This window comes from Ascidiella aspersa, chromosome 9 (assembly GCF_963924565.1).
Source record: "Ascidiella aspersa chromosome 9, kaAscAspe10.2, whole genome shotgun sequence".
Classification (NCBI taxonomy): Eukaryota; Metazoa; Chordata; class Ascidiacea; order Phlebobranchia; family Ascidiidae; genus Ascidiella; species Ascidiella aspersa.
Window position 1 is genome coordinate 4,624,522 of NC_139455.1, and position 72,089 is coordinate 4,696,610.

The following is a 72,089-nucleotide window of genomic DNA, read 5'->3' on the forward strand; positions in this document are numbered from 1 at the left end:
TCGGGATATATGATTTTTGTTTTTTTCCTATTCTCTGCTCGGCCTTGTAAAAGCATTCAAAACAGACAACATGTTTTTTGATTTGTCGTGCTTTAGGCCCGCCATTATGTCCTTTGTAGTGCTGACTAAATGCCTTTCTCGCTCATTTAAATTCTGCTTTAAGCTGAGCAAGAACACGCTCTGTGAAAACTATGGCTTGAGATATAAAAATAATGTTCTTACTTGTTAAAGTTATGGCTGGTTTTCATATTTTTAGACATTTTAATGAGCCCTATCAGGGGCTATGCCTGATACACGTTTAACGCAACACGACAAAGAATTTAGGTATGTTCGTACGTAAAGCACAAATAAATTTATGCCAATCTCTTAGGGCGTTGGACCGTTTTTTTTTTTAGCTTGCGGAACATTTAAAAAAAAGAAAAATCACACTTGCCGCACACTTTGTACAACGCAATAATATCGTTCTTTGCAATCGCCTTTTATACGCGGCGAATCATCGTAATACTATGAATTTCAAAAAGTTTCGGAGTACGTTAAGAGTGTTTCTTGTCACACTTAGGTTATATGCCACGGCACACAGTTTGGAAACAACTTGTCCAACTTATAACACAGCGGCTTAGTCGAAGCAAGGGCGAAATTAGAGTAAATTTCGTACCAGAAGGATGGCATTTTTTACTGTAACGGCGAAAAAATTTCATGGATGACGTCACAATGTTACGTCATAACGAGATGCTCAAAACAAGTAACCTAAGGGAAAACCTTAAGTTAGCGTTCGATGTTGGCTATATGCATATGTAACTGAACCTTTAGTTTAAATACGTTTAAGGAGAAGGTAGCTGGTGAAAAAAATGATATGGTCTTGTAAAAAAGGATTTTTTTTGATACAGCTTAGGCCCAACCTGTGAAAACTTCTTTACCGGGAGAGATCTAGTTTTCCAAGAACACCGTTCCCGACCGTTTCGGCAAACTTTTACCAACCAAAGGGAAGCACTTAGCTTGAAATTTCCCCGTGTTATATTTCCGGAGGTAAAAAAAAAAAAAAAAAAAACTTTTACAAAAAAATGTTAATAAAATATAATGGTTCATAAATATTTGGCCTTAAATATACCACTTGGTCAAAGTTTAGCTTCGTTTGTAAAACATGAAGGCTTAAACTTCACAAAGTACATGGCAGGCTGTTTTGCTTGCAATACAATTTTTACCTGTGTCCTTTAACCAACCACAAAACATCATTAAAGAACCGGTCAAGAAAAAATCTTTACCTTGACCGCTGCCCGACCTCTCCGCGGCCTTATTGGCGTCTGGGCCATGTCAATAGCCCCCCTAACCGCGGGCACACGACTCCGACATAAAGACCGTTGCACCCCGGGCCCAAAATAGCCGCATTCGTGGGAATGAATCTAGGAACCTTATAAAGGCGCAATAAAAAGCGAACAGGCGTCGGAAAGCAATATCAGTTTTTGCCTCGGCCCGACAAATGTCGCGCAAACTCGGCTGGCGCAATCGCGGAAGCCGCGAAGGCGTTTGTCGCGTCATAAGCGCGCAGCGTGACGTCACTCTCTGTGCGCCAACGCTGCGCAAAGGCCCGCTGCTGATCTGACTTACTACTACTACTATACGCTGTTGTGCGTTGTGCATAGAAAGGACCAGAGCTGGTTCAATTGTAATTTGTAAATGATGCAATTAATTACAGGTTTTAATTGTAATTGTAATGTAATTGGGACATTCTCATTCTGTATAATTCTGAATGTAAATTGCTAATTTTGGTTCAATACATTGACATAGAGAGAATTAAAGTTTCAATGCCGAAAATTGTAATTGATGTAATTAGTTACAGTTTTAATGTAATTGTGATTGCAATGTAATTGAAACATTTAGGAGAGTTATTGTAATTAAACTGAATTAATGTAATTGACCCAACTCTGGACAGGACTACAGATACTCGAGGCTGGTTTTGTGATTGATCATGGAATCGTGGAATACGACTGCTGCTGGAAGTGTTACGACCTACCTCGTTGAAAATGTTACCCGTGTGTAAGTAACTTAGTGTTTTCTCATTTTGGTAATGTTTCGCCAGTTTCATGGCGACATGTAGTAGACTGTTAGCATTCAAAACTCTATTCTAGTATCGTATATTTTGGTTGTTTTCGCAGAGTGTTAGTTAACTTTTTATGGATAGTTTTAGGTTATTCGTCTTTACTGCAAAGTATTCATAGAGATTTAGTATTGAATTGTAATATATGCAGCCAAGCTATACCTAAAACCGACTATCTATAATTGTGGTTTGGGTCAGTTGTTTAAGTTCAGTAATTTGTTGATCAAAATTTAACCCAACATTTATACGATTTCGTACTAAATCACTGACCTACAAATGAAGTTACACTTTGCATTTCGTCGAGAATAGGTTTATCTAAGAGAGTAGCTTTCCACAGTGATATGCGGTGGTGTATTTATAACGCCTACGCTTCATAACCAGTGGGCTTTGACGTTCTGTCATGTCCGTCATACACTTTTTGCTAAGCTCTTTCAATATTGGTTAAGGCTAATAGAAGCATAACATGTTAAACCTTGCTGCTTTTATTTTTGCTATACATTTTTTGCTATTCCAGCCCAAAGGCACTGTGAATTTTAAGATGTGCCGGCTGGGAATTCAAATTAAATTCCATTGGTTCTGTTTTAATTCGTTTGCAACAACACCCAAAAAACAAATCGTCGGTATAAGTGGGCCGCTATGGTTAAACAAGGTCGGTGAAAGTGGCCAATTACTTAAAAACCGTCAAAAGGGCATTGCGAATGAAAACAAGATCTTAACACTCTGCTATTACAACGAGAAGAGCGAATTAATCGTCGTTTCAGTACTTGAAACATACATATACACAATGTGTATACTGTATTCAAACCCTTCTGGAGTCGTGGCCAACGATAACGGCAAACATATATAGTTCACAAGATGCTTTTGGAGAGGCTTACTGAATCAGTCAGCCTGAACAGGATTGTGCTACAAGCAAGACCAGGCTAGAGGAACAACTATAGCCTTCGGCGAGGTTCGAACTCACGACCGCCGGTTCGCCGGACCAGTAATTGCGTATTACTCGTAATTTGAGTAATTACGTACAACTGGTTATTCAATCGAGTTTCAAGTCTGGCGAAAGATCACATTCCCACATTACAGGCTGACGCATCGCGCCAAACAACACTGCGGAAATTATTATTGGGGCAATATTCCGATCATTTAGCAGCGTGTGAGATTACAGCATTGCCGAAGCCGAACAATTGGAGTATTGCCTTGTAAGGCGACTGAACGTTTGTGAATCCCCTACAGCACAATGCTTAATCAACCCAGTAAACGTAAATCCTACTATTTACGTCTGTTCTGAGCCGCGTGTTAGCGTAAAACAGCGCTTGCGTCAAAGATTGAATCACAAAGAGCTTTTTGCAGAGCATTCGTCACACGCTGTTAGGTGTCTTTGGAACTGTATAGGTTTTGCATAATATGATAAAGCAAACCTTGCTAAACCTTCGTTATGTGGTGACTAACGTTCAATTGAACCTATGGCTGAGCGTATGATACAGTTTGGTGGCATGTAGACAAGCATTTTTTGCTCTGATGAAGAAAGAAAAAAAGTGAGTCTTTCAACACTTGTTATCAATAAACGGAGTCTTTGAAGTCAGTGAAAGATACACACACATTCAACAACTGTGATCTAGCCCTTCTGAAGTCGCTTTTTGATCAACGTTTACAGCTTACTTATCGTAGTACACCGGAAGCCTTCGACAGATTAACCAAATCAGTCGATTATTCCACGTCATTGCGCATTAATTGGTTGGACACTACCCTACTAAAGGTTTCCTTTTTTGTTGAGTACAGTTTTGCATAAGCGACCAACGCAATAACTAATCCAATGCGTAATTCCTGATCACGTCCTTATGAATCGAACTTACCGTAGTGTACGGGTTGCGTCACTTATCGGTTGACAAAGCTATTCTTACTGAACCGCTATCATGCGCTGACTAATATTTAATCGAAACTGTAAATGCGGACAGAAAAACAGCATGAAACTAAGTCGTATAACCGAATTTGCGGTTTAAAAAAAATTTTCTTTGAAGTTAGATATGTTCAACTCGTAATATCAGCGTTGTAAACAAGACATTTTAAAACAACTTAAGTTCCAGTCGAGTCATTTGCAAAAATGAACAAGTCCCAGTCCAAATAATGTACCAAATATAGTCAAGTCATTTTTAGAGCAAATCATCTTCAAGGCAAGTCATTAATATGAAAATAAAACTTTAAACTATGAAAATTAGCAAACTTAAGCAAAATATCCAAGTAAAAAGTATCAAAAACGAAACATATAGCATGCACATTGTTTTATGAGCAAAAAACTAAACTCTATTACAAAAAATTATTTATTAGAAACAATTCAATTTTACCCAAGTTATTTGACATAATTGAGTCTCAGTCACGTCATTTGGAAAAAGTGACTTAGGAACTTCGTTGACTTAAGGTATGGCGGCACTGCGTAATACCGTGATTTTGACTCTAGTTCTGATCTAATTTGAAACAAAACCCGAAATGCTCTAATTTTAATTGTAATCTAGATACAAAAACTAGAATAAACTTCTAACTTTATGTCCTTTTCACGCAGCCCCTACATTCCCCCATTCACCACGGCTGGGGTCATCTTGAATGCAGTCATCCTCTTTCCCCTCTCTCTCTTCGGAATCGTTGCCAACGTCACCACCATTGTCGTCATCATGACGTCAAAAAAACTCAAGTAAGTATCGTCATTTTTTTTTCAAAAGCCTATATGCTGTATGGCGGTGTTTCTCGACCGTTTTTCGACGCGATACTAATACTTATGGTTAAGTCTAGTTGCGAAGCTTTGGCCACCCAATTCTCTACAACGGAATTTTTGGAAGTGAACTAAAACTAAAACCAACAGCATTAAAGAATTCGGATTTAATTTGATAAAATTGCAATATGAGTATTGTCTTTGTAGTGCTTTCTTAATTTTCTCAAATTTCTAAAGAAATCTTGCTCAGAACCGATCTCAACAAACTTAAACCTATTGCAGTGGGCGACTCAACTAAATTAGACGACCACCAAACTTTTGGTCGCGACCCTAGGTTGAGAAACACTGCTGTATAGCAATAGTTAAACAATTAAGACCAAGTATTTGAAGGAAACCGGGAAAATCAAAACTTTTTTTCAATTTTCCTTACATCACAATATTGCGGGTGCTTTTTACAGTTCCTACGCTTAACATTTCGTGTTCGGTTAAAAGCAGAATAAACTGACATCTAGCCATATTTTCACAGCGCAGTTCCGTCCGTGACTCAAATTCAAGCTGCAATAATTTCATTGCAAAAAAAAAGCAAAATGCGATTTTGCATGAGAAAATAGTTAAGGTATTGTATCAATAGGTTACCCTGGTCGTTGTCGTAAATGCATGTAGTCGGTAGGTTTTAATAACAAGTGTCTACTTCCAAGTAAACAATGCACTTCGCGCGACTGTTTTGATTCGTGACGTAGCTGTGTGGCAACACAACGTGTCAGTTGTGGTTCACTGGCCGTCCCTCAAAGTGTTTTTCTAGCTGCTATGACAGCGCTTTAAGATAATAGTATTAACTCGCGGCACATAGAAATAGGTCGGATGTCTTGCTTTAAAGTACCTTAGCACATCACCATACATATCCAATCGCAACTAGCCAAGTAACCGGGCTATATACACGCTAAGACATTTCGTTAAAACAATGTTTTTTAACCTATAAGGGTCCCCACTAAAAATTGAGTCGCCGTTTGATATAGTTGGTCGCCGCCAAAAAAGGTTTAGAAAAATCATTATGTTATCAGTTCAGTATGTGCGTCCACAACAAAATCTTGCCCTCCAACAGAACACATAATGCCTACGATAAAAGTTCTAATTTTTTTAATAAAAGCTTGAGAAGTGCACCGCTCCGAACAAAAATCAGTCAGCAAAGGTCTAAAACTTTTAATACAAATATGCATTTCGCCATATAAATGGCATCATCAGTGTTAATGTTATCAGTTATACGAATAGTGTGCATTTAGGTATCGCATGAATATGTCGGCATGCCGATTTCTAATAAAAATAGATTTTATTTAATCACGACAAAATCTTATAGTTTTACACTTCAACCTCTCGAGGCAAAATAGGCCTCTCGAGGCAAACAGGTGTCAAGAGGCACACAGTTTAGAAACTACCTTCAAACTTTAAATGCCAACACAACGTATACTTATTGGTAGGGAATGCGCATTCGTATACCTTATACAGTGGTCGGCAAACTTTTTTTTGTCGCTGCCCAAAGTAGCCTTTTCAGAGCTATTTAAGGCCCACTACGTAAACCACTACGAAAAAGTGACGGATTCAGGATATTTGATTTTAAGGTGAAATATTACACGGCGCCTTGGTGCCCAAAACACTGCCATATCATAATGTAAAACATAATATAAAACGAAGAATATACTCGCAAAGCGCGACAATCTTTTCAATTACTTACAGTTTAAGTTGGCAAAAAATATAGTTGGACAGGCTCCCACATTTGCCACACCAACTTTTAAAAGAAGTGCAATGAACACGACTATCACGCGGCCCACAAATACATTATAAAACTAAGCAATTCAAAAGTGACTCACGGCCCGCTAAAATTGGCTCTCCGGCACACAGTTTGCCGTGTAAAAAAAATTTCCTGACAGTGGTCTTGGATCACTGTGGGGTTTGTCTCCTGGCGTTTTTGCACGGGTAAAACCGCGTTTTTTTGGCCAGCATAAAAACGAGAAATATTAGTACTACTGACACTACTATTTAGACAATCCCGGCCTACTGTTTGCCGAATGGAAAGATAAAGCCACTACCCCTTTTACTTTACTCTTACTTTCTTTGCTTTCTTTTAGTTGGCAAAAAAAAACTTATTTTACAAACCAATAAAAATGAAAACTTATTTACAAACCCATAAGGAAACCATAACCAAGGCAATAACACTGATTTATTGTAGAATTATAGCTTTCGCATTTATGTTTTGTTTTTCAAAAATAATGAAAAGCTTTCTTATTTTTTTAAAAAACATATGGGTGTAATTAGATTTTTGCCTATAGACCAGCATATAATAATGAAAAAATATATATATACTTGTCCACGACATTGAACCTAACTTGCGTTATAAAAAAAAATAAATAAAACAAAAAAAACAACAACACCGTGTTGTCGCTTACGTGAAACGTTGTAATTATAATAATAATATTTTAATTCATATTTTAGCGAGAATCAACCAACAAACTAAAGTTTAAACGCAGATTACTTATTAACGAAAAACATGCCCCACAACAAAGTAAACGAGTTTGTCTTAAAAAAAAAAAGTATCGTAGCTGGTGAGGTTTATTCCAGGCGCGATTATTATTAGTTAAAATGAAAAAGAGAAACAACAAAATTAAGTTATTATACGCCCCATTAATTAAAGAAGAAAATAATGTTGTACCCTTATTACATTGTGAACTTCAAAAGTAACCTTTAAAAGTAAAATTAAAAGTGTTTGTTTTAACTTTTTAGTCAACTGACATCATCTGCTTTAAACTGTGAAAGCGGCTTCTGCAAAAATATAAATGTGAAAAACAATAGAAACGAAAATAAACAACTTTGAATTCTCTCTATTTGGGTCCTTCTACCGAGAAACAAAGCTTTTCGTCGCCAACCTACAAACGAAAGTTTAATCGCGGATTACTTAAAACGAAATTTAAGTTTTGAAGATGTCTTCTTCAAGATTGGGCAAGTGCTGCTTGACGTTTACGCAAAAAAAAAACGTTTAGCCCTAAACCTTCGGTGAGCTTGTCCGATCTAGGAAGTTAAGTTTTTTACTTCGTTGGGCGATTGGAAGAAGACTGCTTGTAAGCGAAGTGCCATTGTACTTAGTTGGTTGCAGGTTGATTGTTGTTATTAGTACATTGGGAACGAGTGGAAATCACAAAACTGTTGTTGACTATTACTACAAAGTTACAAACATCGCGCCTACAAATAACAACTCACTAAATAAAAAACTACCCCACCACCACTGAGGTACCTGCGCCCTCAAAAAAAAAACTATGTTAAAGAAACTTAAAACTATCTTCGAAACAAACGAACTTAAATTAAGAAAAAACTTAAAAAAATATATTAGAAAAAGAACATTTTGTTTTATACTAAGAAATAAAAAAAAAATATTTTATTGGCCAGCCGAAATATTGGCAGTTTGTCCAAACGCACTTGGAGAAACCGCAAATTATCATTTATTCATTCTGAAGTCATTTTCTCAAAAACAGTAGCGTTTGTGGATTCTAAAGATTGGTGGTTAAAATACTTCTGGTGAATATACACAATTCATCATAAGTTGGATTTCAAAATCAACAATTTTCCCAAAACGACTTCTAAATAACAGGTTGACGACATGAAGCTTATCGCAGCCTACAAATAGTTATAAGAACGAGAATTGTCTGTTTGATATAACGCTTGACTATAGCGCATTTCACATCATCAGTATTACCTATCTTATAACATAGGGCTAAATCGGCAAAATTGGCCAATTTCGACGCTCATATACCAGCGATTTTTTTCGAATTTTTTTCGATCTGCTCCGATTTGGCTGAAATTTTCACAGAAGATGCGTCAGGACAATATGAATCCAACAGTCATACTTGTATAGTCCAATTCTTTATAATTAACGAGAAAATGGACATTTTGTATAAAAATTATCCAAAAAAACGCGATTTTTGGCATTTTTTTAAAATCGACCTTCTCCGATTTGCGTGAAACTTGGTGTGTAGACGCGCCTTGGGCGTATAAACAACATGGTAAAGTTTCAGCCCCCTAACAACTAAAATAAGGCCAAAAAACGACTTTGAAGTTTTTTTGATTTTTTTTTCAATTTTGCGAATTTTTGAAAAAAAATCCCCGGGGATTTCCCCGAAAAAAAATCCCAGTGAATTTTTTTTCCATATCTATCAGTTTTTAATTTTATTCAGTATTCTTTATTCTGACAATGTCAGATTTTCTGCGAGCAGATTAATTCACCGCCAAAACTTCATGCTAGAAAGTAACAATTGACAGTAAGCACTTAACCGAGTTGCCAAATACATTCCCGTCCAGTGAACCTCTTAACGGGAGCAATTAGCCACAAGTCAGGTGTTATTAGCTTGTTGTAATGCAAAACCTCAATGTTAAATTAAGTTTATAAACTGTATGAAAAAACTTTCGTTTGTTGGTCGAAAGTGTAGCAAACATTAACTAAAATGTTCTGCTTCAAAGAGTTTGGTAAATTGTGATTAATTTATTAAAGCAAACCATTTGAAAAATTCAGGCCAAGATAATAACAAACTAATCTCAACATACAGTTACCTGCCGTTTGTTGCAAAGCGAAGTGCGTTTTTTTGACTTACTAAAGACCGTAAAATTATTTTTTTTTCTTCGCCTGCGGAACTTAGCTGATAGAATGTAAGTTGTAGTAAGTGTTTTGGCTCGATTTTTCCAACTGAAGAAAAAGGCCGGAAATAGCACAACACGGTTAGTGATGGTCTGAGCCAAGCCCTTTATTAAACCTGTCTCTACCAGGGAACAGGTGCCACCACGAAGGTAGGGTCCGAGTTGCAAAGCGGAGTAGGGGATTTTTTTTTGTGGAAAAGTAGTCAATGTTTCGTGTAATAGGCAAATATAGATATGTTTTGGTACCGAATAAGAAGTTATCTAAATGTACAAAAACACGTTTTTATTATCTCTATACAACACCGTCAGTCTACATTTTTTCATTAAAGGTTAAAAACACTAAAAAAACAGGCAGTCAGAAACAGCCTCTGTTTTCTTCAAATAGTTCAGAAATAGTTCAGACCGGGCTATATACACGCTAGGACATTTCGGTAAAACAGTGTTTTTTAACTTTTAAGGGTCCCCACTAAAATTTGAGTCGCGTTTTAATATTGTTGATGGCAGCCAAAAAAGGTTTAAAAAAATCATTATGATATCAGTTCAGTATGTGCGTCCACAACAGAATCTTGCCCTCCAACAGAACACATAATGACGACGATGAGAGTTTTAAAATTTAAATAAAAGCTTGAGAAGTGCACCGCTCCGAACAAAAATCAGTCAACAAATGTCTAAAACTTTTAATACAAATATGCATTTCGCCATATAAATGGCATCATCAGTGTTAATGTTATCAGTTATACGAATAGTGTGCATTTAGGTATCGCATGAATATGTCAGCATGCCGATTTCTAATACAAATAGATTTTATTTAATCACGACAAAATCTTATAGTTTTACACTTATCAACCTCTCGAGGCAAACAGGTGTTAAGAGGCACACAGTTTAGAAACTACCTTCAAACTTCAAATGCCAACACAACGTATACTTATTGGTAGGGAATGCGCATTCCTATGCCTAATACAGTGGTCGGCAAACTTTTTTTGTCGCGGCCCAAAGTAGCCTTTTCAGAGCTTCTGAAGGCCCACTACGTAAACCACTACGAAAAAGTGACGGATTTAGGATATTTGATTTTAAGGTGAAATATTACACGGCGCCTTGTTGCCCAAAACACTGCCATATCATAATGTAAAACATAATATAAAACGAAGAATATACTCGCGAAGCGCGAAAATCTTTTCAATTACTTACAGTTTAAGTTGGCAATAAATATAGTTAGACAGCCTCTCACATTTGCCACACCAACTTTTAAAAGAAGTGCAATGAATGCACGACTATCACACGGCCCACAAATACATTATAAAACTAAGCAATTCAAAAGTGACTCACGGCCCGCTAAAATTGGCTCTGCGGCACACAGTTTGCCGACTTTGCAACGTGTAAAAAAAATTTCGTGACTGTTGTCTCTAACTGGATAACTGTGGGGTTTGTCTCTTGGCATTTTTTTCCCGGGTAAAACCGGGTTGTTTTGGCCTGTATAAAAACTAAAATTCTTACTACTACTGACACTACTATTTAGACAATCCCGGCCTCCTTTTTGGCCAATGGAAGATAAGGCCACTACCCCTTTTAGTTTACTCTTACTTTCTTTTAGTTAGCAAAAAGAAAAAAAAAAAAAAAATTATTTACAAACCAATAAAAATAAAAACTTATTTACAAACCCATGAGGAAACCATAACCAAGGCAATAACACTGATTTATTGTAGAATTATAGCTTTCGCATTTATGTTTTTCAAAATTAATGAAAAGCTTTCTTATTTTTTTAAAAAACATATGGGTGTAATTAGTTTTTTGCCTATAGACCAGTATATAATAATGAAAAAAAAAAACTTGCGTTATAAAAAAATAAAAAAAATAAAACAAAAAAAAAACAACAACACCGTGTTGTCGCTTACGTGAAACGTTGTAATTATAATAATAATATTTTAATTCATATTTTTAGCGAGAATCAACCCACAAACTAAAGTTTAAACGCAGATTACTTATTAACGAAAAACATGCCCGACAACAAAGTAAACCGGTTTGTCTTCGGCGATATCGTACCTGGTGGGGTTTAACCCAGGCGTGGATACTTAAAATGAAAAAGAGAAATGACAAAATTAAGTTATTATACGGCCCATTAATTAAAGAAGAAAATAATGTTGTACCCTTCTTACATTGTGAACTTCAGAAGTAACGTTTAAAAGTAAAATTAAAAGTGTTTGTTTTAACTTTTTAGTCAACTGACATCATCTGCTTTAAACTGTGAAAGCGGCTTCCGCAAAAATATAAATGTGAAAAACAATAGAAACGAAAATAAACAACTTTGAATTCTCTCTATTTGGGTCCTTCTACCGAAAAACCAAGCTCTTCGTCGCCAACCAACAAACGAAAGTTTAATCGCGGATTACTTAAAACGAAATTTAAGGTTTGAAGATGTCTTCTTCAAGATTGGGCAAGTGCTGCTTGACGTTTATGCAAAAGCCTTAAACCTTGGGCGAGCTTGTTCGATCTAGGAAGTTAAGGTTTTTACTTCGTTGGGCGATTGGAAGAAGACTGCTCGTAGGTCAAGTGCCATTATAGTTAGTTGGTTGCAGGTTGATTGTTGTTAAAAGTTACATTGGAACGAGTGGAAATCAATGAAAACGGTCGCTGCATAAACCAACAAAGTGTTTTTCTGGATATGGCAGACTATTACTACAAAGTTACAAACATCGCGCCTACAAATAACAACTCACTAAAAAACTACCCCACCACCCCTAAGGTACCTGAGCCCTCAAAAAAAAAAAACTCTGTTAAAGAAACTTAAAACTATCTTCGAAACAAACGAACTTAAATTAAGAAAAAAACTTACAAAAAATATATTAGAAAAATAACATTTTGTTTTATACTAAGAAATAAAAAAAAATATATTTTATGGGCCAGCCGAAATATTGGCAGTTTGTCCAAACGCACTTGGAGAAACCGCAAATTATCATTTATTCATTCTGAAGTCATTTTCTCAAAAACAGTAGCGTTTGTGGATTCTAAAGATTGGTGGTTAAAATACTTCTGGTGAATATACACAGTTCATCTTACGTTGGATTTCAAAATCAACAATTTTCCCAAAACGACTTCTAAATAACAGATTGACGGCATGAAGCTTATCGCAGCCTACAAATAGTTATAAGAACGAGAATTGTCTGTTTGATATAACGCTTGACTATAGCGCATTTCACATCATCAGTATTACCTATCTTATAACATAGGGCTAAATCGGCAAAATTGGCCAATTTCGACGCTCATATACCAGCGATTTTTTTCGAATTTTTTTCGACCTGCTCCGATTTGGCTAAAATTTTCACAGAAGATGCGTCAGGACAATATGAATCCAACAGTCATACTTGTATAGTCCAATTCTTTATAATTAACGAGAAAATGGACATTTTGTATAAAAATTATCCAAAACAACGCGATTTTTGGCATTTTTTTTAAATCGACCATCTCCGATTTGGGCGAAACTTGGTGTGTAGACGCGCCTTGGGCGTAGAAACAACATGGTAAAGTTTCAGCCCCCTAACACTTAAAATAAGGCCAAAAAACGACTTTAAAGTTTTTTTCAATTTTTGCGAATATTTGAAAAAAAATCCCCGGGGATTTTTCCCCGAAAAAAAAATCCCAGTGAATTTTTTTTCAATATTTATCAGTTGTTAATTTAATTCAGTATTTTTTATTCTGATAATGTCAGATTTTCTGCGTGCAGATTAATTCACCGCCAAAACTTAATGCTACAAAGCAACAATTGACAGTAAGCACTTAGCCGAGTTGCCAAATACATTCCCATCCAGTGAAGCTCTTAACGGGAGCAATTTGCTGCGCCCAAAAGCCACAAGTCAGGTGTTATTAGCTTGTTGTAATGCAAAACCTCAATGTTAAATTAAGTTTATAAACTGTTTGAAAAAACTTTCGTTTGTTGGTCGAAAGTGTAGCAAACATTAACTAAAATGTTCTGCTTCAAAGAGTTTGGTAAATTGTGATTAATTTATTAAAGCAAACCATTTGAAAAATTCAGGCCAAGATAATAACAAACTAATCTCAACATACAGTTACCTGCCGTTTGTTGCAAAGCGAAGTGCGTTTTTTTAACTAACTAAAGACCGTAAAATTATTTTTTTTTCTTCGCCTGCGGAACTTAGCTGATAGAATGTAAGTTGTAGTAAGTGTTTTGGCTCGATTCTTCCAACTGAAGAAAAAGGCCGGAAATACCACAACACGGTTAGTGATGGTCTGAGCCAAGCCCTTTATTAAACCTGTCTCTACCAGGGAATAGGTGCCACCACGAAGGTAGGGTCCGAGTTGCAAAGCGGAGTAGGGGATTTTTTTTTGCGGAAAATTAGTCAATGTTTCGTGTAATAGGCAAATATTGATATGTTTTGGTACCGAATAAGAAGCTATCTAAATGTACAAAAACACGTTTTTATTATCTCTATACAACACCGTCAGTCTACATTTTTTCATTAAAGGTTAAAAACACTAAAAAAAAACAGGCAGTCAGAAACAGCCTCTGTTTTCTTCAAATAGTTCAGACCGTATTTCCAAGTTTCATCATTCTACTTTTTTTTTAATTTTTAGGCAATAAACTCAAATTTTAGTCATTGTTATTACTTTAAACCGAATGGATTCCCATGTAATTTTATTTATTATATTTGAAATGAGGGCTTCCACCTCCGGACAACCGTCTACCAATCCTTCAATGAGGAAAGGCACGGAATCCATACAGGGAGGGGAGGTACTGGCGTGGGATGGTTTGGGTATGACTGGCCTCATCATTTGTTTAAAGCCTCTTCGGCCGAGTGCCGGTGGTTTTTTCTTTATTTGTGGGGACTGTGTAAATTTTAAGGTACAGGTTTATTTGAGAAATATATGCAATAGGAAAGATGGCGCACGAAAGGTATAACAAGAGGGTACGATTAAAAGAGGGGTAACACCAACATAGGGTGATGGGTTGCGGAAGGAAAAAAAAGGCGTAAAAAGAAAGTAGGGTTTTAAAGCCGTCACCGCAGGTACATAGAATATTAAAGATGGAACGTATAGATAAATAAAGGAATATACCGAACGAGAACCCACATATCACTCACACCGATCTACCCACCCAACATCCACCAACACCGCCACCACCTCCGCTGAATATAACAGGAAAAACTCCTGATCCTGAAGAGCCAGGATCCCTGGACATTGCGATCCTTCACATCACGACACAACCCAGCATCCAAAACGAAGAACCACCCATTATCCTCTCTGACTCTTCCTCTTCATGGGAAGAGCAATTTCATATGTCTCCAGAGCACCCAGATGAACCTCCACCTCCTTTAACACAAAAAGAACCACCACCACAAGAAAACACCCCTATCTTACCAGAAGAACCCTTTTATACATCGACTCCGACAACAAAGCGATACAGAAGCTCCGAATCACCTGATATCAAGAAGAAAAAGCAACGCCACATATCAAGATCCCTCTTCATCGGACCCCATCTTTAGATCCCGACCCACCAAGTGGGTTCAACTACACAGCCTTTTAAAATGTAGTCGGTTTTTCTTCTCCGTAACCCACATGCCTACAAACAACCACCTCCAAAACTTACATTCATTATAAATTATAAATATACCCTTACTCAATTTAAACCCAAATAACCCGTGCGGAGTATAAGTGCTGTGCATAAACTAAAATAAATATATACAAACTCAACTAAATGTCAAAACATATACTTTACTTTTTTGTTTTGTTTTTGTTCTTTGTATGGGGTTTTGCGCGAACGCACACCCCGCTAACAGAAATTATACGGCCGAGTTACCCGCATTTGGGGTAATCGCAAGGGTCAGCCAAGCCGAAGTGCAATGGCAAGGCCTCGCCTTGGGCCAACCGCCTACGTGATCACGGTTAAAGACCCCCGTCAGGCATATACTTCACTTTCATCATTCTACACAGTTTTACAACTTGTATGTGCTGGTAGGTTTATTTAGTAGGTAGGTATAAGAGGTAAATGTTTAAACCTTTTGTTTGTGGTGGAGGTGGTACAATTTTGACAATTCGTTTTGTTACTGTAAAATAAAAGTGGTAGGATTCTGGACCAGCGCCCCTTTTTCACAAGACCATTGTTTTTTATAAGTTTAATCACTTTTACATCACAATTTCAATAAAAACTTTATTATATAATTGCTATTTACAAATACCGCCGACGATTTTAATAACGGTATTAACAACGGAAATTACCCGGAAATTAATAACACAGTGAAGCTCTAATTGTGTATTATATGCGCGAAGCACAAAAAATTTTGCGTTTACGTATAGTTAAAGTTGGCCAAAAATATAGATCGACAGGTACGTTTGAACTATATGAGCAGTAGCTAAACCAGTCGAGTTTATTCAATTGTGTCGCGATGTTTTTCTAGTTTCAATAATTCAGAGGCGGTGCGTTACTCGATCTCATATGACCTACCTCGTCTAGGATAAATATACCGACCAAGCCAGGGGTCGGCAACCTACGGCCGGTGGGTGATTCATCCGGCCCACCGGCTCTTTGACAAACTGGACACGAGTCCATTTCAAATACTTTTGACTATTATAGCTACGTAAGTGCGAAAACAAACAATGATTTGATGTACGTCCGGTTCGTTTACGTTTTAAGGCTGTCTTTTAAACAAAACAAAAAAATCGCGCTCGCTTCTTTGATTTTAATTGGTTGGGTCGACGACTTCAGTATAGTTCACATGATAAGATTTGAGCAAGATTGAACCAAAATTTAAGCTAACTGTAAAAAAAAAACATTATTTAAAATAAATAAAAATGAATTTATAGATGTCGTCTTATGTTTTGTTCACAATTACAAAATATAGTGAAGGGAATGAGTTGGCTAAAGCTTCTCTGTTATTTTTGCGCTTGGTATTTGGAGAAATACTAAACTAAGTCGTTATACAAAAGAGTGCGCGAAAACCATTGGCGCCAACACAAAAAAATGTACACATTTTACCATTTTGAAGCTCTCTCGCCTAATATGAAAGATGAAATGAACGTTTTACAATTGTAAAATTCTGTTAATTTTCTTCTTTGTAAAACGAAATGTTTTTTAACGCAAAGTTTACAAAGCGTGCGCACATAAATTGGTTATTATTTACATTGCTAAAGTTTTATTAGTTTGTAAAACATTTCCATAAATAATAATTCAATACAATTTGATTTATCCGATGTCAGCATCCAAGTCAAAATGAAAATTCATTAGAAATAAATAATATATTCGAATTAATCGTAGCCTAACCGGGTTTAGGAACAAGTGTTAAAAAATCTTCCAACTTTAATTGATCGAATTTCAGAACTTCTGTTTTCAACCACTTTATCGTGAGCCTGTGTGTCTCCGATCTGACTTCGGCCATCATAAGCCCGCTGTTCGCCTACAGGAGAACTTGGGGCTTCGACGACTGGGTCCTGTCCGACTTTTTATGTCGGGTAAGTTTCTTGCTTGTTTCGTGAGTTTGTAGCACTGTTGTAACGACTTAAGTCAATTACTGTGACATGACTTAAGTGCTTGGCTTAAGTGTATTCAAGTCTCTATTTCCGAGTGACTTGACCAAACTGGTTTTGGTAAAATGTTTCGCACGTAAAACGATATGATTGCTGAATTTTCTTTTGTAATTGAATTATTGCTCATAAACGTACTATATTTTACGAATACTTGACTAGAAAAAGACTTGAATTGGGTAACTGAGAAATTGAACTGGGACTTCTTTTTTATTTGAAAAACACACTTGACAAAGTATTTAACAAATGACTTGTTTAAAACACTGGTTTGTAGGAATGCATGTTGCACTTTGATACGCTTGACTTAACCGGTTTTACCGAGGATAGGATTTAATCTGTATACTGTATACTGTACACGAAACGTAGGCGATTCTTTAAGGGTCGGTAAACAGCAATTTTTTAACGGTGAGAAAATTATGTTATGAGTGAAATTAAATTTACCTTTAGGCGGGATCAGACTCACAGCAAGTTTTGCAGTTTTTATTCATGTTATCGAACTTGTTACTTAACCGTGTTGAATCGGTAAGCTAACAATTAGGTCTAACGAGAGAAAATTTTTAAATGAAAAAAATAATTTTAAATTATCTGCTGTTTGTAGATTGGCGCTTGTTTTAAATTAACCCTATCTAGCACTTTTTAGATTTAAGGGCTATTTTTAAAACTTACAAGATCTTTTCAGTTTAACTAAATTTTTTTTGACAATTTGAAAGGATTTTATTTGAAAGTTTACACTAATTTGTTGAAATTCGTCAATAAAATTGATAAAAATTTAGCAAACATGATATATTTCAAAGTATTGCTTTTTACCTCAGACGATTTGGGGCTTTGACATCTGGACTTCGTTCGTAACCTCCACTCACATCCTGCTTTTCGCCCTGCTGAGATTTGTCTCGGTCCAGTGGCCTCACAGCTTCAGCGCCATCAAGACAAAGCACGCGGCGGTGAGTGACGTCATTCCAATGTGGTAGGTGACGTCATGCAAGTCAGCGAGTGACGTCATTCGAGTCGACGTAAATAATGGGTCGCGACACCCCTTCTAGCAGTGGTGTAATGACTTAAGTAGATTACTTGACTTAAGTGCACTTTTACACCTTTTACACAATTTTGTTTGCGGTAAATTGCGTTTTTGTTGTTTTCAATCGAGTTGTGGCTAGTAATCGGACGAGTTCACCATTTTTTTAGTTTTAAGCGTGATTTTTATGTCAACCACTTGACTTGGAATTGACTTATTATTTTTCGCAAAAAAAAATATAATTTATATTTTTCGCAAAATATTTGACTTGAACTTGGGTTATTTTACAAATGACTTGACTGAGACTCAAGCCATTTCAAAATGATTTGTTTACATTTTACAACACTGTCTTTAAGCTTGTAATGCGCAATTTTAAGTATTGTGTAAATATTGCTACACTTCCAACAGCTTCCAAGCAACCAAACATGTTTCGAAACACTTTCTTCAGATTGTAATCGCCGTGATCTGGTTCTGTTCATTCTGTGCTGGATTCATCCCAATAGTGATCTGGTTTGGTGCTTCCAAGCGAGACAGGAGTGTTGACTCTCCCACTTCCAAATGGCCATCCTGTACATTGAACGCAGAGTGGTAAGGCGGCTGTGGATTTATTTAAAGTTCCAGATGCTTTGATTTCGTATCGTGCTATTTTGTTTCGTCTCACCTGTTTATTGAAGGCTTAGGTACGCACTTTGAAGTTATCGTCAATTAAAATGTAGATTTTAATGAAAACATGCGGAAAAAAATTGTAAGTGTAAATTTATTATATTAGATATCTGTTAATTGTATTTGATTAAGTTTTACGTTACTTTGCTTTGTCTCGCCTTTTCAATAAAGGCTTGTAAAGACATATTGTAAATACCGTGACGTTGTTAGCCGGTATCGTGTGGCTCTTGAAGAAAAACCATTACTGAGCGCCCGAAAGTGATGAAAACTATGTGTGTAAATGCACTTTACGCTCGATTATACTAGATATCTCTATACAGCATTTCAAGTATTGTATTTTATTAAATCTTACTACTGTCTTGGTTTTGACTGTTGATCTTTAAGCAACATTTATAACACTAATCTCAAACCAAGTATATGCGGACAAAACGCTATAAACTGTAAGGCATTTTGTATTTAACTTACCATTCACGAATAAGTAACATGGATAAGCTCGGGCATGTTAAAAACAGATCACGCATGCTAAGTCTTGTAATACTATGCGAAAAGTGACAATTCAAACCCTCAGGCTTAGAGTGATAAATAAATAAATAAGGTAAAACTATAAAACGTTTTTTCAAATATGTCAGAAATTTAGTTTCGTCTTGATTTGGAGCACGATTTTTTCTTTAACTTTTACTGTCTGCGGGGCAGTCTATTAATATATGCGGAAGTATTCACACCAATTCGAACCCGCGTGATTTTCCGCAAAAAAAGCAGCAGAGGCGAACGTAGTGCGCGCGCCGCACACACACGCCGGACAAGTAGTAATAAGCGTATGTGCGAGCGTGCGCGTTCTGTCTAAGTAAAGCAAACCGCTGTTTTTGCGTGAGTGGATCCTTGCCTCAATAAACAACAGTGAGTTATTATGCGTCGTGCCTATATGACTTACGTCGGTGCTTATTAGAACAATAGCGGTCAGTTTGTGGGGCCAGGTAAAGGATCCGCATTAATTTGGCCGGCTCCCTTTTTCGTAGCCCGAAACGGTGAAGTGCTTCAGAGAGAAGGGGAGTTTGTGGCCGTATTTTTGCGCCGAAAACTTAATTAGGCCTACTTTACGGAGCGTCTTACAGAGGTATTTAACACAGGGGCAAAAATTAACATTAAGAAATAAACAATATAAAATGTGCCAATAATTTGTCTAAACGAGTTAAGTCGAGTCTAGTCATTTTACTCAAAACACGTGGAGTCATTCACTATCCTTAAAAAGGGAATTTACACGCGCGCGCACATACATTTAATTTACAGATAAACTACTGCAAAATAAATAGTGTGCATATTAATTACAATTCACAACTAAACTTAGTAATCGACAATTAGCACGACAAAATACGTCACACAAGGAAGTTGAAACACAAAGCAACACAAGACGATCCCGCATTTTTCGTTGTTAAAACAGTTTAAATAATAGTTTTAAGCGTTTTATGCGGGTAAAAATGATCAGCCCGATAGAAATTGAAAGACTGCATGGAACATAACTAATACTGAGTTTCCTTCAGAAAAACTGAACTCTAATAGAAAAACAGTACATCTTTGACTCATAAAGCTTGAATTTGTAAAAAAATGATACAATACCAAATTCCCAAAATTCCCAAAAGGGCGCATTCCAATGGATAAAATGGCCTTACGTTTGGTGCATTCAAATTAAAATAAAAAAGAAGGTTTCCTATACGCTTAAGGTTAGAAGATGTTGCTTCGCGAACTGTAATGTGTTTCAAATAGCTAGGAAAGTTCTACTTTGCGATTCGTAAACTCAAATTATATTTTTTACCAACAACCTGCGCATTTTACAGTAATATCCTTTCTAAATGCAGGATCCCGGAGTTCAAGCTTTTCACCTACGTTGGATACGTCATCATGTTTTACGTTCCCTTCTTCCTGGTCATCGTACTTTCCACCCTGATCGGAGTCAAGATACACATGATGCGAAAGACCCGAGAAAAGGCCGTTTCCAAAGGTATGAGCCTTACGGCATAATTGTACTGTTCATTTTGACGATATACCGGGGCTGAAAGTTGAATAGTTATGTATTTTCCGTTTGACGGATTTAGGAGCAAATTACCGTTAGTACACAAGGCCTATATCTAAAGCAGGGGTGTCAAACACGCGGCACACGACCTAATAAAAAATGGCACGCATTTTAATCGTGTTATTAAATTAGGACGTCAAATGGGATAAAACCCGAAAAGAGTAAAAAATTGCAAAGAAACAAACTTTAAGTGAATGCTAAAACACTTTCATCTGACAACCAAAGGTTTTTTTAACTGTCACCACGTCACCACGTTTTTTGTTTTTTTTTCGTTTTTTTTTTCAATTTGACTTAGTAAGCTGTCGAAAAACTGATCCCGTGCTACACCGGCCAGACTAAAGTGCAATTTCATTTAATCATCGTTGTATATGAACAGACTTTTACTCATATAAGAGCCTTTGTACAGCCCTAAACATTCCAACACTTTTCAGCCAAACGACTTTCTTCTTCTAACGAGAAAACGACGCTTGAAGCGAAAAGGAGACGAAAAGAAGATCAGATCATTCTTCAACTTTCCCTCATTGTCGGATCGTTTTTGATCGGTTACATTCCGCAGACAGGTCACTGACTGATCTTTTTTTAAGCTGAGATCTAATCTTATCTACACAAAGCAAATTTGGAATTTTTGTAACGATTTTGTGCCACTTAGGGACCTGTTTTCTCAGAATATAACATAACACTAGAATCACTCTTAAACTCAGCAGGCTAATTTAAAAATTTAAACAATTTCAACAAGCATCGTTTACTTATTATTCGTTGATATTCTTAAAACATTTGCATAATCTTTAGGGTTTAGGACTTTAGGTTATGGTAAATGTTAGCCTTTTGATTGAAATGGTACCGGGGTAAGCCATGTTTAACCTGATTTTCTTTAACCTAATGTCTATGATTTATCTCCTAATCCATTTACATTACTATGCTAACCAGGCAAATAGCCTCTTCGAAAACAATAACGCAGCAAAATCACTGCTCTTTTAACAAAAAATATTATTTTGCAATATAACAAAAATGTTACTTACCTTCGTGTAGTTTTCCACTACTACACGCTCAGCAACCCTTCCATTACGCAAGCCGAGAAGGAGAAAGACTGGATCCTTGGTGCAATCGTTTACATCGCACTCAGGACGAGCGAATGCCTTAACCCGGTGTTCTACAATTTAGCCTCGAGGTATGTGAAGAATTTAAAAGCGCTGATTTTATGATTTGTCCGTGCTAATTGCTGGTTTTAAAACATTCTGAAATTACCTAATCCCAAAATAAATAAAGTCCAAGTCAAAAAATGGCAGTTATTAACTTGACATATTTTCATAAATTTACCTTTCAAGGTAAAATAGCTGCGTTTGATGGTGATTATGGCGTAAATACCAGATTAATTTGGTGTCAGATCGGCACCGATATAAACCTAATATCGAACGAGTGTCAATGCTACCACTGGGCATATAGGGTATCGGCTCCGATCCGATATTATCGGACATACCAACAACCTAAACGTGTTGCCAACTTCCAATTTCAGCAAAATGCGCAAAGAGACGAAAAAGACGCTTAAGAGCTTCTGCCAGAAAGTGGTGTGCTGGAGATATTCGGGCGACGCCAGCTTCACCACCAGCGGAACCGGCGTTTCGTCATCGGCGGGGAATAACCTTCAGCTCTGATACGAGTGACGTCATGCTCTAAGAATTGCTGAGATCTGCCCTTGAGGAATTGCTTAGGGCAGTGGTCTCCAACCTTTTCAATTTAAATAAAATGGATTGAGGATTTATATTGCGGCCCACTTTTGTGTCAGATAATTAAAAACATTTTAAATAATATTGGAACAAAGTAACTCGAGCGAATATGCGTCAATTATGCACAAAAACAGGAATTTGGTGCAGATGATGCAGTTTAGTCACGGTTATTAGTGTGACTTCATTGTAAATAATATGAAATACATAAATCGTACTAAAAAGCAGGAATATGGTGAGTTATGGCACAGGGTTTGGAGACCACTTAGGGCACTGCGTTACTGAAAATACTTTGGAAATCGCTTAGTGTGGGGATACTAAGGGAATGTGGATATATTTTTAGCTTGTTTGTTTTTTTGTGTTAAAGTACTCGCAAGCTTGGAATTTCAATCCATCCGTTTAAAAAAAAGTTCAAATTCTTTGTATGTTTATTTTTTGCACGTTGTGTTTTGTAAAAAACAAAGTAAAATTGTCATTACAAGGGAACAACTTTTACGCCCGTATTACGCCGAAAGTGCACATTTTCTCTTTTTTAGCTTTGGTTTTAATTTTCTTTGTGGACGTTTTTTTCATTTTCTTCCTTTCGCTTTCCCCGTAAGTCATTTAAAATTGATCGCTATATTTTTAGGATTTTCAGCTACCTACATTTTTATAAACTGTCAATATTAACAATACATTTTATCAACAGTGCTATGTGTTTTCAGTTTTTGAATAAGACAAATACTGTTATAAAGTTACATTTTTATGTGTCAGAACTGGGTAAACTTGTTGACATTTTTTTAGTCTTTTAACTATTTTGTTTCATCGTGTTTTTTTCCTTCACTTTTTGTTTTCGGGTCCCTAAATTGTTGTAAATAAAACAATTACTGTTATGTTTAGTATTTGGACACAATGAATATATATATAAATTCAATAGTTTTCTGCCTCACGTAAAATAAGAAAAGTTTTGTACAATAAATAGTTAATCTTTATTAAAAAACAACAACAAATTTAAAATGCTGCATAGTCGGTAACATAGCATAAAAAACAAGGAAGTGCTGATAATAAAAAACAACGACCTAGAAGAAAAAACATTTGTTGTCGCCAAACTTAATTGCGCACAAAACAAAAGGATATAGCCACATCAGCGTTCATAGGCATCAGCTCGGTTTTCTAACACCTCACCTATAACAATGACAGCAGGCATTTTGAGGTAACGATGTTCACATCAGAGTTGGATTAATTGCATTATTTAAGTTCAATTGCAATTACAATTATACCCTTAAATATTTCAATTACATTACTATTACAATTAAAAACTGCAATCAAATACATGAATTACAATAATAAAATTGCAATTTACTTTTTCTTCTGCAGCTGAAAATATGGAAAGCAGTTTGTCTTATGGCTTCCCAAAGAAAATAACCACCGTGAAACATTAATTATCCAAACTTAATGTTCTCGAAATCAATGTAGTGAGCAAAAATTTCAGCAAATTCGAATTACAATTCGAATTACACAGAATGAAAATGTCTCAAATACAATACAATTACAATTAAATTAAAACTGTAATAAATAAGGGGAAAGCGGGGCAAAACGGACCCCCGGGGCAAATCGGATCCCTCACCTTTCTCATTAACGAAATTCATCTTTCTCGTTAACTTCTTTCAGTTGATACCCTATTCATCAAAAAATATTTTGTGAAACTCGTAATGTAGCATTTATCCTTTAAGGCAGGGGTTCTTAAACTGGGGTCCATGGACCCCTTGGGGGTACGTGAGCCAGTTTTAGGGTATCCATGAAGGCCTAATTAAACTATTAGTGTATATTCAAGCAATATATTTTTCAAAGAAAAGATTAGCCTATAGTTAAAAATAAAACGTGAAGTTTGTTTGTATTATGACGTCATCACTAAAAATTTCTTGCATTTGCTGGTCCGTGCGAAGCAAAAAAGTTATTTAGGGGTCCGCGGTAAACAAAGTTTAAGAACCCCTGCTTTAAGGGGTCCATTTTGCCCCGCCTTCCCCTACATTAATTACAATTACAAATTCCAAGTGACCTAACTCTGGATGACATCCGATACAACGTTAGTTTGCGATTTCGTACGGATGCTCTGCTGTGCTCGGTTGGACGTTATCTTCAGTTTGTCTAGCTTCACGCGTCATTTCGCCGTACTTGCTCTTGAAGAATCCGGTCTAAGCGTGCATTACAAGGATAAAGCACATAGAGTCGGTAAAGCCACCTGCTTTTGGGTTAATGTGATGTCGTTAAGCGTTCAGGTACGATGTTACATGATCAACGATAACGAAATTAAGTTTTTTTAAAAGTGACTTGTTGAAGTTCAAAAAAATCCAGTTATTGATACAATGTTGTAGAGATCTTTGTATATGGCCGTATTTGTCTAATTCTAAATAGAGGAATCAGGTGGCACTGTATAAAGCCAAATTGTATTTTATGATACTTTGACCCGATGAAGCACGGTTGTGCGAAAGCTTGTCGAGAATCAAATACAATTTGTCTTTATACAGTGCCACCTGATTCCTCTAATGTTGTAGAGATGTCTTTTCGCGAGATTTTCTACATATTTTGGTCAAAACGAAGTCCTTACACAACCTTTTTGGAATATACAACTCTTTATATTTCGAATGGTAAACAGGAATTTCTATGTTATTCGCGTATCAAGTTAATTGTTGCAACAGACAGAATAATCCAAATTTTGCATCAATGTTTTGTAATATTATGTGTGTCGGTCAAATTTTAAAAAATAAATACAAAATGGCTGAACAAATCCGTAAACACGATTTATTAGCGATATAGCAATACCCATGTTTCAGTTATAAAAGCACGTTTCTAGTCTATAAAATTAGATTAATTATTGCATTGGGTCAACACACAAAAAAGTACCAAGAAAGAAAAGTTTACCTTCCACATAACTAGGATCACAATGGCCAGAATGGCCACGCCCCCTAAAACCCCTCCAATGATGGCACCGATGTTGGTTTCAGGAGGTTTGTAGACTTCCCTTTCTGGAATGGTGGATCGAACTACAGTGGTAACCTTAAAAATGTATACAGAAAAGTAATTTTAATTATTGGTAATTTTTCACTTTTGATTGGATAATTTGAAGCAAGTGATTCTATGGTTTAATTTGATGGATAGAAAAACTTTATAAACTATACATATCCATGTTGATGTTGAAAATGAATAAAGAGTTATTCGAAATTTTCAAAATGATACCTACTCCTGTATGGGCTTGGATATTCTTATTACGTTATACCTATCCAAATACAGTTGTTTTATTAGACCCCCAGTTCTAAAATGTTTAATTCATTTTGGCAACCTTAGAAGATGTATAAGGAAAAGCAAATTTATTTATTGGTAGTTTACTTCAATTTGAGGGTAAGGTATTTTATGGTTGATTTAATCATTAATGGATAGAAAAACTTTTTATAATACACCTGTGCGAATAAAGCGGTTTTGGCAACTCTACAAATATACTGAATTGATTTGCTACCGCTAGATTGTTTTGACATATTCAAATGAAATAGTTTGGGATTTGCTTGGAGTGGGTACTAGAGGTAAACCTTGAAAGTCTGACTGCACGTAAATTTCAAGAAAAACTTAACATATATATTCGTAAAACAATTTCAGGTAGTGAGTTAAAGAAAACAAATCTTAAAAAAACTTTTAAAATTATATCTGGTTTGTTTTGTTATAACTTGTTTAGGCAATTAAGATTACAGACAACTTCTTTAGATATACACTGTTCAGCTATAGTGTGAAATTTCCCGGTGGAAAAAACCTAGAAAAAACGTACACGTATTGCAAAGCATATAACAATTTTTAAAATGTCTTACTTTGTTTTTGTAAATCTGTGCATCTGGGTGTAGGGGAAGTCCCGAGGCGTTTACCAGCAGTTCGCTGAACATTTCGGTCTTGACCGATTCCTACAAAAACAATAAAGCACGTAGCCTATAACTTATTTATTGTATAATGGATTATCACGGGCCACGTAAATAAAATTTTATCGCTTTTTAACGGAGGCTGTGGACTAAGTAACGAGTAATAACATGACGTTTTAAAACGAATGATCCTAAAACACTTGTTGTTCTCGAGCGAACTGCAGCTGGTGCGAGTATAATCGTCAAAAAATGCGCTTATTTGATTTAAATCAGCAATTTTTTTTTAAATTCAAAAGTCTACGTGAAATATTATTCACATAAAAGAGATTCGCAAATAGTTTGAAGTCACAGCTTTCATAGCTTAATTAAACAAATAAACTTTATAGAGTTTGAGTTTACACCGCGCAACAAGCCATAGTATATGCAATTATGCACCTTATCGTGCTATTACCATGCAGCTAAATAGAAGAAGTTTTGTATTTATATATTAAAAGTTTGCAAAAATATAATTTGCCATTGCCTGTGGCCACACCCTTAATCCGACCACGGCCGTAAATTTGATATAAATATTGGCGAACAACGACACACATTGCTTTGTTTACTTTTTACTGCAAAGAATCTTTTCCGGACGAGTTACAAAAAATGTTATGGCGGGCCCGAGTGGGCCTAAGACCACTCATTAAATAGACTTAGCTAACGTAAATAAAATAGGCGCATATAACCGGACAAACTTAAAATACCATTTTTCAACTATATGCTTTATTTTAAAGTGATTTCTAACTGGAAAGTTGGCTTATTAATTTGTTCTTTGGCAGATCGAACTTCTCTTACAAAAAACGCTTTACTCGATATCAATAAAACTCACCGGCGCTAAAGTGGGCAACCAAACTTTGAACGAAGCTACCAGCGTCACTTTGGTGCTTGACGTCATGTCCTTTAACGAACACGTCATCGTCCCGCAAGTGACGTCATCACACGTCTGCAACGAAACCGGGAAGGTCAACAAAAAAAACACGAAATTTCGTAAAAAAGTATTAAAGATGCAGTTTGTTGCGTCTTTACTCATAAAAGCAAATTAAAAATACACACTTTTATCTCATTAAAAAATATGCTATAGTAATACAATCAGTTTTAGTTAGGTTTGAAAAAAATTAGTTCTTGCCAGTTGACTTTTGAGCACGATTGCAGAAGGTTCTGGAAAGATCAGATTGACTTGATTTCCGGCAGTCTGGTTGTTGATTGCCAACCCAAGGGGGTTTACCTTGTCCTCGACATTACACAGGCAATTTTCAATCGGCTGCCAAAAAAATTTTTTTTAAAGATCTTATATGTCATACTTATCGGCATTTTTTAATTTTTCAATGTTTAGTTATGTATTGCATTGCAAGCATTACATTCCATTCACCCTAAAGAAGGCGATGTTGAAACTTAGGAGACCAAATTAAGTTAGCGATGAGTATTTTTAGTAAAAATAAAAGTCAAGCTTTTAATTTTTTTCGGGCAGATACCATGGTAAATCGTTATTTGTTGCATAAAAAAATGTTTACGTTACATAACAAAAATTGGTTGAGTGAAATTATACAGTTTAAAAAAATTCTGGAATCTGAAAAGTGGCCGAGTAGATTTCTTTAGTCTTGGCGGAGACATTTTTACAATAAAAAATAAAAATAGAGCAAAATAAATAATTAGCCCTCCGTCCTTAAGTGTAGCTTTAATACTAAAAACATCCATACCTGACATTGGAAATCATAGAGGTAGAACAGTGGATGAACTCCGAGGGATTTTGGCCACGTTAGTGTCATCACTGCCGTTTTGACTACCAGGGGTCCCAATCCATTAATCTGGTGAAGCATATTATATAGTTGTTTAAGGGGGTGCATTAGGTTTTATAAATTTGCCCACCCTTTGTTCTGTATGAAAAAATATTGCCTCTGTCTAAAGCCACCATAGAAAGCAATCGTTAAAATTCTAGTTTACATTATTTTATATGACTGTTGTAACTAAGTAAATTCAACTAGTGTATATTAAAGCTATTGTTTTTTGGAATAAAATGCATGAACTATTACATCCAAATATAATACTATTTCGCTGTAAAATATGAATTGCTATAGGTCAAATTAAATGTCTTCAGTTTAACCTGCCTATGAAAAATACAGTCAGTAGAACCTAAAAACGAACCTAAAACTTAAGGTAAAAACTTACAAAGTGTGTGTGACGAATGTTGGTTGACGGACCTCCAAGCACTTGGTCATTAACGTCTGTGGCGAAGTCGGGCGTCAAAGAACGGTTGAAAGCGATTTGATTTTCAGAAGAAGATCTTTATGTATATTAGGAAAATGATTGATTGACTAAGTCGAGACTCCATAAACATAAAGCATGTTACCAACCATATCACGTTACAAATTAAACCAAATAAATTACTGTATCGTTTTAAAGATAAAATAAAAAAAAATGGTAAAGCGTTTGGTTTGGTTTATCGCCTTTCAAGGTTATTTTAGTGAGAACGGCAGTCATTAGGAATAAATCGGACGGTTGCAAGGGACAGATCCATGGGGATTGGCACGTGGCTATGCCTTCCAAACTTAACTTTCTGTCAATTTTAGCTACGTAAATGCAAAAATATTTCCCGCTACGCGCGAATCAGTGTATTGTGTTTTGGCATCTTCGAAAATGGAAGTTTCAGCAACTTAAACAATATAAACATTGCAAAGACATTTTATCGCTTCGCGCCTAGCTTTTGTATTGCAAGCAACAACTCTGAAACCTTAAACTTTAACAAAAATAAACGAATTGTATAGTTTTCCTAAGGACCTAAGGTTACTTTTATGACGTCACGTTAAGATGTAACTTTGTGACGCCACTATTTGAAGTAAATTTGTGACGTCACTGATTGAAGTAACTTTGTGACATCACGTCAAAAAAAATTATAGCGATCCCAAACAAAAATCCGTCTTTCATTGTGTTTAGACCAAACGATTCAGTCGAACATATCCGACGCGTTTCAAGTTGTGCTTATTTTAAAAACCAACCCTCCAAGTAGAAGTGCAGCTGAGTAGCGGACTTGTCTCGTGAAGTGGAACCTGTTGTTGCTTGGGTTGGAATCAATGGAGGTCGTGTTTCCCACAAGGCTGAACAAAATGCCGGCCAAGTAAAAATTTGGCGATAAAATTTTGAAAAAATATTTGTTTTTAAACCCAATACGTAATATACGGAAAACCAAATGCCTCTTTATATGGATATTCATAGCGAGCTTTGTCATTTACCTTTGTAATTTAAGTAAAAACGATTACATTGATATCAATTCAAACTACAACGAAAATGTAATTAGAAATCACATCAATGCCATCAAACTCACTTGGAATAAACCAGCCCGTTGATGGTGATATTGTCAACAGTTGCATTCGTGGTCAATGAACGAAGATCGTATTCAACCAAAAATTGACACTGAAAAAATGTTGATCAGAGCTATTAACATAAAACCAAACAAGTTGGTAGTGTGATTTAGGTTCAAATACTTCTAAAAGGATTTTGGTTTTTTAAGTAAAGTAAACACAGTACTTAGTAAAAGAGTAAAGTAAAAACAGTATTTAGTAAAAAGAGTAAAGTAAACACAGCATTTAGTAAACAGAGTAAAGTAAATACAGTACTTAGTAAAAGAGTAAAGTAAAGCAGTATTTAGTAAAAAGAGTAAAGTAAACACAGTATTTAGTAAAAAGAGTAAAGTTAATACAGTATTTAGTAAAAAGAGTAAAGTAAACACAGTATTTAGTAAAAAGAGTAAAGTTAATACAGTATTTAGTAAAAAGAGTAAAGTAAATACAGTATTTAGTAAAAGAGTAAACTAAAGCAGTACTTAGTAAAAAGAGTGAAGTAAAAACAATGCTCAAATTTATTTACTAATATTTGAAATAAAGTACTTTTATTATGCACAATACAAAATATTTTACCGCGTCTCCAACTTCCATGAGGTCAGTAAGAACCGGTGATGACATCACAAGGGTAAGTACCGTTTGACCGGAAGTAGACACGTCATCAATAAGGCTCACGCAATTCCCAACTACCTGTAAATATTAAGTTTAGTCATACCATGATACTACTAGGTATAGGACAGTTTTCCAAATCAGGGTGCGACTTATAATGCTGAACACTGTCGAAAAATAGATTGGATTCTTTGAATTTTTGGGGGTGAATTTATGATTGTGCTCTATTGATGTTGAGTACAAATAGCGCAATATGTCGTCAAGAAATAATTGTACATGGTTTACAATCGAATGACCTTATTTTTGCATTTTGCGTTTTTTGTTGCTTTCAACAGAGTGACATCATTCCGTGCCCTTTGGTATAAGCCTATAAGGGGTGTTACCTATTGAACAAATCGATCAAACTCCAAACATTCGTGGCTTCTGATTCTGGTAATTAAACTTTACTTTTCTTTTTTGCTGTTCATTTGCTGAATATCCGTACCAAACGATTTAAATTCCTTTAAAAAAAAGCTTTAATTTCATTGTACATTTGACCTCTTTTCAGGTGAAACTGCCCTCTTTTTAGGCAAAGGAAATAAGGTATAAGCCTAGTTTAAACAGCACTATTGCTTTCTGTTGTTTTTACATTGCTTCTTGACAAACTGCCCGATGTGATGTTGACTTTGGTGAAGTAGGACGGACTTGGACCGAGGTTACGGACAATCACCGAAACCGACAAAGTTCCTGTGTTCTTGGACAACACCAGTGGCTCAACTGAAGACGATATTCTGGTAATGGAAAAGATTTTGAGTTTTAAATGAATTCAGTCATTTAAAGTAAGACTGTATAATCTATTGCTTTTTGGATCGTAAAAATACATAACTATATAATATGTTGCTTCTCAACTAATAACAAATTTTACCTAGTATTTATCTAGTATTTGTAAGACGGTTTGTCTTAAGACATTGATTGCTGGAAAAACATAGCCTGTAATGAGATGTTGTCTCACAAGCTTGACAATGGCAAATAAACAAAATATGAATAAAAGGTGAAGATATTAGGACAATGTAAAAATAATAATAAATTGGTTAAATGTATTCAAAGAAATCCGTTCCCTAGACTTTTGTGTCAGATCACGAGGCTTCTTAGAATAGCGTATGAAATATTTCTTACCATTAATAGCCACACAAAGATTATAACATATATAAATGGGGTGCACTAACTGCCTGGTCTAACTTAGCGTATTCATCCCCATTTAAACTCACGAGAAGGAAGCGGTCGCAGACAAGTCGTGCTCGCATTTCCCTCCCGCGCAGCCAGTTTGAATCGACCAATCAGCGCTCGAGAAGTGATCGACCACGGGATCCAGCACGCCGCTGAAGTCTGTATCCTTGTGCTGATTGGTCAGATCGAAGGAGAACTTCGCTCTCAGTGCTGTTTGGAACCAGAGGGCCTGTGTGCTGTGGTCTCGCAGGGAAAATTTCTATAAAGCAAAAACAAATCAGTCACTGATTATAGGCTCCGGTCAATAGCTATAGTTTTTCGATTTCGTTTGCAGACTCAGTTCCACTTTGATAAATAAACGGCATTGCGTATGTACACAGTAAAAAAATATGATACAAACGGCGATCCCTTCAAACAATTAAAACACTCGTTTCAATATATGTTAGGTCCCACTATAGACTAGAGCAGGGGTCGGCAACCTTTTTTGCACTGCGGGCCGGTTTAAAACTGAAACTATGTCGCGGACCAGCCTACAAAACAACAAATATTCAGTAAAAAAAATTTATTACAACTTTTTTCAATGCGAACTTTAAGCTTGTTTTGCCGCAAAAAGATGCTCCCATTTAGGAATTATTGAACCTAATGAAACCCGCCGTTGGCATTAGGCCCGCCAAGCAATTGAACCCAGCCCGCGGCCTAAATAAAACTTTTGGCATTTACGTTTTATCTTAAATTACACTTGTACCATGAAATTACACTTGTATAGCCTACAATTATTACCTATTCCTACACCAGCTTGTTAAAATAAAGATATATATAAAGCATTCTTTTAAAGTCCCAGTTTGTATTATATATAATAATGTATTTCAAATCTCTTTTGCTATGATGTATGTTCAGTCCCCCTTACCATGCAGACCCTACACGACACTTTCTAAAGTTATTAATACAAAAACTTTCATACGTACATGCCAGATTGGCTTTTTGCAATAAAAATATATGCATTTTTGGATTTTGCGTGCCATGTAACTCATATGGTCACAGCACACTAATTGTTTTGATCCTCAACGAGAATTTGGTACTAATTGTGTTTTTTTATCATATCGATCAACCGTGATGTATATTTAAACAAAAGTTAAAATTGTGTTTTTAATGTAAAAACACAATTAATTGTTTTGGACATTTTGAGGTTAGCTCGTACAGTTCAATCAAACAAACATTTTTTTGTTTAAATCAACATTTTTTTTTTGACAACCCTGCTACGGACCGCTAATATACATCTCGCGGACCGGCGGTTGCCGACCACTGGACTAGAGTACTAGACCAAGGTTCTTAACTTTTTCGGACCGTTTTAACCGATATTTAAAACCAAATTTCCCTAAAAAAATATTACCAGAAAATTTGTCAATACGAAGATAGTACATAATCTCTTTAAAAGTGCAAACTTTTTGGGTGCTACTATAATTGTTAGTAATCTAGTTTGCTAAATTATATTTTGATGAAAACAACATATATGGAGGCCTATAGTTGTAATAAATATGTATTAAATGCCGACAGTACACAGAGCGCATTGTGACGTAATAAAAAGGAGCTCTACACTTTTGTTTATAGTCTCGCTTGCGAAAAAGACCTGTGTTTTTTTTATTTTGAAATTGGCTCTGCTCCTAGCTGGCATCATTTTGTCACCCCCGACTAAAACGTGCTTTCTGGAGAAAATCCAAAACTACCCTTGAAACCCTAAAATTCCTCCGGAGTGGGAATTCCTCCCGGTTAAGAACTTCTACACTAGGACTACTGCATGTCACAAGAACATGTTTTGTTTTGTCAATACAAAAGTATGCATAATCCTTCCAGAACCTTTGGCATAGGATATAGAGAGACTATCATTTGAAAAAAGAAGCCGGTATTCAATGGAAAGAATGTTATTTTAAAAATGATTTTGTAAATAAACTGTGGACATTTTAAAGGCGTTCGCCATGCCAGTCTGCAGTTTTCTTGGGCCTTCAATCCACACAAAAAACAGGCCGGGCAAATGACTAGTAAGCGTCTATTAAAAATCGCTAAGATACACGGGAGCACAATTGACAGGCTCAAAATGACACTCACGTTCAGCTGTACATCGTACTCAATGCACGTCTGCACCTTTCCGACCATCTCGTTCGGGTTTCGCTGAGTCGAGACCTGGGACCCGAAGATTATAAACCGCTTCAAGTTAGCTTGGCCGAACAAAGAGTCGAGGTCAATTGAAACGTTAAAATCTGAAATATAAATCAAAAGCTGAAGCGGAAATACGTAAACATCTGGTTTTTGTATTAACTGATGCTTAATCTAATTTATTAAAAAGTGGTTTGTTTAGTACTTTGAACCAATATTTCATTAGTCAACCAAACTACGTACAAAACCAGCATATACACCCATAGGAATACCATTTAATTTAGCAACTATACCACCAAACAATAACTAAATTAAATGGATAATGAAAATATAAAGACAACAACCGTTTAAAAGACTAAAATATATTTTCTTCCAAAAACTAAAAATAAAAAAAATAAATAAAATAAAACACTATAAATAAACCGCCAACCAATCAGCGTACAAAATTATTTGTTTAATCAAAACACATTGGTAAAAATATAATAAAAACAACATACCTATATACAAAAATATAGCCTATTCGAACATTCTTAAAGTGAATTTTATTATCTGAAAAGAGGGTCTGATAACCCCTCGATGTAGGGGTTTGTTAAAGTATTGTTCTTTTAAAAAAAAAAAGTCAAACCAAAATAAATAAAATTATTAAAGGTGTTTTTGTTATAATGGATATTTGTACAAGGGTTTATTTACAGAAATATTTTTCGTTTTATAACACTTATATAAAAGTATACGTATATTATATAATATCGACCAGTAAAAGCAACTGAAAGAAGTCCGCCCTATAAATGCCATTTTTATTGAAACTCTAGAGGGCAGTGCTTCAGCTAAAAAGAAAAAGATCGTCCTACAATAGTTTAATGCTGAAATTCATTCATAAAAGAATTACCGAAGTTTGCTTGTTCCAGCGAATTCCTCAGACTAGCGTTCAAGCAGGCCTTAACAGTCGAGCAGCTTTCGTTGTACCTCGCCGCGCACGCCATAACGTTGACGTCACTGGCGTGCAACGTCACTGATGACGTCACTTCGATGATTGGCCGGCTCCTGAGCACTACCACCGTGTCGCTGGAGGGCGCCGCGGTGATCACATCCGGGTATTTGTCGTCGAAGTTGACGTGGCTTCCGTTAAGCCTGCCAGTTAAGACAGCAGCTCCGAACTGGATGAGCGGGACGTTCAGGGACTTGCCGAGAATTCTCTGTCGAAAAAAAAACTTTGACTGTTTGGATGGTTGGGTTATGTTTTATTTTGACTGGTTAAGAGACATATGGTTCGAAACGAGAATTTGAATCGAAATAAACTTCAAGCCCTACGTTTTACTATAGTAATATATTAAATCATTCAAATGAGCTAAAGCACTTTGGGAAGTAAGGCATCTCCCGCAGACAATAAAATGTTAAAGAAAGATTCTTGTTTTCGTTTCAGTTGTTAAGACTGTTTATAAAAAAGCATGTATAAAACATATATTCATTTCCTAAACTTATTACAGAAATATATATTTCGCCTTATGAAATGGCATCGTCAATTCTTAATTCTAATGGAATCTTCATTCATAAAACAGTATTAACATCACTATTCAATATAAACAGTTTTAACATCACTATTCAATATAAACAGTTTTAACATCACCATTTCAATAAATATTTTTTCTGCAGTCTTAACTTCATCCTTCAAATGACTCATAAAATTTTACAACTGACGAGAAAAACCAATCAAATCAATATTCATTTAAGTATGACGCTGCAGCCATAGCGAATAAATTCGATTAGCTTTGCAAATTTCAGTTTTAGGCAGTTTTCCTCATTAGCAATATTTTTATTTTATTACCACAGACCCCAATTGCATTCTCGTGTCGCCAGAGATCTTTAGCGTGTAATGCTTGCCCCAAATCATCGAATGACGTCATTTGGCGTGGAATATCGCCGGGGTAGTGAATTTACTAAACACAATGTCCATTTTTGCCGTATATATCGGCTAGGATTTCAGCCAAAAAATAAATTAGTGTTAATCTTTGGCGGCCTCAAATCATGAATGCAGTCAGGCCACAGACCAACGTTTCTACCTGTTTCCGCGATTCCGTGATGCCAGAAGCCGACAGATAGTAAATGTAGACGGCTCCACTGCTCGTGGGGGTGGCCTCTTCCAGGGGGGCACCGATGATGACGTCATTATATCCGTTTTGGTCCACGTCGCCCACCGACCCCAACGAATAACCAAATCTAGCCCCAAGTGCGTTTGATCCGGAGAGAATAATTGGGGATGAGGTGAGCTTAAAAAAAACACTATATGAGGGTAAAACAAACTTTGCAAAAACTAACTTGTAAAAATAAAACAGGTATATAGGCATTGAAAGCTAAAGCTAAAAACATGTTGCTTATATTTATATTAAAGGTCCATTGCATTTTAACTATACCTCTTAGTGGTTAATCATATTAAAATTAAAATAAATGTAATGATTTTTTTTTCTTATTAGTACAGCATTCCATTATAATGTCATCAGAAAACTGTAGGTTCTACTTACTTATATGACATTCCAACTATTGACAATATGTTAATTGCAATTTAAAAATTATACATTGAAAATGGATCATCTACTTTTCGACAAAAGAAAACAAGTTCAATATGAAATGCATTCCAGTTTACAAAACTATTCTGTGGAAAAATTCTGCAAAAATCTTTAGACGATTTACATTATTTTAAAAACGGAATGATTTTTTTGACATGGAGTCACCAAAGTGCATACGAGTGTTTTTTTGGCGTATTTACCCAATTCCGCGGACCAGGTTTGCTGGTCGACCGTAATAGAGCAAAATTAAAAGATAAAGGGTGCATTACACCAATTTTGCGCCTAGGGCACATTCAAACATAAAACATTCCTTTAACAATGCCTTGATATTTGCTTATGTGTCTTGTCGATTAAATCTGGCACATATTTGGCAGGGGTGCCGACGATTTTTTCCTTTTGTTAGTGCGCCGCAAATGAAGAAAATGCGTATAACTGCTTTAGTTTATACAAGCATTTATCGGCGTATTTACCCAATTCCGTGGTCCGGGTCTGCTCGGGTCGTTCATGTAAACAAACACCCTCCCCTGGTCGAAACCGGTGACGTCAGAGTAGAGGGGGGCCGAGACCAGGAGGTCATCGTACGAATCCTTGTTGAGGTCAATGGCCAGAAGGGATTGGCCGAAGTAGGCCCCAATCTGCCACAAACTGCCCAACGGGTGCAGGGAATAGTGGTTGTTTGTGGCAGAGGTTAAGGGGAGCAATGGCGGATAAAACAGGACCTGAAGTAAATGGTAATTTTTAATCAATGCGGAAATGTAGGCTATTGCATATCGTTCATTTGGCATGAACTTCTAGATCAAATTTGTAGTGTTGTAATGACTTATAAGTCGATGACTTGACTTTATGGCACTTAAGTAATTGTTTTAAAATGACTTGACTTGGTTCAAGTCTTTTTGGTAAAATGAAATAACTTACCTCAAGTCTTTTGGCAAAATGACTTGACTTAGACTCAAGTCATTAAGTCAAATAACTAGATAGAAATCAAATGTTTTTATAAAAAAATTTGTTATAAAATTTAGCTATTTATCTTGTTTTTTTCCACTTGCAACAATTTGCTTGCTAGATGTTGTTTTGTGGTTATTTGCGGGTGAGGTATTGATTGACCGAGTTTACCAATTTTAAATCATCTTGGGCAACTAACGACTTCGACTTTTCCAGTACAAATTATAAATCAGATTTTCCTGCCTTGTTAAGAGTAAATAACTACATCCTTAAAGTAAGATGAACAAGGTCTAACGAAGATTTCAGCCATTTTAGACACGAATAAACCTAAAAACGGGGAGGACAATTAAAATATCAAAAAGTGCGAAGCAAGCCATGCAAAACGTGTTAACATTAAACTACAATTTTTCTCTTCCTAATGCAACTGGTTATACACACTTTCAATTAGAATTTTTCGAGCCTATAGGTTTTGTAAATATTATCTCGCCTCACCTGTCCCCGAGTCATATAGCGAGGCATTCCGCTTGCAATGAGCTCCGCATCTGAACCGAGAAAGTTGCCGCTGGACACTGAATATCCTGCAAACAAGGATAGACTGGTTTGTACCTGAAGCTTTAAACGCGCAAAGAATGCTTAGTGGAGATATATGCCTGCTTTAAATCTGTTTAGTTCTAAAGATAGAGTGTTTCTTAGCATCTAGGGATGTCCAATGATGTCAGAACCGATGCCAAGTGGATGTATAGGTATACTCATTAGATAGGTTGGTATGCAATACCAAATTATTTCAGGAAGTTTAGTCATGACTTGCGATTAAACAAAGCATTTGTTTTCTTGAAACGTTAATTTAATAAAAAAAATAGTAGGTTGACATCTTGAATTAACTAAATTCGCTAACAATAAAGCTAATTTTGCCGAAATAACCTGAACAATTTCCTAAATGCTTTAATTTCGTCCATTTAGCTTTTTAAGGACGTTAATGACGTCATTTAGTATGGGGTCGGATTTTGTCGAAAATATCGTTCCTCGGTATCGGATAAAATCTATCGGACATCCCTAATAGGATCGGACGTAAAGCTTTTTTAAACAATTTTATTGCCAAGTTTGCTAACAAGTTGACCATAGGTAAACCGCAAAATACATTATAAATTAAATTCACCGAATGGTACGTAAAAAATTTACCTATATAGCCTACTTTATTCACTTAAGGCATTGAAAGAAGCGATTTTTGACAGATACGATAATCCTTATTAGCCTAACGCAGGGGTCAACAAACTTTTTTCATAAAAGGGTCGCGGACAGGATATAAAAAATTGTCGAACGTTAACAACTTGACGATCCGAAAAATATTGAAAATATAAATAACTTTCCAATGAAAATGTAGTGAGCCTTAATAAATAGTCGTTTAGATTGAAACGTCATCAAAATTGAGTTTTGAATTGCATTGGACAACATTTTAACATTTTAACTGTATTTATCTTTTTTAATAAAATATGCCACAGGCCGCTTTAATTCACTTAGCGTAGCGGATATGGTTTTGTGATCCCTAAATAACATTTCCCGTTTTGTCACCCGGTTTATAAGTTATTACGTCACACTTCTCCATTGTCATGCTATTCAAACATCGCGTCAAAACACGCAGCGTCATCTCATTTTGCGTGACTCACCCAAGTAGGAGTCCCTCAGTGACGTAACGTTCTCTGTTTGCGTAACAATCCCGAGCTCGGCAAAGGTGAGCGAGTCGCCGTACTCGACCGAACTCGGAGCGTACTCGATCACGGATCCGACTCGGTCGAAGGAACCGACTGCGCCGGTGTAGAAGTTTCCACCCTGTCGAGTAAATATGCGTTAACGTTACTCTTTAATCAACATGGATCCAAAACTGAAGTATTTTTTAGCGCCATAAATATTTATTTAAAGTACATTAACTTTGATGAATACTTGTTGTTTGTTTAAATCAGGAGTTAGCAAACTGCGGCTCGCGGCATATTTACTGAATGAAGATGAAATACAGTTGTTGTCAGAATGCAATTTAAATCTAAATTTCGTTGAAATGTAAACTGTAGGGCAATTTGGTAAGGCTCTCTACAGTTTTTATTTCAGAGATATTTATATTTTTTTGTGATAATCAAGTTAATAAACTTTGGAGCATAATGGTTGGAGGTTGTAGTAAGACGTAATAAGAATATCAAAGCCCATACAGAAGTAGGTATCATTTTGAACGTGTCGAATAACTCTTTATTCATTTTCAACATAGAGAGAAGTCACTGATGGTAGGTGTATATATAGTGCTAAGACAGACATCAGAAAGAAGGAAACGTGGATAATCTAAACCGGGTGTGCGGCGATTAGAAGGTAGGTCGCCGATAGCAGATAAGGCCGTCCTGGCGACGTTCAAAATGATACCTACTTCTGTATGGGCTTTGATATTCTTATTAAGTTAATAAAGTTAGACAAAAAGTTTATTTTCGACCAGCGATCGTAAATCCTGAGAGATATCCCCCCTGCGATAATCAGGCCTTAAAATTGTCCGGCCTTTTTCGAAAAAAGTTTGGTGACCACTGATTTAAAAAATATTGTATGCTGAAATAAAGTGATAACTGAAACCTTTTCCAACTTTTCTGGCATTTTCAAGAAAAAAATATTTCAAAATTTTGAATACGTTTAGCTTTTCTATTTTTTTCTACCAAAATATATCCAATGACTTCCTGGATTTGAACCGATTATTTTGGTTTCATTTTTTATCCTGTGCAAATTTTAGAGTCAAAAATAATAAAAAATACCAAAAGTATGCTTGACAATAAAACAAATTACCTTTCCGTGATAACCCGAAATACCAACTTGACATTGGTAGAGCTCGTTTGTTAAGTTGGTTGTTGTCCCTGTTCAACAAATGCAAACTAATTTAAATTTTCTGTATTTTTTGTTTTTCTTTACCTAGAGCTAGTTTATTTAATGATATTGAAATCTACTTTAAAAATTAAATTCTTGAAGATATTTATCGGTACAAATTTGCGTGTCGAATACGATGAGAAAAACTTTAAATTAAAGTTATACAACAAACAGGTTATACGGATCCCGGGTCGCAGCTCGGTCATAACATTTATTCATTTTTTTATGAATATAGGTGACCCACAACCGGTGAGGATCTAGGATATTTGTTTGGTGGAAGGACGTCACAAAATTACGTCATAACGTGAAGTCATAAAATTTATCTTGAGAACACCACACAATTAGTTGATTAAGTTTTAGGTTGGAGCTGTTACTTAATAAAAAATCTACATTAAAAAGGTGTTATCGATTCACACAAAGCGAAAAAACGCCTCATTTATAACATTTCAGTTGCCTAAACTTTTATTTCCGAGTGTGCGATAGGACACACGACGCCTTTGGGGCGAATTTAACAAAATGGGCTGACATACTAAAAAGGAATTTTTTTTTTCATTTACCTAGTTAAAATAGCCGAAATACAGTATTCAGGTGTGTGTTAAAACCGCTGACTTTACCTTCGAGGCCACTGACCACGGTTTCCTGAATGACCTGACGAAGGTTGCTGAGGATACTGCTGAGCTGGTCGAAGCCGTCAACGTACAGCACCCTCTGTTCGTTACCAGCAATATCCCTCAACTCTTGCACCTTGACTCTACCAATCCCGACTGCCATCATCGTGATTCCCTTGTCTCTGAAAAATAACACAACGATTCGTTTCTTCTTTCTTACAACCCTTTACACTTCGAAGCATAAAGTGTCAGTGTTTTTGGTGACTTAGATTTTTCCTCAAGTGCATTTAAGTCACTTTTTTTTTTTTTTTTCGGGGTTGGATTTTAAGTTAGGGTTTACCTTATTAGGGGAGTTAGTGATGAAGTTAGGGGTGGGGTTCGGGTGAAGACACAGGGTTATAAACTTTGTTTTGGCATTTAGCCTTATTCCAACGGGTTTCGATCTTTTTCCGATTTAAACCTTATTTCGACTCCAAGGCGTTATTCCTGTTTTGAACTTACTACGACGATGATGTTCAAATTTTAGTCTTATACTGTCAATATGTTAATGACTTGACTTGAGTGCACTTAAGCCATTGTTTTCAAAGACTTGACTTGACTTAAGTCATTTGGGAAAATGATTTAACTTAATTCTTTTAGACAAATGACTTGGTTGAAATGAAGTGTGTTTTCATTAAGCATTTTTTCTATATTAATTGTGGGTATTTATTTAAATGTTTGCACATAAAACAGTTTGCTTGCTGTGTATTGCCGTTTTGGATGTTTTAGTTGAGTTATTTCTCATAAATCCGACGGGAACGTGTATTTTTTTAAAAAGGACTTGACTTGGCATGGACTTGTTATTTATTCAAAAAGACTTGGCTTTGACTAAAGTTAATTTACAAATTACTTGACATTGACGTTATTTTACTCCTCGGGCAAAATTTTAATAAAGTGCCAACTTTTCGACCAACATATTTGCAACTAAAGGCGAAAACATCTATTTATATATATATATATATATATGACAAAATAAAAGTTTTATCGTTTGTCAGGTATGATTTCGCCTTTAATTGCAATTATATTGCCCTGAAGAAGATTGTCCGAATATAGGTGGTCGAAACGTTGGCACTTTGATAAAATTTTGACGGAAGAACAATCTTACAATTAAAACAATGCCTGGCAGCAACATTATATTCACTGGTTATTAACCTCGCAGCTTGAGCTTCCTTCTTGGTAGTAGCAGGAAAATCGGAGTCGCCGTCCGTGACCACTATCATGAGGCTGGGGACGGTGGGCCGGGCCTTGAGGGCAAATTGAGATGCGGCCAAGAGGATCCCGGCGTCCGTCCGGGTAATACCCTTTGTCCGGAACACTTTGTCGACCTCGGCTGAAAAAACGACAACAATGATCTTAACCTCAAAATCTTAACCAGCACTTGTTTTAATCATACTGTGCCGAGTTTAATTTTTCTTCTGCGCCAAGGTTTTTCGGGCCTGTAATCCAAAGATTGTCATAATTGCGGGTCTAAAAATAGTTTGCGCATTGTTCGCGGCCCAGCGATGTTGTGATAACTTAAATCAATGACTTGACTTAAGCTACTCTTTTTTAATGACTTAACACAAGTTCTGTTGGGCAAAATATTTGGACTTGACTTGTAATTCCTTTGCCAAAAGCTTTGTTGTTTAGTGTTTTAATTAAAACGTCTTTGTAAAAACAAAATGGGTCATTTTACTGACGGACTGCTTTTATCCAGTGGTTAAAGTAAGATGCGACTTAACCAACTTTTCCGGTTAAACGGCGTTGCGATTAACGAATTTTGGGGCAGGACTGCGGAGTCGGATTAGAGATCGGGACTCGAGTAAGATTTCAAAAGTGACGCGAGTCCCGAGTCCGACTTAATATGCAACTTTTTTAGTTACGTAAATGGGTGAAATGCTGGCTGTAGAGTCAAAGTTAAATCTAAACCAGGTGGTAAATTGTAAATGAAAGGGTTTAAAATCATATTTGAATTTCTTTTGTCAGTTTGGTATCGGATTGGGGCCGATAACACCCTAGTATCTGAGATTACCGATACTACCCCTTGGCAACGGGAATTGGCTTCGATCCTATCTTATCGGACAAATGCTTACCAGTAAACTGAGCAAAGGTACGCTGTACCAAGTTGAAGCGAAGTAGGCTTGAAGTACCAAATGTGACCATTCCCACCCAAACAGAACCGTTGTTTACAAGGCCTCTGCGAAAATAGAGAAAAAGAAGCTACTTAGTTGATTTGGCACACTGTCGTAAACTGCATGTTGAAGTCAACAGAAATATGCCCGTATGAGAATCGAACTCACGCCCTTGGGGACATACGACCAGTCAAACACCTACTAATATATCAGGTACAGCTCACAAGTCATATACCCTTACTTATGTCTTACAGGAGTTTTAATACCTGGTTGCTCTGTTGTGGACAAGCTATTTATTCAAATGATGCTGTTTTTCGAGAATATTTTGAAAAGATATCATAAAAATATAAATCCTAATAACATGGCCATTGTTAGCCAAACGTTCCTTGATGTCTTTCTTGACTTGTCGTGTTAATAAACCAAATGTAACGACGTTCTAATCAACAGTTATTTTGAAAGACTTTCGCTAGCGCACAGAGTACCTTTTTGAGAAAACGAAATTACGCAGGACATTTAAAGCAAGGTTCTTTCTATTAACAACGGCAATCACTTTTTAGATAAGTAATTTATCTAAAGTCCCACTCAAATCATTTGAAAAACAAAGGGGGAGTAGTCAAGTCATTATAGTACAGCTTGTCAACTAGTCAAGTCACGTCATGTTGGTCAAAAAACACAAGTCAAGTTAAGTCATTTGAAAACAGTGACTTATGTTCAGTCATTGGCTTAGGTCATTACAACACTGGAATACGCTTTTTCATATCTGCGTACTCTTTGCTAATTGCTAATTTTCTGAAGTTAAAATTATATTTTAGCAAAGCAATTTTCATTTTTACGGAGAAATAAACCCTTACAACAAACGGCACCATGATGCATTCAAGGAATCAGTTTAATGTAATTATCTGACCATCTGTGTCGTTTCAAGGCGATTTACCAAAACGAACTTTATATACTCACTCAAAACCCCGGACAACGTCTTTAATCCAGCCTTTTGCGACCTCGAAATCGGCGACTGTGATGCTGGTGGACTCGTCCACCACGAAGAATATGTCCAGGGCAGACACGTTCTTCGGACACTCTACATGACAACAATTTGTAAAGCTTATACCGTCTTTCAACAATGCACAGTGCTGGTTTCAAACATGCTTTGACAAACAAGCTTTTGTCGTAGTCTTAGTTAGAAATTCTTTTTATTGGAATTTTTTTTAAGGTAGAAAAGGTCTAGGTTGGATAGCAAAACATGTTTGTTTTCACAAATTAATTTCGTCATAATAGTATCGGACGAGTACCGATACTATCACTTGACATCCGGTATCGGCTTCAATACGATATTATCGAACATCCCTAGTCAGTTAAAATACTTGGACTTTTCATCAAACAACCGGTTTAGCTTATCAGGCCGATTTACAGAAAAGCAATATTCTGAGCAATCGCAAAAAATCGCTTAAAAATCTAAAATCGATTTTGTTTTGTATGTAAAAAAAACACTAAAATATTCCAGCATTTAATTATATTATTGGTCTCCTACTTTTCAAAAAATAAACAATAAAACATTTCAACAAATAATTATTATTGGTCTCCCACTTTTGAAAAAACAATCAATAAATGATTCCAATAAATAATTATTGGACTCTCACCTTTGAAAAATACAAACAATAAATTATTCCAACAATTAATTTTTGGACTCGACAATTAATATTTTGAAAATGCTTGAAAATCTCAAACGCAAATAGTTTTCAACAGTCCATAATTGTCACGAAAAGCGTTAGGCTGACTCACGGTGTGGACACGGACTGGTCAGTTCTTTTGACGTATCAGTCGCTATGACGTAACTATGACACACTCCATTCATCCGTTGCTCGATGTTGTCTTTGGGGCAGGTGTACATGTAACGGTTGCCACACACCTAATGTAAAAATATTTGACAGACATGTAAAACAGTTCACGCTAAAATGTGCTTGCTGAAATTTTGTTTATATCAGCAGGGTTTGTTATAAAGTTAAATAATAATTCATTTATTGTTTGAAATTTAGTTTTTCAATGACTGTTTATTAGGATTTTTTTAGTAGGCTATTCTAATGTCCATGTTTCCAAAAACACTTGGATTCAAATAACTTAACAAACTAGCGACTTAAAATAGAGTAAGTGGGCCAAACATTCAAAGGCCCAAATACGCATGTTTTACTTGGTTAACGGCAAAAAGCCACAACTTACACTTTGACAGAAATGAATATCACCTCGTTTCTTTCCATACTTATACACATTAAATGTGGAAAAAAATAGGGTAGGCTACATTTAAGAGTTTTTTAGTATCACTGCACGCTGTTCAAGTTTCTAAAATCTTGACTTGACACTACGAAAAGAAAAAGCATGTAAGTATAAGTCGTATGCGCAACTATATGCAAAGGAAACTAAGCTAAAATACATTCAAGGGTAGGGCGACAAAAGTCTTCGGCCGCCAGGTGTTAGCAAACTAGCATAGGACGCAATATTATGAGGTTTAAGCTCGCTGGCTTCTTAAAACGGGCGATGTCCTATCAAAGTTGTATTGGAATGCGAGTTTAGCGCAAGACGCGGAAAGTTTGTGCAATTAAGTAGGTAAAATAGGTCAAAAATCAGGCAAACGAGAACTGACACTAGAAATGATAAAAAACTAAAACACACTCTATCGTAAGAGCCACATAAAATGAAGAGTCACATGATTGGCCACCTTTTATAAGCAGGCAAAAAAAATTGGTTGAAGTTTACTTACCACCAATTTGTTTTCCCTGGCGGATAAGGAGATTCCTAAAGCTCCGGTTTTGTCTATAAAAAAATAAGTCTTGCATAAATGCGTCACTAAACCACTGAAAAACTATTGAATAGATTTAACTAAGAAACTAATACTATTTGCATCTGTAGAAGTATCTATCTTACCACACTTCATGTACAAAAATCATAACAGACGACACTTTACGATAAAACGTAAACAAAATCCAGTATAGTTGAGTGTTCGAAAAAGTGCAAACCTAATAATCGTCCGAGTATCTCTTTTTACATTTATTCCAGGCTGCGCAAAGTTTTTAATTTGCTCGCGTTTTTCACAACTGGTGGGAATATTTTACATTTTCCTGTCCGATATGATAACAAAATACCGTGGCGTTCGAAAGATTTTTTTACCTTTTTTACCTTTGTTTATAAACCTATTTTTTAATTCACCTTTAGGAATAAAAGGCCGCTTTAGATCACAAACCATGGCTGAAAGAAACACAAACTATTTGGTGTCTGATGGGCACCAATAACACCCGATAATCAAGTATCGTTAATACCGCTTGGTATCGGGTTCTGGCCCCAATCCAATATTATCCTACTTTCCAGGTTTTTATCACGAAACTGAGGTAAAGTAAAGAAAATAAGGTAAGATGGGTTTCTTTTAATCGACCAAAACGTAGGCCTGGAATGCCTTAACAAGTCAGTTAGGTCAAAAGACAGTCCTCTTGACAAGCTGTTTCCACTAGTGAGCAGCAGGTGCCGCTACGGAGGTTATAGGGCCGAGTTTCAACTGTGTTGGCAGAAGGTAATTTTTCAACCTTTGGTTGTGATGTTAAAGTATTATTTGGGTTTAGTTATACCGCCCAAAAAAAGGAAAAAACAGGTTTAGGAATTTGAGGAATAGACTTATATTTTTTATCTATACATGGCATAAAACAATCTATGATTAAATTAATCCATCGGTCGTGTTTTAAATTTGATTTGTTTAACTAGCAATACTCACTGAACAAAAAAAGTATTTATCTCTGTTGATAGCGGTGTTCCATAGAATATATAACAGAAATACAAGACCTAAACGGGCAACAACATACAGGTTGTCACAATTAAGCTTTACACATAGCCTTATTCCCATTTAAGTAACACTGCTCTCAAAAACGTTTTATCAAAAAGTTGGAAAACTCACCAAAGGTCAGGTTCCGGCCGCAGGTTTGGACACCGTAAGTGTTGCCAGGAACCAAGCAGTGGTATACCTCGCCTGCGTTCGCGTTTGCGTCGCTTATTCCACCGGAGGGCGCACCAATAAATAGGAAACTCGCCTCTCTGAAAAAAGATAAGCAATGATTCCCTTTAATCGTTTGGTAAAATAGAATCTAACCAATGTACTTTCTGCAAAAAGGCTCGGAAACCGAATACCACCTGGTTTATTTGTGTCCTGACGTGTTTATTCTGGGAAAACGTGAGCACGTGGTTAAATATGGAACTACAAGTATCGTGTATTTCATCCCGGGCATTTACTCTTGGGAGTACACAAATATGAACCGTGCAAAACATTTGTGAATTGTGTTCTTTTACGTGCAAGGAATGCCATTTATCAACTTAAATATGCCGACAATGCCCCGATGCTATCTTCTGTGCGAACTTCCGGGCAATATTGGGCTTTAAAAAGATGAAATACGGCGATACACAAAACTAAATGGTCGTAAACTGCCTATAAAAGCTTTCCTATTGTAATTTTTTTTTCTTGTGCTTTTTTGACATTTTATTTAATACTAATAATAATAAACATGAGCATGAAACTATTAATATCGCCAACTATTAGGATACTAAAGCTATTGGCATAGGTTCTGGAAAAAATTGGTCCTCATTTTTTTAAGGTTAAATGTTCGTAAGGCTAATAGTGATATAGATCCAGTATCAGTAAAATACAGTTTTGGCTTCAAAACGAATGACCGAGCCGAGTCAATATGTTCCTTGTGTGTTTTTGTAGCTTGGTTTGCAAAATTAGGCCTTTAGTAAAAAAAAGTCTAGGTCTACAGTAAGTTTAATCCGTCCCTGCCTACAGGGCTTCCACTCGGAAATAACAAAAAATGTATTATGTTGTATACAATGGGACTTCAGCCATAAGACCGAGATAACTAACGTCAGAATAAAACAGAATTCGGAATAAGGCCAAAATAGGACTGATACCTAATGATATTAGTACCGTCTAAATCAGAATAAGTCCTAAATCCTTCGAAATAAGGCCTATAACGTGAGAATCTGGCCTAAACAACACTTTAACTAACCCCGAACCCCACCCCTAAGTACATCACTAACTCCCCTAATAATTTCAACACTAACCCATTTTCTAACCCCACCCATTACTCACCAATAACCCCAAACAGGACCAAAATTCCGGTGGAAAAACAGTAGCCCCTGACGGCGCCGGTCAGACTAGGGCGTCCAAACGTAGTCAACAAAACGGCTCATGCCATACTGATGGCCCCCTATCGTCTAAAACCCTCTACCCACAGGTTATGGCGTTAATTTGGCCATTTAGACCTTCTTTCGATGAATGTAGGCCTTATTCCGATAATTTTAGGCCTTATTCTGATGAATTTAGGACTAATTCCGAATAATTTAGGTCTTATTCAGACGATTTTCTTATGCGGTACTGGATATTACTTTTCTTTTTAGGTCTTACTGTGTGTTTCCATACAATGGTCCCCGGGTTTAACTCATGTTTTTCGTAAAACGAAAAAACGATTTGTAGAAGCGTTAGAATCAAAGCTCTGCCTCTATTGTAAAAGTGCCCATATACGTAAACAAACGTGTGGATGAACATTTAGGAACAGATGTGGCTTACAACCATGCGCTATATCAATGAATCACCACCGTACACGCGTCCAATCCGCTCAGTATACAGCACACCTAACATGGGTTTGACTAGCAATTCATAATACAAACAGCAATCAGCCTTCGTATAATCAAGGTGTATTTCCACAACTTACCATATGTAAACAATTCATTTTAAAATGCTTAAGTGCCAGTCAAGTGCTTGGAAAAATGATTTGAGTCAAAGTAAACTATTTTTAAAAAAACAAAAAAACATGTCCCAGTCTAAGTCCCAAGTTGCATAAGCCAAGTACCAGTCATTTTAGAGCTAGTCAACTCATTGACATAAAAATGAACATTTTACTATTAAAACCGATAAAAATCACCTGATGATGAGCAATAAATCAATCAATAAATAACAAAAACGCAACATTAAGCGAACAAAATGTTTTACGTGCAATTTAGATAAACAACCTATTTAAAAAAACATAGTGAAAACACGCCATTTTAACACAGTCTTTTAATCAATGACCGAAGTCCAAGTCAAGTCATTTGTTTAAAATATTAGAGTCAACCAAGTAATTTTGCCGAAAAGACTTGAAGTCAAGTCATTAAAAACAGTTACTTAGATACACTCAAGTCAATTCAAACCATTGCCAAGTCATTAAAACACCGTCACTTACTGTGTACTCCTGACAGCCAAAGAGGCACCGAAGTGTTTTACTGCACTTCCATTAAATTGCGGCCTTATCAATAGATGCTTGCTGGTGGCAATGTTTTGTGAATAACAGCGCTCGGGCAGAAAGAGCGCGAAAATTAGCAGGAACAGCATTACGTTGTAAAACTTAAATAAACTGAAACACAATTGTTAAAACAATAGATTTGCAAAACTAAAACGTTCAGTGATATTGTTCTCATCAAAATTCCCAATAAAATTAATGGATAATTTGTTAAAATCCGCGTGCAAACTTTGAAAAAAAAAATTAATTTTTTGTAGTATACATACAATCCAATTTTTTTTCATCCATGACTGGTATTAAATATACAGACTAACATGCAATTTGCTATAACTTTTACGCCACCAACTTGGTGATAGCAGCAATGCAATAACACCTAACTTTGTAAGTTGAAATAATATCCTCATCGCAGTAGACCAGCCTTTATTACTGAATCAACCTGTGTTACTGAAATCTAGAATAAAATTAATTCAGTAGGTGTCTAAACCAACCCAATTAAAACTTAAGACGCCTCAATAAGGCTAACCTTACATTCTAATCTATTCCTTGACCTAAGCCACTGCTAACAGTGGGTTCTATAACACAAATGTATTTAAACAACTTGTTTTTTTTTTATTTAAGTAACGTTGTTAATATACTCGTGTCTTATTTTAAGTTTTTAGCTGCTACATACGCATTGGTGTTAATACTAGATTATTATTAAAGATCATTTTAATAATGATATAATATAATACAAATCGCGTGTACTATATTATAGTACACATTGTAATTTTTAATAATTTTGTGCGTAGATGTGTGTACAAGTAAAAATAGGTGTGACCAAGAGTTTCAAAGCATATAGCCTCGAAAACCAAATTTTGAATGTTTAATAAACACTATTTAATCAGAAACTGTAGTTTAACTAACTAACTAGCAAACGATATTATGACAAAAAAAATGTTAATTGTTGTTAAACTATTTACCCAACGCATCAATACAAATAATCAAACCTTTACAAAACCTGTCAAAAGAAACGCCGACTTATTTATTCTTTGAAGCCAATTCAATTCTAAACCTAAACGAAAATAGGCGACACCCCTACGCGCTACACTTGTTGCCTTGATTACCCTTCTGTATTGTTTGATTTGTCATCAACTGAGTGTTATTTCATATCCTTATTAAATCGACGTCAATACTGACTATCAACAAAGGCTATATCAGGAGTCGGGCAAGCTTTTCCAATAGTCACGGGCCAAACCAAACTCAGCATGTTCTTGGCGGGCCGCAATACATTTCCACTAACGATTTTGTTATCAAAACGTTTGTGTTTTAAGATTTTTAATATAACAACTCTTTATTTTTGGCGGACCCAAATGTTTTGTGCAATTGAAAATGAGTCTAATTATATACTAAAAAAGGTAGCAACGCGCGAAGCGCAAAAAATAGTTTGCTTGGTTTAAATTTGGCAAATCAGTTCGAAAGAACGAATAATGTCCACTTAGAATAGATAGTTTTTCATGCGCGTAACCAGTTTGTAAAAGAGGTGGCGGGCCAGATTATTTTCACTATAAAGGGCCGAATAGGTTGCCGACCACTGGGCTATACAATCAACTAGTATTATCACGGATTCATTCGAATTAAGGCAAGCATATGGGACCACTGGAAAAAAAAAAAAAAAAAAAAAAAAACTAGTATCATCACGTGTCGAAAAAACATGAATGGCTTACATTTTATGGCCTGTTTGATTCGATTTACTGTTTGCAAGTTTGCAGTGCTGTACATTTAAACCGTTTTGTCTAGTGAAGTCCACGTCACGTCTTTTCAAAGGGCCAGTCATTTTTTAATATAAAAATGCCGACTCTTATACTGCCCAGAACTTTAGTATAGGGCCCGCGAAGTTTTTTTGCGTGTTGCGGCCCTTGGACCATTTTGAGTTGTGTAGGACTGGCGTCAGGCATTTAAAATAGTGATTGCAATTCGGGGCCAAATTTAAAACCCGGGTTTCGAGTATGTGACAACAAATAACCGGGTGAACCCGTTTTTTTTCGATTAAAAGCGTTTTTTTTTCTCTCAGTTATAGAAACAACCTTGTGTCTTATTAACGAATTGTTTAGTCAGTTTGTTTTGATATATCAGACTTATTCACTGATGGGCTTAACTTTGACGCATGAAAATCAATGCATCAAGACTTTTGTCAGTAATTTTCGATTCTGAGTTTTTATCACACACAGCCCAACGGCTGAGAAACGCCTCTTTTGCTCCACTGTCATGTTTTTAAAACCAGGGTTTCGGGTTGTGAAAAATAGAAACAAAAAGGGTTGCAAACATTAATTTAAAAGGAGTCTGTTTACATTGTAGGAGCACACAAAACACAACCATCTAAACAGCGCGTACTTTAATCTCGTGACCTACATGCAACACAACAAGACGCAAGTCGCGTGTCGCGCATACGTTAAGTAAACGACACGCTACAACATTGTCCCTTACATTGCATCTCGCCGAAGGCGAAATGCATAAGACTAGCAGCCGGTTTATTAAATTGACTGCAAAGCAAAACTAGATTTGGTTGAAGGATTTTGAGCATGCAATGCTTAGAATCTTAGATGAGCTCAGGTACACAAGGAAAAGCTAATGCAAATTGCAAAGCTATCAGCGCCAAGTCAGCAGACTATTTTATAAAAGGTTTGTCTTTGTAAGCACACAATTGGCTACTTCTATGTTAAATAGGTCTGAGTGTTATTTTAGGATACCATAACCGATATTAGTTCTAAACCAAATAAAGTTATAAACATGATCGTTTCAGACGAAAACAGTCAATTTTGAAAACGAAAAGTTCTCAGTGTAGCACTTGAGATGCAATATTCTCGATATTGCCTACTTTTACGTCACTATACACGTGACCATTGTCCACTGACGTGTGACCACAAGCGCCGAACAAATTGCTTTTCGCGTTTCGCACATCTATTCTGTTTTATGCTTTCAACTAAATACGTCTTACTGATTGCGGCTTGAACCATCGCTCCGTTTATCGTGTGTTTCTGAGATTTGTGAATATACTAAACGGGCAATATCTACTGAGTGAAGTGACTTTGTCTAGAGTTCAAGAAGTTAAGGACATGTATTTTAGCGGCATGTTTCTTTGGAGTCAGATTAAGGACTTGTAAGAGACTTAGGCAGCTACACACCCACAGTTCCGAGTTTTCCACTTGCAAAATGTTAAACAACTGTTTTTTGAAAATCTAAAATGCTCGAACAGATTTTCTCATAAAACATGTGATAAGTTTCCAGTGTAGTCATAGATGTCTCTGGCAGTTTTTCAAAACACACCAATAACTGCTTATCATTCGAAACAGTATTGCAAACCGATTTCGTGTTGCAAACGGGCCTCTAGGCCCTAGGGCTTCTAAATTCCACCGTTGCTTAAGGCGCCGGTCAAACATAAACAGTGGTATAAGAATGCCGCCTTCAAGATACAACAAAAAATAATAGCCAGGCCAAATTACCGATTTTTATAACGTTTGGTAATGGTTTTTCGTTATAACCGAAACTATATATGTCGAAAACAGTGTTCTTTAAACTGGTGAATGGTTCACACCATGCGGCGATTTTGCATTCCATGGCACTTTACGCCAAGATCTCATGTGTAAATCGCCAAATGTTCAGCTGTGTAGATTTAATTTAATATTTTCTGATAAAAATGAGTGAATTATCTCGATTAGATTGTTAAACGTTTTTTTTACCAAAGAAAAATTAGATGTTGCGTTTTGATCCTGAGTCTTTAAGTTGCCGATGTGTAACTTGCAGTATAATGGCATGGTTGCAAAGAGTGTATAAATCGGGAGAAACACGTCACACGGCATCAACTAATTAGGTTGGAAAAATGTGAACCGGTATGTTTCAGAGTCTCAAAAACGTCTGGTATTTCGCTCATACTTTTAAGAAGGAATAAATTCGACCGAATCGCAAAAAGTATATATATGTTAAGCTAAGTTTGTTAAACTTTCGTGAGAGTGAGTGCCACAGTGCAGAGGACGGTTTTAGTGTTTAAATATGCCCCAAAATATGCGTGGAACCTACGAGAAAAACAGAAGAGATTCGCGCGAAATATATTCCACAAACGACTTGACCGGGACTTTGTAAAACAAACCGCACTAAAAACGGGTTGTTACGATGTTCTGCTTGCTGTTCGTCAATGATTAACCGCAAGTGACAGAAGACACCGAAGCATACTGACCACTGACCAGCATGAATAAGTAAAGTCAATAGAGGCCTGTCCAGTTTTTCGGATAACAAAGGCTAAACGTTTTAGTTGAATGACCACGCCAGTGATGACCAACCTTTTAGCAGAATGGACTGCTGGGCCATAAAACTTATTTAATTGAATAAGTGACGTCATAAGTTGCGTCATGTCGTGACGTCATCAAACAAGTTAACTTATAAACACCAGCTCTTTAAAAGTCTTTCGAGTGAACTCGTGCGCCAATTTACAAGTGAATCTCGGCCTTACTGCGCGAAGCGTAAAAAATTAAGTTTTGAGCGAAAAATTGAGCTTTGGGCTGATATATTTCCTTTAAATGGTCCGCAAAATCACACATTCAGAAAAACACACATCTTGCTTAACAATGATGGGTGCACAAGCGTTCGACGGATGTTTGAAATGCGACATTATACTCGATTATAATCTCAGAAAAATATAAGATTAGGCCTCTACATCGAATACTGCGCGTTCTACACGCTTTGGTGAAAGTCGAAACAATTGTTTTAAGCAGACTGCTGAAAGTGAGAAGAAGGCCGCGGGTTGAACTGCCTGGTCTACGCGGCCCGCTAGTGCAACAGTTACAACTGAAAACAGCAACAAATAATAGTGAAACGTATGGTTGTTCTATTGTCATGAAATTCACTAACTTGAGCAAAATGGCCGAACCCAACAAGGGTTCCATTTTGTTGCGTAAACTGTTCCGTGAGGTTTAAAACGGAATAGTTTACATAACAAAGTAACTTATCTGTTAGATTTAAAAGTTCGTGTCGTAGGCAAAATGTAGGAAAAAATTTATTGTAAATTGCTGATTACTAAAGATAAACAAAAACGTATTTCGTCAAACCAACATGATAAACCAAATGTAAGAAGATTATAAAACTAATTTTAATATTTTGTCGCGGAATATTTCTTTAAGCTTTACGGTCCGCTTGGGAGAAGAAAGAATAGTTTAACTAGACCAGTTCTTTTCAAACTAGGACCCGTTTACCAGTTAGGGTCCGCGAAGCAATTTTAGGGTATGCGACAATGAAAGGTTTTAATTCTACAAACCCAACATAAAAATAGATAAATGGATTGATTGGGAAGCAAGCAACCTAACCCAACCCGATAAACTTTGCTATCTGCTTTTACCAAGTTTGTTCACACCCGTCTTTGTGAAGTGACGTTTTTCTTGCGCGCGGTTTACAGGGTAGAGATCGAATTGTTCCATTGATATAACGGAAGTATTTCGTTGGTTTCGGGCGCTTTCAGTCGGCGCGCTAAACGGAGAAAACGCTACATTTTAAACGAGCCTTCCACATTCAGAATCGCCTGTCTACTTTTAGCATAACTGATTGTTTAAATGAAGTTTTGCGTTAATGTTTTAAAAGTCTCCATATAGAGCATGGCAACGCTAAGTTTATTCTATTTTACGAGACTAAATCAAGCTACCTTTAGATTTTTAAGGTAGTTTTAATTTTAAGTGATAGCCATTTTGACAACGATTTTGCTCACAAATTGAGGCGCATATGTCGCCCATAGATTTTGCCTCTGTGTAGAAAGAATAAATGGTCCTATACACTTATACAGTGAATTATCCAGGGGGGGTGGGGGTTCGTACCCCGCTCTGTTTGTAAGTCGTATTGTCGTTTTTGTCAGGGTTTAACAAACTGTCCGAGGCGGCAATGTTTTTAACGTAACTGAGTCACGCGTCTTAAGCTAATGCGAAACTGAAATCAAACGTAAAACGCTCGTATTTGTACGAGGGTCGACTGTAGACTCAGACATTTTCTCTCTTTCGCCTTTCGGTATTGCTAAAAAAATATTCTCTATAAGAATATTCTAAGACCGCGTGTTTCGTGTGCATATGACATTATTTTCCCGCAACCTCAGGTTGTATTTTAGCTGAATTGACACAAACCTTGTCGCAGATAAAAATAACACCCGGAGAAGCGATCTTCGTTTAGCATTGCGGGTGGCGAAATATGTGCTTGTAAATTAGCGTAGTCCTCTCGTACATGGAACTTGCGGAACTGCTCTGCTGATAGTAGAAACACGATTCCACCAAAATCAATCACAAATATTTCACGGTCTTGGTTTATTTTTCGCCTGAAGTTAACGATTGCACACTAAGCGGTTTCGTAGCGGACGCCTGGCAGAAGTCAACGGTGCACCGTGCACGTGTTCGCTTTCGCTGGACGTTTATTGGCGGTTTCTAATTTTTCCTATTGATGACGCGATTGCAATCACTGTGTTATGACGTCTTACTCGTCACAATGCTATGACGTCAGTATTCGTTAAAGTCATACCGGAAAATAGGTGAATTTTCTAAGTTGAAAATTCGTGACCCCTGTTTTGGATTTCTGTGTACGCCCCTGGTCTTTTGTACATGGACGCAAGAGCAGATTAAAATAAGTTTAGTTGAAATTGGGATCATTTTGCGCTGAATATACGACTATCGTCAGCACAATTTAGTGTTCTGTGTCCATAACACTTTTTCTCTATTTCTAGAATTTGACCAAGTATCATGTGCAATTAGTGTGCAAATCCATTTATGTAAATATGTAAATACTATAACAAACATAGCGTTGGCGAGCCTACTGACGTGCATCGAAGCGTACAGATCGCCTTTTTTTCTTATTTCGCCATGGTACATTTGTAAACGCGTGTTTGTGTTAATCATGTCGCAGCTACGGAATAAGGCACGAACCGCTTTAGCGCAATATATGGATATTCCGCCAGTAGAACAGCAGCGGGCAAAACGTTCCTGGAACTTGGGGACAAGTAAAATGAGCGAAATTGTGTTCGTTTGTACTTACAAAAAAACATAACGCTGAAATAAGGAAATACGAGCTCGCGTTAGTGTACGTTAAGCCTAAGTTGTTAAGAACTGTGTGTTGGAAAAAAAGTTTGATGATAAAATATGTGTCAAGCCATCAACTGAGTCTGACAAGTGTTAACCTGTTTTCCTAACTTTATAACACAATGCTTAGTCTGGCGTCACAATTCCTAGAGTTAAAATAAGCCAAGATGTTTTGTCACTCAAATCAGTAAATCAGCAGCGTAATATTCCTAAGCATGACCATTCAATCGTCAACCACATATAAAAATCGTTGTTTAATAATGCCGAATCTCTTGCACTTGTTTCGATTAACTTAAAAAAATTACTTTGCGCTTATTTTGCTCGCCCTGTATCTGCACGTATGTCATGACGGTCAATAACTTAAAAATCACTGCTATAGTCTGCGGTCTGTCTACAAGATTGATTTGAAATTGCAAATTGTGACTAAATAATCCAGACAGCGCATAGCCATTTTATTATGAGCAGAGTACATTGTCACTATAACATCAACCCTTTAAACACACGCATACACTTTAAGATCAATTTATCCCGACGAAATGACAAGAAACATAACGCATCGTTTTAAAGATAATTCCCGAAATTGCAAACTAGGTTTGGCGAGAACTATTACGTTTTGTTGGTGATGACTGATGGGTTTTGTACTGTCTTAAAAAATGCCTTAGGACTTTAAAGTTCAGCGCCTATGGGTTGGGGGACACTTTTTTTGGTGTCGACGTTTGGGCGCCGCTGTTTTGGCACCGGATTGTATGCCTCTGCTTGAGGTTAATGGGTGGGGTTTGAATTAGGGTTAGGTTGAAATTATTAAGGAAGTTAGTGATAAAGTTAGGGTATGGGTTTGGGCTTAGGTAAAATGCTGTATAGGCTTTATTCTGGCCGTTAAGTATTATTCCAAACTAGACGCTTGTGTGCCTCGAGAGATTGTCAAGTGTGCCGCAAAACGTTGTATTTTGAAAAGAGATTACACGCAAGCATTTTAGACTTAAATACGCACTATCCATTACAAATAAAAAATATTGAGACATTTTTATACCGAATGTCGTATGTTGAGGGCGATTTTAAAATTACTCTATTGTTGTTGTGTTAAAAGAGTGCCGAAAAATATTAGGATTTTTTTAGTGTGCCGCAAGCTAAAAAAGTTTGAGAACCACAGCGTTATTACAACTATTATAGGTATTAGTCCTATTTCGACTTTATTCCGAACTGTGTTTTATTCCGACGTTGATGTTATTCTTTTTGGTCTTATTGCTGGAATTCACTTTCACTCGCTAATTATTATAAAAAGAATACAGAATTTTTGTAACATTACTTTTTTCTTTTTCTCGTAGCGCACCGGTTAAGAAACGCTGCTCTAGACTAAAAGAAAATGTTGTATGCGGAGGTTCTTATCAAGCCATACAATCCCAAATCAAAGGCTACACGGTTCAACTTTACTTACATCTTCGCTATTCAGTATGAAGTGGGGTAAAAAATACGATATAAAAGCTATGATAATACAACTGTAACACAAAAAAAACTTACCTGATAAATAGCTTGTCGCTGATCTGTTGGTAAACCGCAATTTTTTCCTTCTTTTCATTCAATTTTGAATTGGCTTTGTATTCGGCGTAAATTGGTCGTTAGAACGTCTAAAACTCGACAGGCAAAAGTCCTTCGGGACTTAAACGTTGTAAACAAAAAGCAAATAGTGCTTTTGGTGCTTACTGCCTAGTCAAATACCAATGGAAACGTTATACTTGCAAAGAAAAAATAAGGCGAAGTAAATACAAAATAAAAACCTAAAAAGACATTTCAAAAAATGAGGGAAATGCTTAGCTGTAAAGCGTGTGTATTAAATTTGCCCTTAATGCGAAAGATTGCGATATAACACTTAACGAACGAAAAGTGGGATGTTGAAACTTCAAATCTTTAGCCCTGATATGCAGACAGCACAGGGCTATTCAAGTTGTCCTTTTACGTTAGCTTTAGTACTATGCGGAAATATTGGATATTCATAACACGTCATTTAAATGTTATTTATTACTTTCCCTCCTCTGTCCCTTATGTTCAACGTGGAGCACTTTTCAAGAGGCAGCATTTGGACAGCTGTAGCACTCTTAGGCCAAGTGCTGCTAGACATAATGACCGACTGTTTCGTTACTCAAGCAGTTGTACAGTCGTCATTCAGTTAAGCCCTGGCTACTACTGGCTTGTTTAACAGATGTACTTCTGTGTAGGATGCGAAGGTTTCGCGTGTGTTTGTCGTTCGGTGTGCTTTGTACGTTAGGCCTGCTTGCCTTGGTAGCACAAAATCCTTTAAGATTTATTCAGTACCGAACAGTAATAATTAAGCAAGACGAGCTGCCGGCAACGGAAACAACTTACAAGAACTCAACAACGGTCCGTTTGGGCGCTGATGGCTTGCTGTTGAATGAAACCGAAAAAGAACACACGACCGTTAGGCCTAAAGGACAAATCGACGTCGTATATACATGGGTGAGTGGTGTGTTTGTTTTTTTCCCATATCATACAACCTTGCCGGAAATTGTGTACAGTTTAGCCTTCATTTTATTGGAAAATTAAGATCTGGCGGTATAGCATTAGCGGAATCTCATAAGCATCTAATATAAACTGAAGAGAGGTTTGTTATTTATCACTGTGCGAACGTTTATTTTTAAATTTCTATTGGATTTTCAAACTATTCCCTAATCTAACGTATGCATCTCTGTAAGTGTTTACCGACAACTTACTATCGCTTACCGTTTGACCATTGTAAACAATAAAAAGACGTGTCTGTTTGTCATGCGGTGCCAACAAAATTTGTTATAAACTTTTTAACAGTTAAGTCAGTGTGATCTAAAACCGGTGTGTCGCGGCACATTGCGGTCTATTTTCTGATGCTCAAACGTGCCGAAAGGTACTTTTGATTCTTCTCGATTTCCGAATTTGCTTCATTATCCTCTTAATAGCCGGCAGACGTTGAACGATAAGTGTAGAATTAATTAGGTCAAATTACACTGTGTAGATGTGGATTGTTTCAACTTCGTTTATTGCGACACTAGACGAAATACTTCATTAGCAGTTCCAATTCCAACTGGTAAAGAACGAATGGCGCTGTACCGGCGATGTAAACCAATTGCAGGTGCAATTGCGAAACATTCCAAGATTTAGGGAGGTTAAACAAACTGTACGAGACCTTTATCACTATTACATATTAAGTTGTAACATGTCCATGTAAATTTACCAGCCTCGTGTTGTAGCCGAAACTTCAATATGGTATGCGACGATGTGGTTATTCCAAAATGGTACGGTGCTGGAAGCAACTGTAGAATGTCGGTGTAATGCTATGCTAACGCAATATACACGGGTGCTCTGCTCAAACGAAATGGAATCCGGAAATGCGTGGTGTCAGCTTTCAATTGGTCACCCGTTTGGCGATTTGAATGCCTCTATCTTACTTTTATCCTATTTTGCTTTACTATTTTTGTTTATGAGGGCATCGTTTAACGTTGATTTTTATCATCATTTTACCTGAAACATACATTTTATACACCAGTGTTTCTTAATCAGGTGTACGGTTCACCCCCATAAAAATGTTGCAGGGGTGAACCGTCAGCAATGGATAATAGCTTGCGAGCAGGGCGGGTATTCCGGGTGCTCAACCTGTTCAGTGAACAGGTGAGAATTTCCAAAACACACTCACAAAAATGTGGTGACTGTGTTTTGTGTTTTTGTAGCTTTATATCTCTGGACTCAAGAAATTGTAGATTTGCAATCATGAGACAAGGGTGAATGAAATCTGGAGATAGATGCCAGGGGCCAACAAGAAGCACTGATATGCGCAATGCGTATTCTGTGATCAAGCCCTTCTGGAGTCGTATACCGGCCAACGATAACGGCATCTACATATAGTTCACAAAACGCTTTCGGATGGTCTTACTAAAATCAGTCAGCCTGTCGTTTGATTGACTGTTTTTTTCTATCGTCTAATTGGCTGTTTTTTTATGTTGGATGCACCCTATAATAACTGTGCATTCGGTGGACAGGCAAAGTGCAGCGCGGAAGCTAAAAACAACATTTGTATAGGGCGCCGCAGTCATAGCGAGGTCATAAAAAATTTATTGTTGCTGGATGTGAGAAGTCCGAACAACACTAAGTGCGTAATATCGCAGCGGTTTTATGGCGGCCACTTAAATGAATTTAATGTTGCCGTAAGTTGCGCTAATCTTGACCGAGCAATTCGCTTGACCGATTTTACGCGTGTATTAAACTCAAATTACACTGCGGAAACATGAAGGGGATTATTGGGGAAGGGTAAGGCCTTTTTCTATTGCACTGATCGCAAACGAAATCTTTGACGTAACACAAGTGGGTCATACTTTATGCCAGTGTTGTAATGACTCAAGCCAATGCTCTTAAGTCACTATTTTTAAATGACTTGACTTGACTTAAGTCATTTGGACAAATTATTGGGTTAATATAAATTGTTTTCATTAAGCATTTATTTAAAAAGTTGCGTTATTCATCTTAATTTTTGCACATAAAACAATTTGCTTGCTATATGTTGCGTTATGTTAATTTTTTTACTTTAAGTTAATGCGCATGGTCGGAGGAGTGCCAGTTTTCATAATTTAAAGTTTTATTTTTGTGACAAGGGCTTGACTTTTCTTTAACGTTGACTTGACTGGCACTTGACTTGTTATTTATCAAAAAAAACTGACCTGGACTTATTTAACGAATGACTTGACTGGCACTTAAGTCATTTCAAGATGACTTGTTTACAACAATGCATTATACGGTAATATTAATGTGAAAACTTTGTCTTTTGTCCTTAATTAGTCATGTATTTTTGTAAGACGTTTATCATAAATTGTGTAAACCGTATCATGAATTGTATAAACTCGTGCGTGAAAATTAGGATTCGCCCAAATACGAAGGAAACACGCAAAGTTACAGCAGACCTTTACACGGCATCAAACGAACTTGGCATTGGGATACACTCTTTATGGATTGCATTTTTTAGCGTGGCTTCGAACAACAGGGCGATATACTTGGCGAAGCATTCATTTATTTTAAAACATATTTTGTTGTTTTTCGTGGGTCGGTGGTTCGCCAGCCCTGCGAGATACCAACAATTATTATTTACTGTCAATCTTTCGTTACTTACTGCCATTTGAATAATTAAACCTTAAGGGAATAAAACATTCAGCATAATCGCCTTTTAGAAACTTGTTTGACTTATTAAGTGAACAAAGCCACATTGGTTGCGTTAGTAGGTTGCTTTGCTAACCGAACCTTCAAACTCTTAACGGTGTTGCCATTGCATTAGTAACAACGTTTGTCAACCTAGTCCAGATTGAATAACACGGCGCGAACAACCAATTGACGATTATTATTTGTTTAGCGAGCACACACAGTCGTGGTGCATAATACAACAGGGCAGGGGCGGGCAACGTACGGCCTGCGGGATGAGCGGCCCGCAGACAGTTTCCGGTTTTACATCATAATGTGGCCAGCGGCCACAGTCGTCCGCAATCCTATTACTTCAACAGCTATTGAAGTCATTGTTGTAAACAAGTCATTTTGAAATGACTCAAGTCCAAGTCAAGTCAGTTTTAAAATAACTCAAGTCCAAGTCTAAGCTTTTTGAAAAAATAATAAGTCAAGTTATAAATAGAGCAAGTCAATTTCAAGAGAAGTCCTTATCATAAAAATGAAACGTTAAGCTATTAAAATTGGGTAAACTCGACCGATTATGAGCAATTCCTTAAATAAAAAATGTCACAAAGGCAGTAGAGGGCAAGTAAATTGTTTTATGTGCAAAAATTAGTATAAATAACCAAATTTTACAAAAATGCCTAATGAAAACACTTAATTTCAACCCAAGTCATTTGTCTAAAATACTTTAGGTCAAATCAAGTCATTTTGCCCAAATGACTTAAGTCAAGTCATTTCAAAACAGTGACTTAAGTCAAGTAAAGTCATTTGAAAACAGTGACTTAAGTACACCTAAGTCAAGTCATTAACTTAGGGCAGTACAACACTGATTAAAATACATTAGGCTAATAAATTCACTAAATACTGTTTTTGGTCTCTATGCATCAAACTTAAAGTTCACATTAGATACGACTTATTCCTTGCATAGGTGGATAACCACACGATTAATGGATCGATTCAGGATTCCGACCCGCCAAGTATTCATTTTCCCATGTCGAGCCCGCCGACTTGAGAAGTTGCCAGGGCATAACTCTTCAGCTATAGGTCGCGGTATTGCAAAACCCAATTGTTGCTATTTTTAAAACTTTCCAAGTTAATGTCCTTTCATAAATAATACTAGCCGGTAGAGTTGTTCAATGTATATATCAGATCCTAAAATTCGAATCCCGTTCTGCCGTTTATATCGGGTAATTGGAACCGAAAACGTGTATTCGTTTTTTTTGTCTGGGTTTACTCGTATACCTATAATTTTCTTAATGGACGTTAAGTTGCAAAAGAAACATAACATCGTTTAACACGCAAAGTGCGCTACGGGGTACTCAAGGTTAACGTCAGGCCAATATTCAGCGAGGTTACGCCAGCGTAGTTGTCAAGTAAAAGTAATGTAACTTTGTTAGTAATTACTTTGTATTCTTTGCAACCTACCATTTAACTCCCTAATAACATATCACATTTGTACTGAAGGAGAACTAAAACACAACATTGTTTTGCATTGTACTCACTATATAGTCAAAAAATAGGTTTGGGCAACAACCTGGAGTTTCAATCACGTTTTTGATTAGTTTTTTTTTGTAGTTACGCACTCTAATTTAAACAACTTCTTTAAGTGGCTGTTGTTTAGAATGTTAGTAATTCGTAATTTGATATTTCGATTAAAATATACACAATGTTAGCAAATGACTTAGCGATTAATTGCTGACTAAAAATAAGTAACCTGCTGTACACAATCGACTGACGAATGAATACATTCGGATTAAATTAACAAAAAAATGATAAGTTTGTTAATCAAATATTAAACCAAAAATTAGGATTTTCGGACGATTTGCAAATTAGGATTCGCACGAATTTTAAGAAGCAAAGAGATTAAGAAAGCTACAGCAAATTTTATTCAAAGATTATAGAATCAAACAAATTTTGCTGTAAACTTTTCAGCGTGGTTTCAACCGGGTTTTCAAAAACGTTCTGGCTGCAAAGCCGGTTTCGTTTCCCAAACTTTTCGTCAAACTTTACGTTTACAAGATATAGGCGAAATCATTTTAGTTGTTCATTTGTTGAACGCGTAGTTATAATGAAGGCCTACTCGAGGCCCCTTAACAACTTTGAACAAGCACCCCCAGTTTAGGAAGTCCTGAAGCATTTATTCCTTCGTAAACGTTTGATTATATATTACTCTATTTCTAGATAGAAAAGTAGGTTCATTAAAAATCTGTGGTTGGTCAATTCTTGACCTAAGGGTTTGTGATACCGATACCGACACCCGATATTTCGTACAAAAAGTATCGCGATCTGATCGGATACTAATGACGTCATTACTCAAACAAGTAATTTAGACGAAATAGACTTTCTAAAGGTAATTTTTCCAGGTTATTACTCCGCAATGTGCTTTAGTGTTTAAAAGTGTGGCTACCAAAAATTCTTAACCTATTTCTGCGTTCAATCGCAAAACATGGCTGAAATTCCTATTTTAAATTGGCATTGGTTCGGCACAGATACCTGTCTAGTATCGGACGAATGTCGATACTCCCGTTTCCAAAACTTTTTTCAAACATAGTAAAATATGGAAAAAATGAATAAAAGAGTTATTCGAAACGTTCAAATTGCTACCACTTCTGTATGCGCTCCAAAAAAGTACCTATATGCTAATGGTTGTGAAACAATAACTGTAGAACTGCATGCGGTTACGCAACAGCACAGTCAAATTGTGTATCTTCGTTTTTTTTAAATAAGAAAAAAAATCTTTGCTTTTTTTACGAAGGTGAACGGCTCCGACCCGGAATTCTTGAAGGCGATGAACCGCGAGGTAACCGCTATGGGTGGGAAGCCAGTGGACACAAGGGGGCAGCGATTTTACGACGCCGGCGTTATGAGGTAACTGTTGGCAGAGATAACCGATAATATTGGATCGGTTCCGATACCCGATGTCAAGTGGTAGTATCGGAACTCGTCCGATACTTATATCGTTTAGGGTGGATATAGTTAAATAGCAAACAATGGTCTAAATGTACTGAGATGAAATTAGTATCGAGCGGCATCGGTATCGGGCGATAACCGATACTGCGACTTGATATCGGGTTTAGCCTTCAGTCCTCCTCAAGGACATCTCTAATTAAAAACACACGAGGGTCTAAATCTAGAAAGATTTGGAGCGACTCATTACCATATTTCAAGTTTCATTTCTGAACAAAACCCAGGAACACTAAACACGGATCTGTTGATTATCTTCAGTAGAAAGAGAGTGGCCCAAATAATAGATAAAAGATTCATTCTTTTATTAGCAAACGTTTCGGCAATTTCTTTTGCCATCATCAGTGCAGTAAGTGAGGCTAAGATAAAAACGAGTCACTATATATACGCTCGGACGTTTTAGAACGTTATATAAACAGAAAAGGAAGTCGCAAAGTAACGGAGATAAGAACTGCAACGAAAAATTACATCAGTAAGGCGAAAGTAGGGCAAAGATAAGACAATGAGGTCAATGGGAAGCAACAGATACACGTAAGAGGGAATCAGTAATAAATTAAAAATGAAATATGAACACGACGATGGAATTGCGCGAATATACCATTTAAGTATTAAACAAATACAGGGGGACTGAGACCGTGTCAACATTGAGAGCGGGCTTGTGCTGCTGTATAAGCAGCGACTCCAACAGAAGGAGGCGGTAGCGGTCTCGTGCCGAGCCCAAAATCTCTGGGGAAGTGAAGTCCACTCGGTGGTTAGGATTGCTCTGCAAATGTTTGCAAACTTCGGAGGACGCCGAACGCTGGTGTTCATGCATACGGGTTCGAAGGTTACGTCGTGTCTGGCCGATATAAGAATGGCCGCATGAACAATTCAGGCGATATACGACACTGCATTGATTTAACGGCTTTTGTCGGTCTTTTATGCTGCAGAACTGTCCTGACAACTTTTGCGGTAGGTCGATTACCCGGAGACGTACTTTTCCCTCCGTGGTCCGGAGAACGAACCGCGACAATTCCTTCTTGATGCGGTGGTTGATATTGCCTAGATAAACAAGTTTTATGGCAATATGTCGCAAAGCATTCTCCATAGGTTCTTTCACCGTCGTGTCACAGTGTAAACGATGGAGGAAGGACTTGATGTTGGCATCAATTAAATTGATGGGGTAGCCATTCTTCAGTAGGATATTAGTGATATTCCGGAACTCGTTGTGCATCTTGGCATACGAGCTGGCAATCTTGTACGCGCGTGATATAAGTGTACGCACAAGTTGCACTTTTTGGTGGCGTGGTACGAAGCTGGACCACTTGGTGTAAAGTCCGCTAAACGTCGGTTTCCTGTAGGTTGTTGTACTCAGTCTGTCACCAGAATGTTCCACTAGGACGTCAAGGAAGGTAATGTGTTGATTCTCCTCTATCTCCTTAGTAAATTGGATATTGTGGTGAATGTTGTTAATGGCTCGATGGAAAGTCTCCATAGAATTACGACTCGGAAACACCATAAAGAGATCGTCTACATAGCGACAGAGGGTCAATGGACGGTGTTTCTCTGGAGTGGCCTTTAAAGCCTTATCTAAGACGTAGTTCATAATGACGTCGGCCATCAAGGGTGCTAGTGGCGAGCCCATCGCAACCCCGTCTACCTGCTTGTAAATTCGGTCATCGAACTGAAATGTTGTGGTCTCAGCGGTCCAATGAAGCAATTTCTTTAGCCCACGGCGATCTAGCCCATGAAAAGAGTCATTCCCATCTCGAAAGATCTGCGATAGGATTAGATCAATCGTAAAACTGACTGGCACGTTCGTAAACAGAAATTGCCGAAACGTTTGCTAATAAAAGAATGAATCTTTTATCTATTATTTGGGCCACTCTCTTTCTACTGACGAACAAAACCCATTGTGTGGGTTACCAAGGCGACGTTGCTTTGTCTACTGAGCTTAAATATTATCGCTATACTTGAGTATTTTATATAAACTGTTGTAGTAATATTGCCTAAAAAACGCTCCTCTGGTAATTGTAATTCTTTGCCAATGTTTCGGCAACCAATGCAATTTATTTTACATATTATACTTCGGTGCGTTTTCAAGTGGTCAAAATTTTGTCTTGTGACACAACGTCAATTTAAAAGCATTTTTATTGCTTTTAAACGCAGACTTAGTCTTGTGTTTAAACTCTGACTACTTTTAACAGCTACTTAGTTAAAGGTGTTTACTCTTTGATTGGGACACTATTTAACGGATTATAACGAAAACAAGAAAGTGCATTTTGTAGGGTGGTTAATCGTAAGAGATAAAGAAAATTCGTTTGGAATGTTGTCAGTCGCTAACCACAAACGACTTTGGGAAAACACCTGCGTTAGAACATTAGGGCTTTCTATCTGTCCAACTATCTCCCTGTCGGATAACATCTTAGTGTTTAGGCCCTGAATAACAACAGGTCTTTTGTCCGCCGATATGACTGGATGCTGACACGGTAGTCCCTGACAACACCGCCTAATGTTGTTCGGCTCTCCTAAATGCCCCCTTGGGATTTTAATAGGCTGTTTTTTTGTTAAACCAGCTGTACAACACAAATGTGTGGCTCAGGGTTTTTTAGACTTGTGGGCTATAGGCAGATGTGTCTCTTTGTGAAGGACTCTAAACCTCCCAGTGGCGTTATAATGGTTTAAAGTCCATGACGCGACTTATAAGCACTTTATTGCTTTTTGGTGATCTCGATATTTGACCTCTTTAAGCAGATTTTTTGAATATGACTTCATTTTGGCAACGACTTCGTTTATATCGAAGTGTTTTTTGAAAACGTTTTTGATGCGCGTTTTTTCCGAAACTTTCGCACAAAACCGATACGTTTAGTTTCATCGGCATTATTAGACTTTAGATATAGACGAATGAAAAACGAACTTGGACTTGACTTTGTTAAATGGTGACATGCAATGCTAACTGATTATGTAATACAACAGAAAGTCATTTCAAAATAACCTTTTATACAACACTGCGATCTATTCTCTTACGTGTTAGTGAGACTAACATTTGCGGTTAACAATTTCAACCAAATGCGTTCATTTGTTTCAGCAACTGTCGTTTTCGATTTTACAAACGTGGTTCGTTAACGCGAGGTTGACAAAGAGTATAGGCCTTACGCGCAGACTTGGACAACTGGATAATTCTCGTTTTCTAATTCATTGAATTAATTCTAATTCTAATCTAATTTGTAAATTGCTTATTTGCTCTAATTTGGATTTCACCAAAAATGCTACTTTGTCCAACGGCATTTTTAGCCTCTCAGTTAAAACACATAATTTCAATTAAAACTCCTTGGTTTGAACGACTTGTATGCAGTTTTTACTGTCCAAAAAGGCATAAAAAATAGCACACACATATTTACCATTCACATTTTTATAAGAATAAATTGCGAATAAATCAAATTGATTGTAAATAAGTAAATGTGATTGTAGTGCAAATTCTAGTTGAAATTTGATTTTTTGGGAATTCGGTAATTCTAATTCTAATCTAGTTTGGAAAAACTAAAATAATAATTCTAGTTGTCCAAGTCAGCTTAAGCGAGCGCTGCATCCAATATAACAGGGCATCCTGAACTTTACATGCGACCCCTTTTAATTTATTTAAACTTTTGAGAACCTTTAGGTTCGACTGTTATGCAATACATTTCTTGTTGTTGGCTTCTCTGTCACAAATGTTATGTTCAACACCTTGGGAATTGCGTTAGTTTTGATATTTGCGTAATCGCAGGTCAAAAACGTGCAATGTATTTAGATTTTAAATGTAGGACTTGGTGTGAAATTATTTTAGTCTACTCGCTACCCTTACGCTTGTTGCGCAAACCCAGTAAGGGAGGTCCAGCAATACATATACGATGCGGTCGGCTGCGGGTGCGATCCTATTAACATGCGCGGATCTGCGATTTTTTTAAATGGGGCATGACATTTTTTTTTGAGATGACGTCACATAGCTATAAAGTCATTAAGAAGTAATTTTAAAAACACTACATATAGTTCGTTTGTTTTGGTGAAGTTTTAGGTTGGAGAAGATTCTTAATATAAAGGCTACATTGTAAAGACGTTATTGATACGGCGTAAGTCAAAATGGGCCAACACATACTAGAAACGTCATCAAGATTCGTCTACCTAATGTTTGCATTTACGCAGTTGAAATAGGCTAAAACTATACAGTTTTGGGGCTAAGTACCCACCAAAAAAACATGGGTACACTATGCACGGATCTGAACCGTAGCTTGATAATAAATTGCAAAGCCAAAACTGTCGAGTAGGTCGACATATCTTGATTAAGACTTTTCGATACGAACTTGTATCAACTCTAACTTCGAGTAATTGTTAGTCCATAAATTCAGACTTATTTCAAATTTCGGGTTTTAGATCGATGGTAAACCAGGCCTTTGAGAAATCGTACAAACCTACAAACAATAGGAAGCTTACAGCTTGGCTATAACGAACTCATTTTTTTTCTAAGCTTTTTTATGATTGCTTAGATATTCGATGCGTTCACTGGTAATGTTCGCCCCATGGATTGGCAACATCTATGTCGTCACAAACGGCCAGGTGCCGTGTTGGTTAAACACCAGCAACCCAAGAGTGAAAGTGGTAAGTTAATTAAGTTTAGTGAAAATCGCATTTGCATAACCACGACTGTAGGGATATTTGACAATTAAGGACGGAAGTCGATACCCGATGCTATAGGTGGCAGTATCGGTACTTCAGTGTTGTAATGACTTAAGTCAATGACTTGACTTTTAAAACGCTTGATTTGACTGAAGTCTTTCGGACAAATGAACGTTTACATATTTGACAAGGACTTGGCTTGTAATTGACTTGCTGTAATTATGACTGGACTGGAAAAGCTATTTGAAAATGACTTGTTTAAAATGCTGCTACTTTCCAAAAGAGTAAATCTACTTCGAAAAGTCAATTTATTTAATTAACAATAGGATTGGATCAAGATATTTTGGCGAAAATATCGGCTATCGTTATCGGAATAAAATGTCAAGTATCGCATACCCTTTCTAAAACCAAGTGGTAATATCGTTCTATACCAGCCTTTCTTAACCTGGGGTAAATTTACCCCAGGGGGTAAATTTTCTCGTTTTAGGTGGTAAATCAGCTATCAATCAAAATATCCACATCAGCTGACAGAACAGAAAAAGTGTGCAAGCCATAGGTATTGGTGGCCTACTTTCCTAGTCGATATTAACTGCTAATTCAAAGTTAGCCTATAGTAGCCTATTAATTATTTATCATCTAGTGTCGGTAACATTATTTTTCGCGATGATAACTATTTTAGTTAATTGGCAACATTCTTATCTCTTATTTACTTCATTGTTACATCATAACTGATATAATTTACCCGTTTTTATAAAAAATAGAACCATTTTATATATTGGGGGTAGGCTAAATCTGATATTCATCTTTGTTAAAAGGGTAAAACATACAAAAAATGTTAAGAACCCCTGTTCTATACTAAGGGGCTATCGGTGCCGATCCGATACCACCCTAACGCTGAAAACGTTACACTCAAATTTAAATTATAGAAATTAAATCAAATTAATCCGCGAAGTTAAAACCCATTCGGGCCTCAAAGATTTGCCAATGTTTGTTTAATCCATTCACCCCAGGTTCACCCCAGGTTGAACAAAATTTTTGCAGGGGTGAATAAGGGTGAACCGTCAGAAATGTATGATAGCTCTGCAGTAAATCGACCACTGAACTGGTGTTTTTGGTGTTTTTTTTTGCTTATTGTAATGTGTTTAAGTACAAAAATTTGATGACTGTGTTTTGTGCTTTTGTAGCTTTATATTTCTGGAATCGATAAATTGGATTTCAATGGTAAAGCTTAGCTTGAGTTAATCTTAACAAAAATCGAAACAACCTAAATCATTTTGTGCTGTTACATATAGACGAGATAGTTTTATCATATTACGAGACAAGGGTGAATGAAATCTGGAGATCGATGCTAGGGGTGAACAAAACTAAAAAAGTTTAAGAAGCACTGCTTTAATCAGTTATCGTTTCTCCTAAGTACCCTGACACATGACATTTTGTTTGCTTTCTTGAGATGTTTGCGCACCAAAGCGAAGTAACACAACCGCAAATTAATCGGACAGCAAAAAATTCCAACTGGAATTGATAGCTTCATTGGCCTTGTTGCCGAAAATGATAACGAGACTGAGATTTCTTTTAAAAAATCACATATAAAACAAATTGCTTTTCGTTTTTTCATGCATATATATTTTAATGCCAAGACTTCAGACAAATTGGCCTCCTCTACTAAATTTCTGAAAAAACTATTAATTCCTACCTAGCCACATTTTGCGTTATTCAGCATTGGACTTAAAATGACATATAGCCATAAAGGGTTTTACGAAAAAGGGATCATTTTCAATCAATAAACAGTACTCAATGATGATTGCCAAACGGCTTTTCTGAAGTAACGAGGACTCTTTGCTGTATGTTTTGTAATCCATATCCTCTTGATGTTTCACAAAGTAAATTGGCTATAGATCAACAAAAAGGCGCCATTTTTTTCAATGCATATAGCCCATAGCTTGGTGGTTCTCAAACTTTTTCCTCGCTACGCTCTGGTTTTTAGTTGCAATGCTGTTCGCGCAAGTTTATACCGTCTTTGCAATATGCCATTATATGGTAAGTCAAACCTGTACCCAACCTTTAAAACAAGACAAACGGTAATGTATGTTATTATGCGCTTCTGCCAACTCTGTACGTGATTTCGGTGCAGGAGGTTGCTTGAATTCCTAAGTATAAAGCCAAAAAAGTTTTTAAATATCCTACAGCAGTGTTTCTTAATCAGGTGAAAGGTTCACCCCCGGGTGAATAAAATTTTTGCAGGGGTGAACCAACCAAAAGGAGTCAATAAGGGTGAACTGTCAGAAATGGATGATAGCTTGCGAAACAACCCATGCAAGTAATTTTGTTTTGTTATATATAGACGAGATAGTTTTATCATATCATTAGACAAGGGTGAATGAAATCTGGATATAGATGCTAGGGGTGAACAAAATAAAAAAAAAAGTTTAGGAAGCACTGTCCTACAGTCCCACTACCGTAGTTCGGTTATAATCACCACTAAGAATGTTTGAATCTCCGTGTTTCTTTACGATACCTATACCCAATGTTATATTCAAATTTACCGCTGCTATGATACGATAGAAAATGACATCATTATTATTGTCAATGAAATTGGTAAAATTTTGACGTGCAAAATGTATTGTTTGCCTGATTTTCAGGTAAAATTGCTATAGCGATGGAAAACTTACTTTTATTGTCTATGTGAACTTTCCTAAAAATGCCTTTAAGGGATAAAACGCTTAGTTGAAAAGCAAACCATGGCTGAAATTAATTTGCTTTTGTATCGGCACCGATACCGCCCTAGTATCGTACGAGCACCGATACTGCCACTGAGCCTTGATTATATCGATATATTATCGGGAGGGGTGTCCGATATTTGACATTCTATTCCGATACCGATACCCGATAATTGGGACAAATATATCGCGATCATACCCGATACCAAATGACGTCATTACTATTCAATAAGCGAAATAAATAAAACTGAACCGCACAAATGTGTTTTTCTACAGGTTATAGGGCCAACCTTTAAAGAAGTTTAATTAACTTTTGTTGGTAACCTATACATAAATATTTTAGTTTAAAATTAGAATTTGCTCCGTCGGGTTA

General features: G+C 36.6%; 4 protein-coding genes and 1 non-coding gene across 5 annotated transcripts in view; 2 read left to right on the top strand and 3 right to left on the bottom strand.

Moving 5' to 3' along the window:
* Positions 1 to 1,842: 1,842 nt before the first annotated feature.
* On the top strand, positions 1,843 to 23,300 carry LOC146131983 (growth hormone secretagogue receptor type 1-like). The gene is made up of 9 exons (XM_083396549.1): positions 1,843 to 2,034; positions 4,647 to 4,775; positions 16,796 to 16,928; positions 17,813 to 17,941; positions 18,461 to 18,600; positions 20,529 to 20,671; positions 21,175 to 21,303; positions 21,773 to 21,911; positions 22,257 to 23,300. Exons 1-9 carry the CDS (start codon positions 1,967 to 1,969, stop codon positions 22,393 to 22,395), a joined length of 1,149 nt encoding a protein of 382 aa, XP_083252675.1. The 5' UTR covers positions 1,843 to 1,966; the 3' UTR covers positions 22,396 to 23,300.
* On the bottom strand, positions 15,226 to 15,390 carry LOC146131984 (U1 spliceosomal RNA). Its single transcript, XR_014501711.1, has one exon. It is a non-coding gene; the product is annotated as a U1 spliceosomal RNA (small nuclear RNA).
* Positions 23,301 to 24,530: 1,230 nt separating the features above from the next.
* LOC146131985 (integrin alpha-1-like) lies at positions 24,531 to 45,081 on the bottom strand. Its single transcript, XM_083397168.1, has 25 exons — positions 45,067 to 45,081; positions 44,609 to 44,735; positions 43,787 to 43,907; positions 42,794 to 42,897; positions 41,874 to 42,051; positions 40,689 to 40,864; positions 39,997 to 40,064; positions 38,850 to 39,012; positions 37,678 to 37,763; positions 36,714 to 36,962; positions 35,740 to 35,946; positions 34,569 to 34,875; positions 33,635 to 33,786; positions 31,573 to 31,790; positions 30,954 to 31,095; positions 30,293 to 30,406; positions 29,701 to 29,789; positions 29,375 to 29,473; positions 28,548 to 28,662; positions 28,079 to 28,186; positions 27,508 to 27,642; positions 27,211 to 27,324; positions 26,301 to 26,390; positions 25,366 to 25,500; positions 24,531 to 24,638 (listed from the first exon to the last, which is right to left on the bottom strand). The coding sequence occupies exons 1-25, from the start codon at positions 45,079 to 45,081 to the stop codon at positions 24,531 to 24,533; spliced, it is 3,420 nt and encodes a 1,139-aa protein (XP_083253294.1).
* Positions 45,082 to 58,565: 13,484 nt separating this feature from the next.
* Positions 58,566 to 72,089, top strand: part of LOC146131986 (uncharacterized) — a 14,084-nt gene continuing 560 nt past the window's right edge. The window contains exons 1-3 of the mRNA XM_083397169.1: positions 58,566 to 58,682; positions 64,159 to 64,271; positions 68,870 to 68,981. Coding sequence (XP_083253295.1) covers positions 64,192 to 64,271; positions 68,870 to 68,981 — 192 coding nt within the window. The 5' untranslated portion in view covers positions 58,566 to 58,682; positions 64,159 to 64,191. The remainder of the gene's footprint in view (positions 58,683 to 64,158; positions 64,272 to 68,869; positions 68,982 to 72,089) is intronic.
* Positions 64,969 to 65,991, bottom strand: LOC146131987 (uncharacterized). Its single transcript, XM_083397001.1, has one exon. It carries the CDS (start codon positions 65,989 to 65,991, stop codon positions 64,969 to 64,971), a length of 1,023 nt encoding a protein of 340 aa, XP_083253127.1.

Coding starts and splice junctions, on each gene's coding strand:
- LOC146131987 (XM_083397001.1), bottom strand. CDS start 65,991: ATGGGCTCGCCACTAGCACCCTTGATGGCCGACGTCATTATGAACTAC.
- LOC146131985 (XM_083397168.1), bottom strand. Junction 28,663..29,374: donor GCTGCACTTCTACTTGGAGG/GTTGGTTTTTAA, acceptor ATATACATAAAG/ATCTTCTTCTGAAAATCAAA. Junction 25,501..26,300: donor CACAGATTTACAAAAACAAA/GTAAGACATTTT, acceptor TACATTTTTAAG/GTTACCACTGTAGTTCGATC.
- LOC146131983 (XM_083396549.1), top strand. CDS start 1,967: ATGGAATCGTGGAATACGACTGCTGCTGGAAGTGTTACGACCTACCTC. Junction 18,601..20,528: donor TGTACATTGAACGCAGAGTG/GTAAGGCGGCTG, acceptor TTCTAAATGCAG/GATCCCGGAGTTCAAGCTTT. Junction 21,912..22,256: donor TTCTACAATTTAGCCTCGAG/GTATGTGAAGAA, acceptor TTCCAATTTCAG/CAAAATGCGCAAAGAGACGA.